The 70,999-nt window shown below is 38.0% G+C and overlaps 5 protein-coding genes and 1 long non-coding RNA gene across 14 annotated transcripts; 2 read left to right on the top strand and 4 right to left on the bottom strand.

Moving 5' to 3' along the window:
• Positions 1-710: 710 nt before the first annotated feature.
• On the top strand, positions 711-2,229 carry LOC140807772 (uncharacterized). Its single transcript, XR_012112757.1, has 2 exons — positions 711-966; positions 1,056-2,229. It is a non-coding gene; the product is annotated as an uncharacterized lncRNA (long non-coding RNA).
• Positions 2,230-4,042: 1,813 nt separating this feature from the next.
• On the top strand, positions 4,043-14,259 carry LOC140806944 (LRR receptor-like serine/threonine-protein kinase FEI 1). Of its 2 annotated transcripts, none has more exons than XM_073163512.1 (15): positions 4,043-4,334; positions 4,423-4,510; positions 4,978-5,208; positions 5,638-5,773; positions 6,634-6,705; positions 6,776-6,847; positions 8,054-8,125; positions 9,330-9,401; positions 9,490-9,561; positions 10,494-10,585; positions 11,153-11,317; positions 11,433-11,765; positions 12,147-12,392; positions 12,769-12,902; positions 13,636-14,259. In XM_073163512.1, the coding sequence occupies exons 3-15, from the start codon at positions 5,115-5,117 to the stop codon at positions 13,852-13,854; spliced, it is 1,779 nt and encodes a 592-aa protein (XP_073019613.1). In that variant the 5' UTR covers positions 4,043-4,334; positions 4,423-4,510; positions 4,978-5,114; the 3' UTR covers positions 13,855-14,259. The 2 variants fall into 2 exon arrangements, with proteins under 2 accessions (XP_073019613.1, XP_073019612.1); XM_073163511.1 differs by having other exon boundaries at positions 4,044-4,334; positions 4,994-5,208.
• Positions 14,260-19,338: 5,079 nt separating this feature from the next.
• On the bottom strand, positions 19,339-20,690 carry LOC140808245 (aspartic proteinase CDR1-like). Its single transcript, XM_073165318.1, has one exon. It carries the CDS (start codon positions 20,688-20,690, stop codon positions 19,377-19,379), a length of 1,314 nt encoding a protein of 437 aa, XP_073021419.1. The 3' UTR covers positions 19,339-19,376.
• Positions 20,691-30,569: 9,879 nt separating this feature from the next.
• LOC140807353 (uncharacterized) lies at positions 30,570-31,764 on the bottom strand. Of its 3 annotated transcripts, none has more exons than XM_073164167.1 (2): positions 30,859-31,764; positions 30,570-30,756 (listed from the first exon to the last, which is right to left on the bottom strand). In XM_073164167.1, the coding sequence occupies exon 1, from the start codon at positions 31,646-31,648 to the stop codon at positions 30,893-30,895; it is 756 nt and encodes a 251-aa protein (XP_073020268.1). In that variant the 5' UTR covers positions 31,649-31,764; the 3' UTR covers positions 30,570-30,756; positions 30,859-30,892. The 3 variants fall into 3 exon arrangements, with proteins under 3 accessions (XP_073020268.1, XP_073020266.1, XP_073020267.1); XM_073164165.1 differs by having other exon boundaries at positions 30,570-30,782; XM_073164166.1 differs by having other exon boundaries at positions 30,571-30,756; positions 30,862-31,764.
• A 1,002-nt stretch (positions 31,765-32,766) lies between these two features.
• On the bottom strand, positions 32,767-37,527 carry LOC140808432 (probable boron transporter 7). Of its 3 annotated transcripts, XM_073165569.1 has the most exons (14): positions 37,394-37,527; positions 36,000-36,124; positions 35,812-35,894; positions 35,546-35,732; positions 35,295-35,433; positions 35,052-35,217; positions 34,797-34,963; positions 34,468-34,641; positions 34,264-34,359; positions 34,053-34,169; positions 33,622-33,941; positions 33,184-33,463; positions 32,946-33,083; positions 32,767-32,854 (listed from the first exon to the last, which is right to left on the bottom strand). In XM_073165569.1, the coding sequence occupies exons 2-14, from the start codon at positions 36,101-36,103 to the stop codon at positions 32,819-32,821; spliced, it is 2,007 nt and encodes a 668-aa protein (XP_073021670.1). In that variant the 5' UTR covers positions 36,104-36,124; positions 37,394-37,527; the 3' UTR covers positions 32,767-32,818. The 3 variants fall into 3 exon arrangements, with proteins under 3 accessions (XP_073021670.1, XP_073021672.1, XP_073021671.1); XM_073165571.1 differs by lacking the exon at positions 37,394-37,527 and having other exon boundaries at positions 33,622-33,938; positions 36,000-36,182; XM_073165570.1 differs by lacking the exon at positions 37,394-37,527 and having other exon boundaries at positions 36,000-36,182.
• A 13,969-nt stretch (positions 37,528-51,496) lies between these two features.
• Positions 51,497-58,623, bottom strand: LOC140807002 (1-deoxy-D-xylulose-5-phosphate synthase 1, chloroplastic). Of its 4 annotated transcripts, none has more exons than XM_073163635.1 (10): positions 58,239-58,623; positions 57,212-57,334; positions 56,951-57,115; positions 56,618-56,762; positions 56,190-56,458; positions 55,532-55,814; positions 54,933-55,228; positions 54,200-54,478; positions 53,270-53,557; positions 51,497-51,812 (listed from the first exon to the last, which is right to left on the bottom strand). In XM_073163635.1, the coding sequence occupies exons 1-10, from the start codon at positions 58,404-58,406 to the stop codon at positions 51,663-51,665; spliced, it is 2,166 nt and encodes a 721-aa protein (XP_073019736.1). In that variant the 5' UTR covers positions 58,407-58,623; the 3' UTR covers positions 51,497-51,662. The 4 variants fall into 4 exon arrangements, with proteins under 4 accessions (XP_073019736.1, XP_073019734.1, XP_073019737.1 ...); XM_073163633.1 differs by having other exon boundaries at positions 56,618-56,801; XM_073163636.1 differs by having other exon boundaries at positions 53,270-53,554; positions 58,239-58,622.
• Between the last annotated feature and the right edge of the window lie 12,376 nt (positions 58,624-70,999).

The raw sequence follows: 70,999 nt of genomic DNA on the forward strand, positions 1-70,999 counted from the left end.
CGAAGAATAACTGATTGAGCCCAGATGATAGTTTATCTAAGTCGAACAGTCAGCCCAAATCTACAAATATTCTTTGAATTTTCTTAGCTTACTTAGTGATTAAGAATCAGAGCTAGCTGAATTATAAGATTATTTTTTTTTTTCGTACTAACAGTCACTGATTCTCAACAGAATGTCAGATTTCATGCGCACTACCCATAAACATAAAATATATCAGAAAGTACGATGACACGAAAACAATGACGTCTGTATTTTGGAAACAGATAAAAGATTCAAGAAGATTATCGTTGCAAGCAAAGCCTTTAAATAGATCGGTTAGGCAAATTTAAAACCTCTCCGAATCTCCGTAGAAAAACCCTTCTACGCAATCAAAGCTTTCTGAGTTCAACATTCTTTTTGAAGAGATAAACTGATCAAAGAAAGCACACGCTAATAGTTAAAATCTGATTATTTAATGATCAATTCGTGCTTAGAATTCTTTGTGAAATATTTGTAATTGAGAGTAAGAAGTTCTACTGCTCATTTGTTTAAAGAGTGGAGTATATTAAGAGTTTCAGTCAAGCAGTGATAAGTTTTACTGAAGTGGGTGATTTCAAACTATTGTAATTACTAAAGTCTTTTTGTGAGAGCCCAAACACATTACACCCAAGACCAGCCCATTTCAAAAATTAAGTAAATGCTCTTTCTCTCTCCCGTAACTTATATCCGTAAAAGTAAAACGATTTTCATCCGCCTTTGACCGCTCGTAACTCCACCGTCGGTCAACGATTTTCGAAAGTAAGCATAGTTTTGGAATACTCTCGACGAGAGCTATTCATTGATACCACTTTTGCTAAGAAAAATCGCGACTCCTGTAAACCCGTCGGTGACCGCCGCCCGTTTTCGCCGAAAATCAGGAGGAAACATTGATTTAGGTTGTTTGAAGCTTGAATTCGAAGCTTAGAACAAGATTCGAAACTTTCAGAGGTATAATTCAGATTTTAGGGTTTCGAATTTTGAGTATTTTGATTTATTTGAGTTCCAACAACTAATATATATTGGGTTATTGATTGTAGGTGCTATATCGGAGCTAATTGGATGTATTAACAAAATTTCAAAATTTAATTGGGCATAATTTCGAAAATTCAGATTTATGTAATTGGGTTTTCGAATTTTAGTGTTCGATAATTAGATGTTTAGATGCTATAGAATTGTTGCATATTAATTTTAGAAATATTAAAGCCTAAATTATGATTTTTGGAATTTTAGGCTAAATTAGTGAATATTGGAAAAATAAATGGAACTTGATATGAAATGTATTACTTGCCACATGATTTGGATTCTACGAGAAATCCTTAAGATATTTCGGTGGTAAATTAAGTATCAGTTGAGGTACGCATGAACTGTTTTATTATGACGTCTATAGTGATGTGGAATGACGTTAAGTATTATGTATGAGTTGTGGCGTGCTTTATGTGCTTTTGTGAATAACGTGATTGCATTCACGCATTTATTTGAGTTGATCTTATTAGTGCATAGCATTTCGAGCCGTGACTCATTTGATTGCTATTGATATTGATATTGATCTATCGAGTTGTTGCGTCATCGATGAAGCGGGTGGGTAGGATTAGCACTCCTGATGACTTACATGAGAGCTGAGCGGGTAGCTCCCGTACCCTCGATGCTACGTGCATGGATGAGCGGCGGCATGATATTACGTTGCTGCATTCCTGGCACGGGTGGCCACTGTTCTTGTTGCTGATGCGTTTCATTTGGACTCTGCTTTGGTATCCATTATTTTGTTGTTACTGACACGCATTGCATTGCATTTCATTGTATTTTACTTGATTTTATTTCACGTCAGTTATAATTGTCATAATTTTACTGGTTCGTCGTAATGGGGCCTGACCCCTCGTTTCTTTTTATGTTGTGGTTGTTCTTGATGCCATATCAAGTTATCCAGGAAGATTTGACGCGTCTTGTGGAGCGTCAGGTAGTGGTGCCCAGTCGTCGAGTCATGGTTGAGAGTTCCCATATATATATACACTATATTATGGAGTCATACATTTACCGGGGCGATGCCCCGTGTAGCTGTACTGTTATTTTTACGATGTTTTGAATTGATAGTTGTGTGATCGAGCCTTGTCGGCTCTGCATGTGTTTAGTCCTGGTCAGTGCGGCTATAGGTTGTGAATTGATGTTATGACTTTATTTCGAGTATATAAATATTATTTGTGATGTTTTGATTTTTGGGATCTCCTATTTACGAATATGTCATGCCGAAATTTCTGTAGGCCCAAAATGAAAAATTTCAATCGCTTTCGCTGTTTACATTAATAAATCCTGATTGTTTGGTCATTAAATATTAATCAGAAGCACGAGCCCCCACACTTTTAGTGTAATTTTTCTGCAAGAAAGAATGAGTGACATAGGAGCATTAAAGTTTCAAAACATCCAGAAACAAACTCGTGTCATTTACATTTCAGTCAGCCTATTTTTATTTCCATTTTATAACCCAAATAATTTTTATTTTAAGTCGTTTCGTGTTCAAACCATTTCAGTTAGTCCATTTCCACGCAGGTTTCAACCGCTAACTTACTGAGAACCCAACTGATAAGAATTTCCAATTTAGTGTTGTTAACTCAACTGACATATTTGTAAAATTCATTGATAATATTTATTCAACCATTTTCTAAATCAGTATTCGATCCTAACAAAATATTATGAATAAGTTTAGGTTGAAAATAAAATTATTTTGAAATCCAATATTATATCATGCAACAAGAGCATATGCAACTGAAGTTCAAAAATTCATATATGAACCGAGAAGCTCGCTAGGTGATTAATTATGAAAATGTTTAATATTTGTACAATTCACAGGTATTTTGATTTTTTAGTTTAATCAATCAAAATAACTTATAATTATTACACTTTTACCAAAAACATGAAGAAATTTTTGGGGTGCAATAATTGTCCCGACTATGAGATCTATCGACACATGATGTGTCAAGCTGCATTATAATTTAAAATATTTGAATTGCACTGTTACTATCAACTATACTTTTGTTGGATAAATTTAAAGTTTAATTAATGAAAATTAAACTGTATATAAAACTCAAACGGGTTTTCCTTGAGCTATGGGAAGCATTGAGGCGCCCCAAATGCAGTCTAGAACAGTCCAAGGAGGCACCTAAGAGCCCTTTTGTGTATTGGAATTTTTCTAAGGCCGTGGAGGAGGTGCCTAGACGCCCATAAAGTGGTGCCTAGGTGTCAGACGGCGCTGTTTGATAAGAGTTGTGAGTTTTCAAGGATCTTTGCCTCCAAAAGGTTTTTTTCGATCACATATTCAAGATTTGTGACTTATATTTCAATCCATATCAACGAATTAAAAAATTCAGAGACAAAATAACATCAAATTTGAGATGATCAAACAAAAAAAGAGCATTTTCATTTATATTCAATTTCTTCTTTTTCTTTCTTCTAAAAAGAGAGTTTGCTTTATTTTCTTGTTATGTAACTCGTGATTTGTAGTGCTACTATCACAAGTTAGAAGTCGTATTTTTGGAGAAGATTACCATATCTCGTGAGCACCATGTGCCGGGCCAGTTCAGTCTTAAGGTTAAAGAGTTTTCTCTCACATCGACTTCGAATTCGCTAACATAATTTCTCGAGTTTCGTTAGCTTCAAGTTGCAGATCCGTGAAGGCGTTCTAAAGAAATCCCCACCGAAAACTTTTGGCAAAACGTTTAGATTTATAATAGATATCAGAGTCAAGTTCACAAGTTCAATTCTCATAGATGATAAGGGTGTGATTCTTATATTCTTGAGATATAGATTATTGAGGATGAATAATTGATCATTTTAGATAGAGTAATCGAAATATGGTCTTGATGTCACAAAAATTAAATCCCAAATGTTAAGTTAAATAATTGTTTTTTTAAAAAAACTGTTAAATAGATAGTAGATGAAAAATATGAGAATCATTTTTTATATAATAATTTTATTTATTTATTTTTTATTACCGAGATGATAATAAGGGATGATTGGTGAGCAGCAATGGGTCAGTGTAGGCGTCGGCCGCACGTGCGATTCGTCGCGGTCACATTGCCATCGACTCTTCTCTGATTGGTTCTTAATCAGTACCACTCTAAGTTCCCTCTCTCTCTCTCTCTCTCACAAATCCAACACTCCGCATTTATGATGGATGAGATGATTCTAGAGAGTGACTCGCAAAAACCCCTTTGATTTTTTTGTTCCAATCGCACACTTCCAGCTCAATCATTGATTTTGTTGATTCTCTCACTCTAACTGAGGTGTGCTTCGTGTGCTCGGATCAAATCTGGTGCCCCCGCAAGGTACTCTCGTAGCTTTTTCTTTGATATTTTTTTGGCGTGGAAGAGTTTCTTTGTTTGGCATTTTGAATGGAAGTGTTACGCAACGCAGTGTGGCGTTGGCTTTTCTCGCCCCAAAAATCTGGGAAAATATTGCGCTGTGACACGCCCAAATCTGCTGCTTCTCCTGCTACCCCAAGGTATTTTCCTTTTTTTTCCCTAAATTAGTCAGTGAGTAATTTTTATTGGGAATTTCAAACCGTGATCACATGTTATTAAGTGTGCTAGTAGATTTCGCGCACTCAAATTATATATAGAAAGAAAAGCTGCATTGTGAAACTGCTCTTTAGGCTGATTGTAACTTGTGATTTGAAGGGTATAAGGTGATTGTGGCTTTTGATTCTTTGGTTGTGGTATAACTTTGGTTGATGTAGACATTGCAATTCTAATAATTACCGGTGTAGGGGTGATGTGGGCCTCAATTATTTGAAAACTCCCGTCAGTCTTGACTTGATAAAACATTCTTTGCATTTTGTATAATCTCTTCTTCGGCACAATGCATCCATTTGCTATTCTATATTTCTATTACAAAATTTGCATCCCGTACTCGTAGAATTGAGGAAGTTTCATAAGCTGAATTCATTTGTTTTAATTATGTAAATATTAGTAATTTTGTTTAACAGGGGGAATTTCCGGACTTTCTTAAAGTGGATGCTCTGTCGCATTATTGCATGTCCAGAGAAATCGTTGTACACCTTCATTCATCCGATGATTTGACAAATTTATTATGCCCAACCAGCCTCAATGGGAAAGTTTTCTGCAAAGTTCCTGTTGCACCATATATGCATCCTGTTACTTTACAGTCTGGCCATAGAAATTGGAGCACTCAGTCCTGATGGTATGCCGGTTATTCTCTTGTAGTTCTGCTGAGGGTATTTGCTTTGTTGGTACTGTTTAGTTTGATTGAAATTGAATAATATATGCATATAAATTCAAATTGGATGTTTTATATTTGTTTTCACATACTCGCCCCCTTCAATTATGTTTAGAATAAGGGTCTGTAGGTCTTTACAATGTTTATGTACTTTGTTTGATATCTGATTGTGGTTGAACGATTGTATCAATCATACTTACTGTTACAAAGCAGGTAAAGCGTGTATCAATATCTCATACTCTGGTCAGATTGTTGCATTTGGATATCTAAATGTTGGAATTGTTTCTTGTTAATTTTGCATGAAGCATCACAACTTATGACATCTGCATATGCCATAGCCTCACAAATGGCGTGTCTGTTTTTCTATTTCTATAAAAGATATTTAATTTTTAGGTCAGGCGCTTGTCAACTTTAGGACAGCCATGATTAGTTCAGACAACATTCTGTTGCAATGGAGACCAGAGGATGATGACCCATGCGGGTGGAAGGGAGTAACATGTGATCTCAAGTCAAAAAGAGTTATAGCCTTGTAAGTTCCATACCACTTTAGAATGTTGGAGTATATTTTTTTGGGTGTCTTACTGTACACGAAGGATGCCTAAAAATATGCAAAAATATGTTTTGTAATTCTTCCTGTGTTGATCAGTTGACCACTCTCTTTCGTACTGCACTGTACTGTCATATTTTTCTGTACCTTTTTAATCCAACATGTCTAAATAAATGCCACTTCCTCGGTATACCATTCAATGCTAAAATGAGTGCCTTATGAACCTGTCTAAACATGCACCACATATGTGAAGTAAATATCTTGCTTATATCATCAAGAAAGCTCTACTCAACTGGTGACAGACTATCTATCTCAAAATTTACTACATATTGCTTGATTCTTTACTCTTTAGGGTCTGTACTTAAGGATTCTTTTTTTGATAAGATGTACTTAAGGATTCTGACTCGTAACATTTACACATTATAATTCAGTTGATTTGAACCTTATTTGATTAGCTACATCTATAGCATCAAAATTTACATTTTAAGCTGTCAGAAACTTGGCAAGGTCGATTTCTCTAGCAATCAGAATATTTAGCTCAAGTGTAATATCTTTATAAAACTTCAGTTGTTGCCAGCATCTTTATCAGTTAGAATACTGAATTTTGCTATTGTGCCTATGAATTGTTATAATCTTTTTTCCCATTTATACGTATGAAATGTAGGTTCTATTTCTCTACCTTAGTTAGGATTCAAGGTATTTTGTTATTACTTATTATCAACGCAACTATTAAGCAAACATTTTTGTATTTATATCGTGCAAAATTCACTTCCAAATTTAACAGAAGGTCATATTTATGCATAATGATACTACTGTATGTTCTTCGTATTTTAATGGAACAGGAGCCTCTCTAACCACAAGTTGAGTGGACCCATAGCATCAGATATTGGAAAGTTAGAGAAACTGCTATTTCTGTAAGTACCTTTTGATTCATCCATTTCGTCATTTTATTACACCAGCTATTAAGTTTATGCATGTTAACAGAGCTCTTCATGACAACAATTTGTATGGGGCAATTCCTGCAGAACTTGGAAACTGTACACAGTTGCAAACAGTGTAAGTGAACAACATTAGTTTATGTCATTTGGCTTACCCTCTTATCTATATATCCGATAGGTTAATTTCAATAATTAAATTCGGATGGTAAAATTCAGAATGTGTGCATTTGAACTTTGAGTCTTTGATGGATGATTCACTGCTTGAATTTTAAAAGTTATTTTGGCTAAGCAATTTGCAGAAAGAGATATAACTATGAAAGTTGCTTATTTTGATGAAGACTGAGATCTCCTGAATCATTGTGATTGGTGTGCAGATGGTGAGTGATTAAATGTTTGAAAGTTGAACATAAATCAGAGATTCAGAAGCATCTCAAACTAAATTTCCACTTGATCAAAGTAATAAATGTTCCATCCTTACTAGCGAGGAAAATAATTTGAATTTCTCAAAACTTACTCCAATATGGAATGTCTCAAATCTGATGGAGGATGTTCCACTGGGCTCTGGGAGTGGCATCTACATTTTTCTAGAACAGAAGTTCTGCAGTTCACCAAATTTTATGAAGTTTGGTAGAATTTTCAGAAACTTACCGATTATTTTGTACAAGTCCTTGAGTGTGATACACTGATACCCAGTTGCTCACCAACGTATAATAATTGATGGCATGATAATGAATAATCTATAAATACATAATCTCCTCATAAATCGCTTCTACCAACCCAACAAGAATGAAAATACATATTCAATACATATATTCCATTGAAAGTAAATATATAAACCCCAAAGTACGTGCATACAATTTTTGGCATCATAATCAAAATGGGTACATGCCTTATACAGCAAACATCTAGACTTAGAGATGAGCCAATATCATAATATATATTATGTTGATATTAGTAGTTATCATACTATATTTTAACTTGCAAGGCCTCCAAAATCTCGACATCACCTAGATCCTTCCTGCAGTGACCTATCATCTGATTTAACAAAAAGAGACCCACACGGGGTGAGTACAAAGAGAAAAGTTGTAACATGTGGTCGAATGTTAACATTTGTTCTCTGAAATGTGTAATAACATCACACAAAATCCTCTGCTGTATTTATTTACTTTTTCTTTTTTTGCATTACATTGAGCGAGACCCAAGTGATAAGCAAAGAGAAAATTCACTGCAATTTTGCTGCACAATTTTCCCTTTTTGTTATTGGACCAGCCAGCTTTTCTTTTGTTTGAATAATGTGTGATGATCTTGATTGTATTATTCGCAGATATTTGCAGGGAAACTATTTAAGTGGATCGATTCCCTCTGAGTTGGGAAACCTTTCTCAGCTTCAAAGCTTGTAAGTAAACTATCTTGAAATTTCTGAATATTGATTCTGTGATTCTTGAATCTTTAGTTTTAACATCTTTTTATAGAAGATTCCACGGTCTTAAAAATTCTTGGTAGGAGAGAACTTTTTCTATGAAGATAATTTGGATCGCGATTACTGCATCATATCATCCTGAGAGTAAAGGGTTTGATTACAACTAATTCATGAAAACGCCCCTCTATTTCTCAGTGCATGTACTGGGTTCTGAATCATGAATGCAGAAATGTTTCACTCTTTAACATGAAATATCCTGGATGGGTTGCTCGGTCTAGAACTAGTTTAAATTTAAATTCTAATTTATGTGGTCATGCTTAATTTTTGTCAACTATGCCCAAGCCGCACTACACGTACTTTGTCTAGAGCTAGTTCAAGTAATTTCCAATTCCTGCGTTTATGGTTAACTCTCATCAACTAAGCAGAAGCCACACCACGTATATCTTGTCTATTAAAATATATTTAATATTTATGCATGTTGTACTGGATTGTCAATCAGTGTTTTGCAGATAGTAGTAAACCTAAACTGTGTCAAATCTCTGACTTACTAGAATGAGTTAGAATTATCATTTTTTTTATACTGTTGTATTTGGTTAAGTGTATTTGAATGTTGTTTTGACTACGTAAAATGCTTTACTCGTATATTCCAGTAAAGTCTAGTAGCAACATCCATCAGTCAAACTACGATTAAAGTTTGACTGCTAACTGAAAATGAGACATTGGGTTTTAAAGTAGCATGCTGGAGTGATTCATACGTTCATAGGTGAGTAGCTAATAAGAATCGTACACGATGTCAAGAAAGTAAAATATCAGGCATGAATAAGATTTTTGAGCACTAGATATTTCTCCTCGAATTGTTGGGTCCTGCGGTCCTGCTCGAGCTAAGCATAATTATTGGTTGAATGAGGCATAATATACAAATCACTTCTATCATCCACCCTTGTCCTGCTTCCCTTTTTTTCTCTATCTGTGAATGGCAAGATTGTCTAGGCTATTTATCTTATAACCATGGTGCTTGTTTACACTGTTGAGATTCCGGGAGAAACTTTGTCATTTCCTTTTACATTTTGACCATATGCTCATTTACTTGTGAGTACCTTAATTCTTATCAAATGGAGTTTCTGGTCACATCTAAAGAAATTCACTATTAAGTTAGTACATCATTTCTCCATTTTTACAGGGATCTTTCTAGCAATTCTCTTAGTGGAAGTATTCCTTCTTCGCTCGGGAATTTAGGCAAGCTTTCAACATTGTGAGTGACCTGAACTCTGAGTTGCGTGAATTTTATATGGTTTTTCTTGGTCTAAATTTTAAATTTTGATCTCATGTGATGATTGAAGCAATGTATCAACAAACTTTCTGGTGGGACCTATTCCCTCTGACGGTGTACTTGCCAACTTTCAGAACGATTCGTAAGTGCTAAATGTTGTTATTATGGGATCTGTACTTCTTTTGGAAGCTATATATGTATTTAGTTTTCAGTTATGTTTTACTAGTCTAAATATTTTTGTATTATTCCGTCCGTCCTACTAATTGTTTGATATGCATAGGGCTATCATGAGTTAAATATCGATAGTTTGACCTATGTTCATATCATTGGCTCGATTGAGATGTATGGATGAATAGTGATAAACTAGCGCCCCTATGCATACATTATGTGCTCGTACAGTAGGCATTTTGTTGATAATTATTCTTGGAGTTGCGTCTATGTTTATATTAAAATACAAGCAAATATATTAAACACACTTGAAATTGTTTTGTGGTAGTGTGTAATTATTGTTTGGATAACGTGTACTTTTTTTGAAAAAAATAACGGACAAGCTATACTAGAAATGTTTGTAATTTGTGTGGATAGTGGTGACTTTTTATGTAAATAATTTATCAATTCTATAAATATATGGGTTAGTTTCTTTTTTTTTAAGGGTGGTATTGTTTGAAAATATGGCCATACAAAAAGACCAAGCGGTAATATAATATTAATAATTTAGATTAATGGAAGCAGTCTAAAGTGGGTTATCGTGGATCTCAACGTATAGGCAATGTTATGATTTCATATCGGCCATGAGTGACTCATAAGTTTGAGACATTTTTTTATCCAGAAGGCTACACTTTGCAGTTTAGGCTCTCTTTGAATAATGGCTTAACTGAGAATTAGATATATTGTTGGGCTGTGCAATAATAATTTTGGCGTCCTACATATCTAATTAATGACATCCTTTTTTATTTACAAAATACTTTGTTTTTCATTGTGGTTCTAATAAGGGAATATTATTATTATTTTTCTTGTTGTAATTTTCCTTTCAACTGGCCTTCTGCAATGCTCATTTCATGCTCTTCTTGGCAGATTTGTCGGGAACCTCGAATTATGCGGCAAGCAAATTCAAATATGTAAGAACAGTGGTGGTTCTACCGAATCGCCTCAGCCTACAACTTCTGGTAAAATATTTTCTTGGAGACTGTTCTGCTGTCATTTTCCTCATCATTTTGTTGATATATTGCTTGGGAGAATGTTCTTGTAGTTCTATAATCATCATCTGGTTTAGATAATTAGGACCTGACATCCTCGGCATGCATGTTTTTACTGAATTTGAACATCTATTAGGAAATGTAAATCTAACCTTTCAATCCAATAGTTTAAGACGGTCTACCACATGGATAGCTCGCTAACAAACTGGTTTTGATATCCAATGGAGATTAGTCTTCTATCCTAAAATTTTATTTTGCCTTAAATGCTACCAAGAATTTAAGTAAGGCTTAAATCAGGGGAATTATACTGAAAAGTATTTTATCTATTCAGCACTTAACAAGAATTTTGGGAGTATGTAGTAATCTTATATCATTTGCGACATGCACAATGGGATAGAGAATGGTCATGGAGAAGCTTTTGTTTCTTATGCTTTTTTCCTTTTAATTGATCTTAAAATTTACGTTTGTAGCATACTGGATTTTCTGTTTTATATATTTCAAAGTAGCATTTGACCTTTTTCTTTGTGGTGTTTTCAGCCCAAACCCAAGCCAAGAAGAAGTATTCAGGGCGGCTTCTTATAAGTGCACTGGCCACTGTTGGTGCTTTGCTTCTGGTAGCACTTATGTGCTTCTGGGGTTGTTTTCTGTATAAGAGACTTGGTAAAAACCAAGGGAAAGGTCTTGCTATGGATGTTAGTGGAGGTGGTGATCTGAAACCTATGCACAAAAACTATAAATACATTTTCTTTTGATATCTGCAACTCTTGGTCTTTCGTTTTTTAAAATTGTATCCCCTTTTTCTATGTCATGATTTCAGGGGCGTCAATTGTGATGTTCCATGGAGATCTTCCTTACACTTCAAAGGATATCATCAAAAAGCTAGAGAACTTGAATGAAGAGCATATAATAGGGGCAGGGGGTTTTGGAACCGTGTACAAGCTTGTAATGGATGATGGCAATGTATTTGCTTTGAAAAGAATTGTGAAGGTAAACGAGGGGTTTGATCGCTTTTTTGAACGGGAACTTGAAATTCTTGGAAGCATCAAACATAGGTATCTTGTGAACCTTCGAGGATATTGCAATTCTCCGACATCCAAATTGCTAATATATGATTTCCTATCTGGAGGCAGCCTAGATGAAGCTCTTCATGGTATGTTAGGAACTTAGGACTCCTTTCACCTGAATCTGAAAACGTGCATTTACGATTGAACAATTTTGTGAAGCTCGTCCTACTTTTGTTTATAGCTCAAGGAATAATTAAACAGTAATATGAAGTGATCTTATTTTGTGCATGTTAAAATCACAATAAGTGTAATTTTTCATCAGTAAATACTTAATGCACATAGAAATTTAATGTAATGTTCTGGTGTAGAATTGCTAATGTTGCTGCATTCTTGTTTCTTCATGATATTGAATAAAAAATGCATTTAAATATTTTGGATTTGGGCACTTTTTGTTTGCTCATCAATCTATTCAAGGTTAGATATTTCATTCTTTTGCAATTCAGTAATGTCTCATATATTTGGCACAGAGAGGGCGGAGCAACTAGATTGGGTTGCTCGTTTGAATATTATTGTGGGAGCTTCAAAAGGCCTTGCCTATCTGCATCATGATTGTTCTCCTCGAATTATCCACCGTGATATAAAGTCAAGCAACATTTTACTTGATGGGAATTTTGGAGCTCGAGTCTCTGACTTTGGACTGGCTAAGTTATTGGAGGATGATGAATCCCACATTACAACCATTGTTGCTGGCACATTTGGATATCTGGCACCAGGTAGGCACATAAACTATGAATTATTTATTGTTTCCTTTTTCTTTTGACGTCTCTGTGTGTAGATACAAGGCAATGACATATTGAATGATTTTCAAATGTTTAACTTGAAGATTTGAATATTATTTTGTTGGTGATCTCCTTGGGGATAACGTGAACTTTCAAAACGATGATTAGAAAGTCGTATCATGTCTCTGATATCACCCAGATTCAATATCACTTTTATTATTGATCAATTTATATCATTCAGTGTACGATGTCTTTTCTAGCCTACCTTCATTGGTCTTTCTTTGTTTGTTTGTGTTCTTCCTCTAGATTTTTATGGCTTGAGGTTAAACTCTTTTAATGCTCTGTATTCCCATGGTATCTTATTCTGCAGAGTATATGCAGAGTGGCAGGGCTACTGAAAAGACTGATGTTTATAGTTTTGGTGTCCTGGTGCTTGAAATTCTGAGTGGAAAGCGGCCAACTGATGCCTCCTTCATTGAGAAGGGTCTCAACATTGTTGGATGGGTAAAGTTCTTTCGTGCAACTATATTTGTCAAATTGTCATCTTACTGCTATGGACATACACAATGCATATGAATCTGTCGTATGATTTTCTGAAAATATTTTATAAAGAACTTTTAATTAATTTGTGAGTTAATCAAAATAGTAGTCGAATGGGGCAAACATGATATTTGTCGTGTAAATTCGGGAAAAAATAATTTTCATACCAATTGACATGACAATGGTAGAAATAATGATAGCATATGTGATATTCAAATAATTAATATGAAAGTTTAAGAATTTGCACTTTTGAGATATAAATTTATTTGTAATTTAATTAAAGTATTTTTTTTTACCAAAGGTGGTTTACTCTTTGGTGGTCTTGTATCTAGTAAAAGAGATAAAGTGCATGCGTAGAAATTAGTATGAAAGTTGCACCAATTAATATGAGGATTAGAAGACAGGATAAGGCATGATACTCCAATTTTAATAATCCAACTTGTAATTTGTATCAATCTGGGGGAGAAAGTTATGTTGGAATACCATTTTTTTACTCTCACTTTTCCCGCTTATGACCTCCATTTCTTAACCAGTTTCCACCAACAAGCTTCATTGAAAATCAAATTTGTCAGTTTTCTTTAGAGATTCCAACGCATTTGGTTTCTCAATAACTAAGCTTATATGTAACCTGATAGTATGTGTCAAATTTTTATCCACGTGTTTATCGAATTAAGTTCAATGTTTTCATTTTCTGCAGTTAAACTATCTAGTTTCAGAAAACAGACAGCAAGAAATAGTCGATCCACACAGCGATGGAGTGCAAATTGAAAGCCTCGATGCCATACTGTCAATTGCTATCCAATGTGTTTCTTCAATCCCCGAGGATCGCCCCACCATGCACAAAGTTGTCCAAATACTCGAATCTGAGATATTAACACCCTGCCCCAGCGATTTCTACGACTCAAGTTCTGATTGAACCTTGAAAGAAGCGATTCCTATCGTCATCTGTTGCATCACGCATCAAAAGTTCAGAAGCAAACTAGCACAGAACGGGGATGCGATCTGCTCCAACGTATCTCGAGCTAAATTTATTCGTTCTTTCTGCGAAACCATGATTGAAAAGGCTTGTTCTTTGTTCATTATCGTCAAAACTAGAGCAAGTTATCTGCCTTCGGATCAGGTTCTTGGTTCTTTCTTGGACTTTGTTGTCGCATGTTTGCGCTCACGTATAACAAGTTCTCTTTTTTCGTACCAGCTATTTGTCTGCCTCTGTATTTGCTTTCCTGGTAGTTTTCATCTGTATATGAAAAGGTTAAATTGCTTCATATTTGCCTTCTAACAAAGGATCCCTGATGATTGGATTTTTGTGGAACATTTTCCATCCCTGTTCTTGCGACACATAACTGCAAACTTGTATGCGTGCATATATCTAATGATCATACGTGATCTTTTTAGATCTTTTATTTTTGGGTTATAGTATGTTTTGTTTTCTCGTTGCTGTAGAAAGAATTGTGGAGTGAGTATTGAGTTTGGGAGACTTTTACCACTTAATACACCTGTCTTTTTGGTTGTATCATAATATTGGTGTTCTCTTTGAAAATTCGATATTGCAAAATAGACATCGGAAAAGACTATTGTTTGGTTAATATCTATAATGTGTGTGGCACCAAAGCATATCATGCAATTACAATTTAGGATTAGCCATGTGTTTGTATAGTGGCTTTAATCTATGGAAGTGGACTAATAATGAAAATTTTAATTTTAACATTATAAAATTCTCAAATATGTTGAAAATAATATAGTTGAATATTGAAAAAGTAATAGTTGAATATTTGAATGTTGAAAATAAGAGTTGTAAAGTTAGAAATTTGTGTGTGATGATGTAGGTAATGATGTATTTTATTTTTTGGATTATGTGTAATGAAACTCTATAAATAGATCTCTCATTTGTAAAGAAAATCACAATTGAGTAGAGAGAAAAATATTATAAAGTGTGTAGTTTGGTAAATTTTGAGAGTTTGAGATTTTTACTTTTTACCATAAATTTTTACTTTTTCACAACACGTTATCAGCACGAAGCTCTAAAAGTCCTACATACTTTTCCAAGCTCCAAACAGAAGAAAAAGTTCAAATATGGAAAATGCTATGAGCAAAGCTGAAGTTTGCATACCCGATAGTGGTACAACGCACACTATACTCCGAGATAAAAGATATTTCTTGGAACTAAAACCAACAAAAACAACGGTGAATACAATATCAGGTCCTGTAGACTTGATTAAAGGATGTGGTAAAGCACAATTTTTGTTACCTAATGGTACAAAATTTTTGATCAATGATGCTTTATATTCACCACAATCGAAAAGAAATTTGTTGAGTTTTAATGATATATATTCCCATGGATATGATACTCAAACAATGAATGAAGGGAATGAGAAATATATGTGTCTTATCACATATAAATCAGGAAAGAAATATGTGATTGAAAAACTACCAATGCTCCCTACTGGATTGCATTATACACATATAAGTCTCATTGAATCAAACATGGTAGTTGATAATTCTTCGATATTAACCAATTGGCATGATCGATTGGGACATCCTGGTTCAACAATGATGCGAAGAATTATAGAAAATACACATGGTCATCCATTGAAAGACCAGAAGATCTTTCAGAATAATAAGTTTCAATGTAAAGCATGTTCTCTTGGAAAACTTATTATAAGACCATCACCAGTCAAAATCCAAACTGAATCACCAATGTTTCTTGAACGTATTCAGAGTGATATTTGTGGACCAATCCATCCACCATGTGGACCATTCAGATACTTTATGGTATTGATTGATGCCTCCAGCATATGGTCACATGTATGTTTATTGTCAACTCGAAATATTGCATTTGCAAGATTACTTGCTCAAATAATAAAATTGAGGAATCAGTTTCCCGATTATACAATCAAGAAAATTAGACTTGATAATGCTGGTGAATTTACTTCCCAGAATTTCAATGATTATTGTATGTCTATGGGAATCATTGTTGAGCATCCTGTTGCTCATGTACATACACAGAATGGATTGGCTGAATCATTGATTAAACGTCTGCAAATGATTGCTAGACCAATGATTATGAAAACAAAGCTCCCTATTTCTATATTGGGACATGCAATTTTACATGCTGCTTCATTAATTCGCATCAGACCAAGTGCATATCATAAATACTCCCCATTGCAGCTTGCATTTGGTAAAGAACCAGACATTTCTCATCTGAGAATTTTTGGATGTATGGTGTATGTGCCTATTGCACCACCACAACGAAAGAAAATGGGACCTCAAAGAAAAGTTGGAATTTATATCGGTTATGATAGTCCATCAATCATTCGATATCTTGAACCTCAGACAGGAGATGTGTTCACAGCACGTTTTGCTGATTGTCATTTTAATGAGGAAATCTTCCCAATGTTAGGGGGAGAACAAAAACATACCGAAAAAGAAATTACATGGTATGTATCATCATTGTTACATCTGGATCCAAGAACAAAACAATGTGAAAAAGATGTACAACAAATTGTACACTTGCAAAGAATAGCAAATCAAATACCAGATGCATTTGCAGACACAAAAGGGGTAACTAAATCATATATACATGCTGCAAATGCCCCTGCTCGAATTGAAATTCCAAAGAAACAAATGGAAGATACTCATGATGTCATTAAACGCCTGAAGCGTGGAAGGCCAGTCGGTTCTAAGGATAAAAATCCTCGAAAAAGAAAATTCATAGAGAAACACGATGATCACAAAATAAAGAATGATGTTTCTGAAGAAACACATGATGATCACAAAATAGAGAATGATGTTCCTGAAGAAACACATGATGATGCAAATGTTCTGTCAGAACAAAAAACTGACGAGAATCATGAAATCTCTATCAATTACATTAATACTGGAAAAATATGGAACCGAAAAGATATAGATGAAAAATTGATGATATATTTTCTTATAATGTGGCAATCGACATCATAAATGATAATGAAGATCATGAACCAAAATCTTTTGGTGAATGTAAAAATCGGCAGGACTGGATAAAATGGAAAGAAGCCATCCAGGTTGAATTGGATTCGCTAAATAAACGTAATGTTTTTTGACCTATAGTCCTTACACCTGAAGGTGTAAAACCTGTTGGATACAAATGGGTTTTTATTCGAAAGCGAAATGAGAAAAATGAAATAGTAAGATATAAAGCTCGACTTGTTGCACAGGGTTTTTCTCAAAGGCCTGGAATTGATTATGAAGAAACATATTCTCCTGTGATGGATGCAATTACGTTTCGGTATTTGATTAGCTTGGCGGTATCTGAAAATTTAGAAATGCGTCTTATGGATGTTGTTACAGCTTACTTATATGGATCACTTGATAGTAATATATATATGAAAATCCCTGAGGGATTTAAGATGCCTGAAGCACAAAGTTCAAAACCCAGGGAATGTTATTCTGTGAAATTACAAAGATCATTATATGGGTTAAAGCAATCAGGTCGAATGTGGTATAATCGACTAAGTGATCACTTGATGAAAAATGGATATGTAAATAATTCAATATGCCCTTGTGTTTTCATTAAGAAAACAACATCCGGATGCGTAATTATTGCTGTATATGTTGATGATTTAAACATCATTGGAACGAATAAGAAAATTCAAGAAGTTGTGTCATACTTGAAGGAAGAATTTGAAATGAAGGATCTTGGAAAAACCAAGTATTGTCTGGGTTTACAAATTGAACAAAAAGAATGTGGAATGTTTGTTCACCAGACAAATTATACAGAAAAAGATCCTTAAACGTTTTAATATGGATAAAGCAAATCCTTTAAGTACTCCAATGGTTGTTAGATCATTAAACATAGAAAAGGATCCATTCCGTCCATGTGAAGATGATGAAGATATTCTTGGTCCAGAAGTACCATATCTAAGTGTCATCGGTGCCCTTATGTACCTTACAAATTGTACAAGGCCTGATATATCTTTTGCCGTGAATCTGTTGGCAAGATTTAGCTCATATCCAACAAAGAGACACTGGAACGGAATTAAACATATATTCCGTTATCTACGAGGAACGACAGACTTGGGACTTTTGTATTCAAAAGATGCTAATCCAAGTATAATTGGTTATGCCGATGCTGGATACTTATCTGATCCACACAAGGCACGCTCCCAAACTGGATATGTATTTACTCGTGGAGGCACTGCAATATCTTGGCGTTCACAGAAACAAACGCTCGTAACAACTTCATCAAATCATGCCGAGATTATTGCACTACATGAAGCAAGTCGTGAATGTGTGTGGTTAAAATCAATGACCCAACATATCTAAATTTCATGCGGATTATCATTCGATGAGAAGCCTGTGATACTATATGAAGATAATGCTGCATGTGTTGCTCAAATGAAAGAAGGATACATAAAAAGCGACAGAACTAAACATATTCCTCCTAAGTTCTTCGCATTCACCAAGGAGCTTGAGAAGAATAAATATATTGATGTTCGTCACATTCAATCAAGTGAAAACTCATCAGATCTCTTCACAAAGGCACTTCCTACGTCAATATTCAGAAAGCACATATATAATATTGGGATGCGCAATCTATGAAATTTGTGAAGAATTGTTCATGTCAACATCAGGGGGAGTTTACGTGACTGCACTCTTTTTCCCTTACTATGGTTTTTATCCCAATGGGTTTTTCCAAGTAAGGTTTTTAACGAGGTAGTACAAAAACACGTAATGAAGACATCATCGTATCATGATCATCATCACAAGGGGGAGTGTTGAAAATAATATAGTTGAATATTGAAAAAGTAATAGTTGAATATTTGAATGTTGAAAATAAGAGTTGTAAAGTTAGAAATTTGTGTGTGATGATGTAGGTAATGATGTATTTTATTTTTTGGATTATGCGTAATGAAACTCTATAAATAGATCTCTCATTTGTGAAGAAAATCACAATTGAGTAGAGAGAAAAATATTATAAAGTGTGTAGTTTGGTAAATTTTGAGAGTTTGAGATTTTTACTTTTTACCATAAATTTTTACTTTTTCACAACAAAATATAGTTTTTACGAAAGCTTAATACATTTTCCTTTTTTAAAAACGAAAAAGATATTTTTCCATACAAAAAAAAGTTGGATAATTGCCCCCCATCTATAAACTTCGAGCAAATTTTTGTAATAGCTTTATGGAAAAGATTTTGGTTTAATATTCCTTTTTTTTTTGTCCCATAAACAGAAAAGATCGTCTCTCGCAGAAAGGGGTCAGTACAATTCAAAGGTTGACAATAAATACATCAGGAAAAATTCTCTCGATGTAGAATTTAGTTGGAAGAGAGAAACTTTCCATTAATTTTTTTGGGCTGTTAGCAAGTTTTTTTTTTCAAACGGAATTCGAACGTCCAAATAAAAATAAATATATTGAGCCAAACTTAGGAAATAAATGAATAGTCCACACTATAGTTTTCTTACTCGAACTTGCTACAATCAGTTGGCAAGAAACTGACTTCCTGGTTCACAAGATCATACCCTATATTAAAATTCATTTGGTGCAAGTTTCCGAAGATGGAGAAATCGTTCGACGGCACGAACGTCAAACAAACCACGCCGGGCTTCACCTCGATGAACGTGCTCCCCGGCGTCACCTCCAAATCTGCCCCCGAAAAGTGTACAACTATGGGCGGGATGTCGAATTCACCGGTGCTAGGCAACTCGTAGCATAGCTGGAAAACGCCTTGAGGGTCTTCGACACGGTTGCCCTTGATAGCTTTGACTAGAGCCGCCTCCAGATCGGAGAATAGCCCCTCGGGGAGAAACGTTAACGTCGTCCCGGAGTCGATAATGATGTTACCACCACCAGCCTGTTGGTTGTAATCGGATACGTCGGAAACGTACTCCAACCTCTTCTTCCCCACGCTGACTCCCTCTAGAGTTAGGAAGTAGAAGGTGCTAGGTGATTTTTGAACTATTGGAGTCGACACCACTTTAGGCCCCGTGACTACCGCATTGGCCCCGAAACTTATTTTGCTAGAAACATTCGAGTCAAGAAACGTCAGACAGTACGAGAACCGACCCCCGATCGACTTGTCTAGCTGCTTGACTATCGATATGTCCCCACCTCCGAGCCCGACGATCCCGGTTGCTGTCTCGTTGAACGTGCCACTGTTATCGTGCCCGCAACCGAATGCCACCTTAGGAAACGTGGCGTTCCCTAAGACAAACGTCTCGGTTCCCATTTCGCCGGTGCTGTACGACCTATCTCCGTAGGACACCTCATAGTTGCACTTGTTTTCGCCATCGCAACCTGATTGACCGACCGCGGAACATAGCTCGGCTTCACACGACAACTTTCGGTATGTTTTGGTGTTGTTTGGATCAAAAAGTGGGAACTTCTGTTTGAAACATGATGCACATGGCTTGCACTGAGTCCATGTCAAATCACTTCCGGTGTCAGCTATGCCCAGTATCTCCACGGGTGGCGTCCCGATGCTGATCTTCATCAGGTACTCCCCGCCAACGGAATTGAGGGTTGACTCAAACGACCCCGAGCCCGAGTTTGTTACCTTGTACGTCCTATGGAGAGAAGATTTACGTGAAAACGAACGTTGGAACGCATTTGTTAGACGTTCGTAACGTGTGTATGAGGAACGGTAGAGGGGGGAATCGGGGGAGTCCCGGTGTATCAAATCAAGAGTGATCCCACCATGTTTGTTCGATTCAATTCCAGAAATCAAGAAAATGCAGGCAAGAAGGAACAAGGCTACTTTGGAAGAAAAAGCCATTGATATCTATCTGTATATGAGCAATGAAGATTTTGCAAGAAACCAAGATTAAATTTATAGGCAAATATTTGGTGATTTTTTAAAAATGGGATTTTTTTTTCCCTTTACATATTTAATTAATGGGTTAATTGCATGTAATCACAGTTGGAAGAAGAAACCGAAATTAATATTCCATACATCAATCCTTAAAATTCAAATTCATGTATATTTTTGATACAGTACTTAATCCATGATTTGATTTTGTATCAGAAAGCATTTATCATGAAATCACGCGTTATTGTGACCTTTTAGTTACCATTTACAACGTAATCGTGCTTATAATATTAATATTTCAGTAATCCGATTCTCTGCATGTAAAGAATATACATATATATATATATATATATATATATATATGTGTGTGTGTGTGTGTGTGATTCATACATATATACATACGAGTGAAAACTATCATAGGAATGTTGAATATAGGAAATTTTGCAATTTTGATAATGTATTATTTTTGTTTTCATTTTGAATTTTTAGTAAATTTCTGACAAATTTAGTATTTTTTTTATTGGGAACGCTGATTTGGCAATACACACGTTAGTGTCACATCAAAATAATGACTTGATAAAAAAAATACATTGATGTTGAACTAAAACTGAAATTCGATAATATATAGACGAAAATAACAAAAAGACGAATATATTGTTCATAATAATTTGATAATCATGGCAATTAATAAATGTATGATACGTAAAATGCAAGTACGTTAACATATTATATTATGTTAAATTAGTTCGACTGTTGTAAAATTGAGAAAATATATACCATTCACACGTTATCCTCTCCTTTTGGATTCGTGAATGTCTGTGTTTCTCATGGACAACCGTACCTATCTCACAAAGCAAAAATAAACAGAACTCTTGCTTATTTTTATTCTCTTTTTCCAAAATATATTCTCATATTTTCACATATCTTAATATAAACTAATTATAATTGTTTTAAAAACGAAACAATAATATGATCAAAATAATATTCGTATCAAGTTAATATTTTCTTAATTTACAATAAGATTTTTCTTTTTTCCTAGCTGGCATATTATATTATATATGTGTATGTGTGCATATACATATATATATATATATATATATATATATATATATATATATATATATATATATATATATATATATATATATATATATATGTATAATTTTTTTGGAAATAATTCAAAAATAAATACATTATTACATATATCATCACACATTAATTTTCAATATTTACAACTCTTATTTTCAACATTCAATAATTCAACTCTTATTTTCAACACTGCCCCTTGTGATGATGATCATGATACAATGATTGTCTTTATTATGTGTTTTTATACTGTCTCGTTAAAAACCTTACTAGAAAAAACACATCATGATAAAAATTATAGTAAAGAAACACAAGCGCATTCACTTAAACTCCCCACATATTAACACGAACGATTCTTCACAAATTTCGTAGATTGCGCATCCAATATTATATATATGCTTTCTGAATATTGTCGTAGGAAGTGTCTTTGTGAAGAGATCTGATGAGTTTCACTTGACTGAATATGAAAAATATCAATATTTTTATTCTTCTCAAGCTCTTGGGTGAATGCGAAGAACTTAGGGGAATATATTTAGTTCTTTCGCTTTTTAAGTATTCTTCTTTCATTTGAGTAACACATTCATCAATATCTTCATATAGTATCACAGACTTCTTGTCGAATGATAATCCGCGTGAGATTTGGATATATTCAGTCATTGATTTTAGACACAAACATTTACGGCTTGCTTCATGTAGTACAATAATCTCGACGTGATTTGATTAGGGGTGGGAAAAAATATCGAAATACCCAAAAACCGTACCCAAAAAAATACCGAACTTACCGAAAAAATCGTTATACCAAAAATTTCGGTACGGTATGAAATTTTCGGTATCGGTATCGGTACGGAATATTTTTTTTCGGTCTGAAAATAATTTTTTATTATTATTTTTAAAAATTTAAGTTTGGTATACCGAAAAAATGTCGATATATCGAAAATTCGACGTCGGTACGGTACCGGTATGAACTTTTTTCATATCGAAAATTCGATATACCGAATGTGCGGTATGCCGAATTTTCGGTATCGGTATCCATATGGAAAAATTTCATACCGATATTTTCGGTACGGTACCGTAGTTCGGTACGGTACGACCCCTAGATTTGATGAAGTTACGAGTGTTAGTTTCTGTGAACGCCAAGAAATTGCAGTGCATCCACGAGTAAATACATATCCGATTTGGAAACATGCCTTGTGTAGATCAGATAAATACCCAGCATCAGCATAACCAATTATGCTTTGATTGGTATCTTTTGAATACAAAACTCCCAAGCCTATCGTTACTTATAGATAACGGAATATATGTTTAATTCCGTTTCAGTGTCTTTTTGTTGGATATGAGCTAAATCTTGCCAATAAAATTTACAGCAAAAGAATATCAGATCTTGTACAATTTGCAAGATACATAAGGACACCAATAACACTTAGATATGATATTTCTGGACCAAGAATAATTTTATCACCTTCACATGGACAGAATGCATCATTTTCTATATTTAATGATCTAAAAACCATTGAAGTACTTAAAAGATTTGATTTATCTATATTAAAACGTTTAAAGACCTTTTCTGTATAATTTGACTGGTGAACAAATATTTCACATTCTTTTTGTTCAATTTGCAAACCCATACAATACTTTGTTTTTCCAAAATCCTTCATTTAAAATTTTTCCTTCAAGTTTGACACAACTTCTTGAATTTCTTTCTTCGTTCTAATGATGTTTAAATCATCGACATATACATCAATAATTAAGCATCCAGATGTTGTTTCTTAATGAAAACATAATGATATATTGAATTGTTAACATATCTTTTTTCATTAAGTGTTTACTAGCCGATTATATCACATTCGACCGGATTACTTTAACTCATATAATGATCTTTGCAATTTCACAGAATAACATGATCTAGGTTTTGAACTTTGTGCTTCATCTTAAATCCTTCAGAGAATTTCACATATATATATTACTATCAAGTGATCCGTATAAGTAAGATGTGACAACATCAATAAGACGCATTTCTAAATTTTCAGATACCGCCAAACTAATAAAAAATTGAAACGTAATTGCATCCATTACAGGAGAATACGTTTCTTCATAATCAATTTCAGGCATTTGAGAAAAACCTTGTACAACAAGTCGAGCTTTATATCTTACTATTTCATTTTTTCATTTTGCTTTCGAATAAAAACTCATTTGTACCTAACAGGTTTTATACCTTCGGGTTTAAGAACTATAGGTCCAAAAACATTACGTTTATCTAATTAAACCTGGATTACGTCTTTTCATTTTATCCAGTCATGTCGATTTTTACATCCACCAAAAGATTTTGGTTCATGATCTTCATTGTCATTTATGATGTCAAATGCCGCATTGTAAGAAAATATCTCATTAATTTCTTTTATATCTGTTCGGTTCCATATTTTTCCAGTATTAATATAATTGATAGATATTTCACGATTCTCATCGGTTTGTGGTTCTAACAGAACATTTTCATCATCGTGTATTTCTATCGAAATATCATTATCTATTTTGTGATCATCGTGTTTTTCTATGCTTTTTCTTTTTCGAGGATTTTTATGCTTGGAACATATTGACCTTCGACGCTTCAAGCGTTTAATGACATCAAGATGGTTTTCAATTTGTTTCTTTGAAATTTCAATTCGAGCTGGTGCATTTACAACATGTATATATGATTTAGTTACCCCTTTTGTGTCTGCAAATGCATCTGGTATTTTATTTATTATTATTTGAAAATGCACAATTTACTATACATCTTTTTCACATTGTTTAGTTCTTAGATCCAGATCTAACAATGATGATGTATACCATTTAATTTTCTTTTCGATATGTTTCTTTTCTTCCCCTAACATTGGGAATTTTCCTCATTAAAATGACAATCAGCAAAATCTGTTTTAATCACGTCGTCTGTCCGAGGTTCATCTCATTGTGACTCGTCCAGATATTGCGCATGATGTTCATGTAGTAAGTCAGTTTGTCATTACACCAACTACAGTTCATTGGGCTACTGTTCTTCGCATTCTCAGGTATCTTCGGGACACTCAGTTTCAGAGTCTTTTGTTTCTTTCTACTTCCTCCTTAGAGATACGTGCATACTCTGATGCTGATTGGGCTGGAGATCCCACGGATTGTAAGTCAACCACTCGCTTCTGTATTTTTCTTGGAGATTCTCTGATCTCATGGAAAAGTAAGAAACAATTTGTTATCTCTAGATATTCCACAGAAGCCGTGTATCGTGCTATGGCTTCAACCACTTGCGAGATTGTTTGTCTACATTGGTTGCTTGCGGATTTCGGTATCTTTCTTCGTCATCCTACTCCGTTATATTGTGATAATCAGAGTGCAATTCAGATTTTCATGAGAGGACAAAGCATATTGAGATCTGTTGACAACCTTGGCATTTCTGGACGAGCCGGGTAGCATCTTGGTTTACTTGAGGCCACCAAAATCCTGCTAAAATAATCTTCCGCGATAGAGCCGTTCCCCCGAGATGTTCCCCACAACATCCCTCATGTACTTCCCGAAGGACATACTCTGTCTCTTCCCCCGATAGGCACTTGAGTAAGGGGCCCTGAAAGGATCGCCTATATAAAACATCATTCAAAAGGGCAAATCGGGGTACCTGCTTCCTGATCTTTACAGCTTGGGTCCGGTCTTCTGGAAGTTTTCCCTCCTTTATGTACTCTATGAGAGGAGTCATCCAAGAGTCTTTTCTCAGCGGGGGTGTTTCTTCTTCAAGCGAGGATACGAGCTTCGAACAATAGAGAATCTCCCGGGTGCTTACTTCTGTCAAGGAAGCCGCCAATTTAGCCAACGTGTCGGCTTCGGTGTTTTCTTCCCGGAGAATCTGTTCGATACTCCAGTCTGTGAAGGATGACGCTTGAGAAGTGATAAGATTCAAGTACTTGAGCATCTTTTCATTCTTAACTTCGTAAGCTCCTTTAATTTGTTGAGTAACCAGCTGGGAGTCGGAATAAATGATGATTCGGGAGGCCCCAATCTCACGGGCAGCACGCAACCCTGCCAAGACAGCTTCGTATTCTGCTTCATTATTCGTGACCCTAAAGTCAATCCTCAAAGCCAATTTAACCCTTTCTTCGAGTGGGGAGATCAAGACGACCCCCACTCCGCATCCCGCTATGTTTGAAGCGCCATCAACAAATACCCTCCACACTTTTTCTTCCTCGGGCTGGATCATTTCTGTTAAGAAATCTGATAGCGCTTGTGTTTTTATTGCAGCCCGGGGTTTATACTCAATATCGTATTCCCCGAGTTCTACAGTCCATTTGATCATCCTCCCCGAGACCTCTGTATGAGTCATAATTCTGCCGAGAGGAGAATTAGTGAGGACCACAATGGGATGTGATAGGAAATACGGTCTCAGCTTTCGAGCAGTCATTACCAAAGCCAGAGCAATCTTTTCTAATTCACTGTATCTCATTTCGGCTCCGCGAAGGGCGTGACTGACATAGTAGACAGGCTTCTGATCGGTCCCTTCTTCCTTGACGAGCACGGAACTAACAGCAATTTCGGTGGCTGAGAGATAGACCCACAATTTTTCTCCGGGCTCGGGTTTTGCTAAGACAGGCAATTCAGCCAAGTGTTTTTTCAAATTTTGAAAGGCCTGCTCGCAGTTGTCATCCCAGCCGAATTTCTGTGCTTTCCTCAGAACTTGAAAGAAAGGATAGCTACGGTGTGCAGATCGGGAAATGAAGCGTGATAAGGCTGCAATTTTCCCTGTCAGTTTTTGCACATCTCGAACCGACTGAGGAGAGGGCATATCCATGATGGCCCTGATTTTTTCTGGGTTGACTTCGATTCCTCGATCCGTGACCATGAACCCCAAGAATTTTCCACTCTTAACCCCAAACACACATTTGGCCGGGTTAAGTTTTATCCTATACTGCTTCAAAGTGGCGAAGGTTTCGATCAGATCATCGATGAAATGGGCGACTTCTCGGGTTTTAATCAAAATGTCATCCACATATACTTCAATATTTCGGCCTATCTGTTTTTGAAAGACAAGATTCATCAGTCGTTGATATGTAGCCCCTGCATTTTTCAGTCCAAAAGGCATTACAACATAGCAGAAAGTTCCCCCAGACGTGACGAAACTAGCTTTGTCTTGATCTTCTGTAGCTAAAGGGATCTGATGATATCCCTGATATGCATCCAAAAAGCTCAAAATTTCACACCCAGAAGTGGAATCGACTAGCTGATCAATCCGAGGGAGTGGGTAACAATCCTTCGGGCAAGCTTTATTCAGGTCTCTGAAATCTACGCACATTCTCCATTTCCCAGTAGATTTTGGGACGAGAACTACATTCGATAGCCAAGAAGGGAAATGGACTTCCCTAATTTGTCCAGCCCTCAGCAATTCTTCGACCTGTTTTTCAATTATTTTATCTTTCTCCGGGCCGAAATGTCGCTTTTTTTGCTTAATTGGCCGGGACCCTGGGAGGATATTTAGTCTATGCTCGGCCACTTGGGGCGAGATCCCGGACAGTTCCTGCTGAGACCAAGCAAAGATATCGGCATTAGTTTTTAAACATTGCAAGAGTTTTACCCGGGTGGTGGCGCAGATGTCCCGAGCTATCCGGATAGTCTTTCCCGACTCGATCTCCACCGATTCTTGCTCTTCTTCCGTCACAAAGTGTACTTCCCCTTCCCGAGCTTCTTCCTGGTGTTCTTTCCCCTTCCATTCCCTTCTTGCCTTCTTCTGATCAATTCGGACTGTTTCTCCATAACATCTTCGAGAAGAGGGCTGGTCGCCCTTAACTTCTCCGACCTGTCCTTTCACTGGGAATTTGATCTTTTGGTGGTACGTCGAGGCCACTGCTCTCATTTCATTCATGGCTGGTCTCCCTATGATGACATTATATGAAGATGGGGCGTCCACTACTGTGAAAGTAGTTATTACAGTTTTTCTCAAGTCTCCAGTGCCCAAAGTCAGGGGTAGAGCAATTTCCCCTTCTGGATACACGGCGTGCCCAGCAAACCCGAACAGGGCAGTTTCCACAGTTTCCAGCTGGTATTCATGCAGATCCATTTGGATGAGGGCATCTTTGAAAATAACATTGACAGAGCTCCCATTATCCACGAAAATTCTTAACACGTCATAGTTGGCGATGCGGGCCTGAATGACCAGCGCATCATTGTGAGGTAAACTCACTCCTTGGAGATCTTCTGGTCCAAAGCTTATAATCGGCTCGTCTCTTCTTTTATTATCAACTTCTAGACACTCCCTCCTACCCCTTGCCTTCCTTGCCCGATTAGAGTCGCCATCAGTAGCTCCCCCCGAAATCATTTTGATTACTCCTCGACTCGGAGAAGGATCCTCTCCTCCCGCTGGCTTGATTCTCTCTTCCCGGGTACTCGTTTCTCCTCCTCGTCTTCCACTTGAAGTGCTCATCGTTCTTTGGGGAATATTCAGCGATGAACGTCTGGACAACCAGGGTGGTTGTTTAGATCGTTCTCGTGGCGGGTGAGGCGCGGACACGGGACGTCTATTAGCATTTCTTCCTAGGACTCGGCACTGATTAGTATCGTGAGCACAATTTTTATGAAGGGTACAGTACCTTTTTTGTTCTGGCTTGGGGATTCTGACCTCTGAACGGGGAGGAAGGACTTCATTTGACCTGCACTCTTGAATCTCTCTGTCCCGAGCCATCTTTAAAGGCACATGGGAAAAATGACCCCCACCACTTTTCTTAGGAGCTCTTTCTTCAGTTTTGTAAGTCCGATCTCCTCTTACTCTTTTCAAGGCCTCTCTTTTCTGGTTTTGCGCTTCTTCCATATTGATATATTTCTCCGCTCGTGACAGGAGATCCTCAAAATTTTCAGGCAGTTTTTTGGTTAAGGATCGGAAGAAATCCCCTTCCCATAACCCTTGCATAAATGCGGTGGTTTTTGTCTCAGGTGCACAGGTCGGCACATCAAGGGCCACCCGATTGAATCTTTTGAGATAAGCCCTCAGGGTTTCATCTTGCCTTTGCTTTACTTCGAATAAACTGAAGGCGGTCTTTTTGTACTTTTTACTGCTGCTAAATTGATGCAAGAACACTTTTTGAAAATCTTCAAAGCAACATATGCTTTGTGGTGCCAACCCTTCAAACCATCTCTGTGCGGAATCGACCAGAGTGGTAAGAAATACCTTACATTTGATTGGGTCTTCATAGCAGTGCAACATGGCCATATTTTCGAAACGCGCGAGGTGTTCCTCAGGGTCAGAGCTTCCATCATAATCTTTGATTTTTGCCGACTTGAAATGCCCGGGAAGTGGTTCCCGGATGATGATGTCAGAGAATGGGCAGCCTTTGATTACAAAAATACCGCCCTTGGAGACAGCCTGCCCTTCCAATGCTTTCACTTTTTTTCTTAATTCTTCCAATTCTCCAGCGATAGTGGGGGATTTGGAACCTGCGCTTTCCCTTTCTTCTTCCTTTCTCTCTTCCTCTTGTGCTTGCTTACGCTGCTGTTCATGCTGACTGGCCTGGTGAGAAGCAGCCTTTTTGGCGTTAGCCATGTTGACAGCATCAGTTATGATTTTCTTCAATTCTTCGGGAGTCAAATGAATGGTGGGTTGAGGATCATTAGGGGGGGGACCACCTGCGCCAAAGAGACGTGTATTGTTTTCCTCTGGGGCTCGAGAGGCGTCTTGGTTTGCTCTCCTAGTAGGAGTCATATCTACGTCTTAGGACTCAGATTTCCCACAGACGGCGCCAATGATGCCACCCGAGTCGAACAGTGGAGTCGGGTCGGGAACTCTACCAGGTAAGCTATCAAGAATACGGGAAGAAATATGAGCTAAGACGACGAACTGGAAGGAAGTTTCTTTGTTTGCCTTTGAAAAATCTGCCAATAAGAAAAACAACCACGTGAATGGGCGCCGGAGGGGGTCCCCGGCGTGGCCACTCCGATGCTTAAGTCAGCAGGGTACTCAAGCAATAAAACCAATGTAGCCAAGTGATGGCTGTGATATTGGTGTGCAATAAATGAGTGTGTTAAATGTTCATTAATATCTGAATGAAGGAATAAATGCAAAACCTGGTATTTATAGTGGAGGAAATAATGATGACCTCGTTTTTTGGGACGTGCGCATTAAATATACTAGGGCGGCTGATTATACCCTATTGTTCTGACATGTCAAATCATATATTGGTCATATCCCATCTGTCCAGTCACTCATTAATGTTAACAGGTCGGCCGCGTGTATTTTATTAAGTCAACATCATTAAATGCCTCCCTCGCTTCGAGGTGTCAGAAGAGAAGTTATACCAGAACTCTGGTGCTATGTCCTGAATCAACCACTCGAGAGATGGGCTGTCCTGACCCGGGCATCGCTCATGGGCCTGACCCATGACCCGAGCATTCCCGGGATCAACTGCCCGGGACATATCGGGGTATCATCAAGATCGATTGTCACGTCACTCGCTATCATCTCGAGCTTGACACCATCATGTTACCTTTCGTTCCTTCTTCTTTGCAGATAGCTGATATGTTTACTAAGGCACATTCCGCTTCGCGCTTCCATTTTTGTCTGACAAACTCTCAACGCTTTTAGCTGTAGCATCGTGAGTTTGAGGAGGGATGTTAGAATATATTATTGTTAGCTCTCAAGGTAGATTAGGCATTTTACTCTTTTTGTGTTTACCTTAGCTATATAAACATAATTCTTGTATTCTTTATTCAGTTGACAATACTACGACTCGAGTTTTTCACTCACTTTCTATTTCTTCGTACAGATCCACTGATAAACATGCTTAAATGTTCAACACAGGGAATCCAACAGACACCTACAAGTATGAAAAGCCATTTCGCCAACATACAAAACCAACACCAGAGCAGGTACCACTGGGAAATGTGAGGAAGCAAGTAAGCCAGGCAACCCATGGTTCAAGCACACCTTTATGCTCGCAAAAAATCAAGATTCCTAGTGCATTTGACATATCAAGAATCCTTGATGTTAAGAATTTAGTACGATATTATTCATTTAACATTTCTAAAGAAGATACAAATAAAATTTGAATTTTACCACCATGTTATATGAAGAAGACATGAACCACAAACTAGTGAAATTTCAAGTTCTCGTCATCACTTAATTCATCTTCAATGCCAGAAACATCCATCCTCGCAGAAGCATGCTTTGCCCACTTCACTATTTTTTCAGCCTCTCTACAGATCTCTTCTTCGGCCTTCATAGCTTTCTTCATCATCTTCCTCTGACTTTTCACTGAAAAATTACTCATATCAGATAAAGACCCGTCATTTTTCGCCCAATCAAGCTTCGAATCCAAAACCTTCTTCACTTTACTCTTCTTCCTTGGCACCTTCTTTGGAGAACACAAAAAGCAACCAGATATCTTTACAGGAGGAGACACAGAACCACTTGATAAGTCTTCCAAAGAGGATGAAGACCGAGACTTTAATCCTTTTCTACACATTTTCGTACGTGGGTTGCTCTTAATTGGCGAAAACATTTCATCCTCGGGTGATTTTGAAGGAGATGAGAAAATATTTTCTACTGGTAATTTCGTCGAACATGCGGAAGACTCATTTTCCTTGTTCTTTCCCACGCCTAGATCGTTCCTCAAAGCCTCTTGAAACGCGTCAAAATTACTAGATTTCTTAGTGGATGATGGGAAAGATTTCAGCTTCTGGAAGCGTGTTTCCAGGTGAGAAGGGAGAGCGGAATCAGTTATACCAGCACAATTGATGGCTGCCACCTGCTCAACAGCGCACAAATCCATTGCTTGAGCTAGAATCTCTTCCACCGCTTTCTCATCGTCACTATCCGATAAAAAATCATCCATTTGCAGTGTCATGCGGTCGCTGTTTTTGAGTAAATAGCGATTATTTATTTTAGGATTTCAAGAGTAATCACTGCTGCACAGTCTCCCAACGGCTAACTCAGAAATTGGCGTCACTGGCTGTGAAAATTGTCAAAAGTGTGTGCTGCTTTTTCTTCAATTGGGCCCCACTTTGACTCCAGAAAAATCATGTTCAATTTTTTTGGTTATTTGCTTCACTAAAAAATACGTGATTAATTGTCTTCAAAAGATATTTTTTTTAAATTAATTTTAATAATCTAATTTTTTTAATTAATTTTAATAATCTAAGTACAATTTTTTAATAATTAAGCAATCACCATACTTATATGAAAAATTAGCATTCTTGTTAAGTAAATATATAAGAATACATGTTATATATTATTCGATTATAGCATAACTAAGTGAGATGATCCTTGATTGTACGAGCAACCGCTCAATACAACCGATCAACTCATAAGTGGACGAATCTGATATCAACTATACACATGAGCATACAAATTATCATACACATCAATATTTTTAACTTGTTTAAAATAAGTTTATTCAAAAAGATTAATAGATTATTATTAAAATAAGATCAAACATCTTATAAACCCACGAAACAAGTTATAAAATATAGAAGTTGATAAGTTGGTTTAAATTTATTTGTTATCTGTTTGACCCTTCTGTCAGAAAACTAGTGAGTACAGAGTTCAATATGAAGCAACTTCTGTGAACTCCTTGTAAAACACATGGGGACAATATTCACAACAAGTCAATTCAATCCACACACTATTAAAAAGTTCAAGTACTTGTGGGAAAAACAAATCAACTATTTCTTCTAACAAAAACTGAGTCATAGTTAGGAAGTTCCAAATACTAAATTCTCAAGCATACAAGGCAAAAAAGAAGAAGTTTAAAAGTCTTGTCATTCACATTCCTCCTTTCTACTCAAATCCACAAAGATCACATTCTTGCAAACTACAACCTGCCTTCCCAAGAAACAATACAACACTCAATCCAGTTTTCCTAGCTCCCCTTTTCACCAAACCTTCCATTTCCCCCTCTTTTCCATGTCTTTATTATGCACTTCGTATTATATACAACAGACAATTCGCGTGAAGTAATCGATATTCTTGAGAAAACTTTAAATGTTTATCATGTAGTTTACACCAGCAAGTGTTGTTATAACATCTCTGGAGAATTTTCTTCTGGAAAAACCTGGAATATCACGTTGAAAAGACATGAATCCTATGATGTAATGCATGTTTTTTCAGTCAAGTAGCACGGGGTCTTTTTGCAAGTTACTGACCTGTAACTGTCTGCTGTTGAAGCTCACAGACCGATGCTTCAGTTCACCTCTATGCGTCGTCATTTCATCCAATATCTCAGCAGAAGATACATCAGGACAAACATCTTCTTCTTCGTCTGTATCGGGTGATTCTCTATCCTGTATTTATGTATGTTAATCAGATTTTACCATATTTTTAAGTCATGACATAAGTTCCAGCTGTGAAATGTTGGATAAACTAGCAAAGAATTTTACAAACCCTGAGAGATAGACTCCTGGCTCTAAATGAATGACCGATAATTTCTTCATATTCTGCTGCATCTAGTTCTTGGAGATAATTAGGAGGAAACACCTTGGGGAGAATGTGTTCTCGTATACTTATCAGAAGGAAGAATGGAAGTGGAAACAAAATTCCAGCAATCGGTATCCATGTTATCCCAAAGCAAACGAAGAGATAAGCAAACTGAAAGAGCGTAAACATGAAGATGTACTTGAACGGTACTGCCTCCACATATGAAGCATGGAACCCTTCAATTATTCTACAAAACAAAGAATGTCAAGATAATCCATAATTTCAAGACATATGCCAACTTAGTGAAGATTTGCCCTTGCTGCCATACTTTTGTTTTTGGGATATAATCACACGTGAAAATATCTAGTCTAGTCATTTTATAACACAAATCTGTGTCATTCTTACTTGAAACGTCGACCTGGCGGAACGAAGAGAAGCTGGATTCTCTCCCAAAACTGATTTCCAGGAAGGCTATCAATAGCCATGTAGGCGAAATAACCCCATAGAACAGAGGTAGGTATCATCTTGATCACAGGCATGATACATACAGCAAGTCCAACGAGCATCGACTGCAGCAAGTTGCTGACTCTTTGCTCGTTTACTCGAACAGGGAGATGAAGATCTATACACTTTTCCGGATCAAATTTACTGTTGTCGTATCCTTCCTCGTCATGTTTCATGACAGCATTCTTCAAGTTCGCCAATTCTCTATCTACAGAATGCTGCTGCGGCATTATATCAAAGTAACTGAAGCGTTATACAAACTTCTAATAAGTGTGCACACTGCTAAAAGTTTCAGGTGTTTAAATTTGGAAGAGAGCATAATACGAACTTACACAAGGAGCACTCTCCATTTCAATGAACACAGTCTGCATTCGGCCATAGATCTCTGACTGGGTTGCCTGCTGTTTCATACACTCTTTCGCGCTTTTCACCATTTTCTTCCGAATCAACTGAAAAACATCATTTCTAAAAATACAGCGTATGCCCTCTACTTAGATAAGCAAATAACTAACAGTTGACTTTCTTACAGATCACATCTCCCACCTGTTTCTTGAGAACAGCAAGACTCCTAGTATGCATAGGTGATTGAGGGAGGACACCATTTGAAGGAGGAAGTCCAAGTAAACCGCAAATCAATGTCTAAGATCACAAGAAGATGCTCGAGTCTTTAGCCCGAAAGTAATATAATGATAGTATGGTTAAAATTTTAACACCACAATTTATGGATCAATGGCTTAAATTTTATACCATGACTCCTAGTAAAAAGATATCATAATGGTAGGCGGAAGGGTTTTTAAGGTTGAATTCCTTCTGTTGAGCCATCTGTGAAGCTACACTATGATCGAAAAAGTATAGACCGGCAATCATCACAGCTGGTATGAATGCAGCTAAAATATATCCCACAGGAATCTTTCCCATGTCCTGATATAGTGCATAAAAAGATTCTTGAGGATTCTAGAATATTTCTAGGCAGGGTATATAGCATATTTGAACTCTATTCTGGATAAATGATGGGATTTTGAACATTTGGAGATTATAGTTTGTGCGTAAAGCCATCAAGAATGTCCAGTGAATACCTTAGCAACTGTCCAGTGATACAATGATCCGGACTCCCAGGGAAGAGGACAAAAAAGTCTCCTTGGAACTCCAGAGGGAACTTTCCCCGGTACGCTATAAGATAGTAAAGTCCATACTACGACCATCAATGGTACCCCATAATCTGCAATAAAACTACGAAAGCTGCCTGTCCGTCCATGTTGGCCAAGTTAATAGACATGAGACTTTGAGCAGGAAAATAAGCCATCACTCATTTCTCTTCACAATTCACATACCTGTACCGTAACGCCAGGACCGAGCTTTTCTGCTATTTAGGGCAGTGATAAGTAGGCCAAAAGAAAAGATAATCCCTAGCAAGCCATTTGTGTAAAGCCATTGAAATTGGTAGTTTTCTTCAGAAGAATTTTCGCCTTTTGGGATGAAAAATTCACTCACCACACCCTGCGAACCAAATGTGATAAATTATGCTCTTAATTGTCCTATCATTGCCACACTTGCCAAGACCGCTAGTTAATTACCTTGATGGCCTCTTGGATGAATAAAACAGTGATCAACATTCCAAAAAGTTCACCAGCCACCCTCGTAAATCGCGTAATTATAGAGCAAGCATTGAATATAGCAAGAAGAAAGAGAATCAAAGCTGTCCAGACACAGACCCTGTTTTGAAAAGAAAATCAAATGAACAAATTACACAGAATATCAATTTTCTTGTTAAACTATTGCAAAGCAGAGATGTAATCCTGAGAAAACACAATTTCGTCCAGAATACCATCCGGCCCAGGCTAAGTACAGCTCCCTCCCAATGCTGTTCTTGGCAAAATTGTACAAATAAGTGTACATTATAATGGTTGGTTCTGCAACTCCTAGAATCAACAATGGCTGCCCACCAAAAATCGCATGGATGACGCCGCAGATAGCCGTAGAAGCCAGAGTCTCAACAGGACTCAAGCTTCCCTCTATTACACAAGCGAAAAAAGTTTAATAAGTCAAATTAATGAGTTTCAATTCAATGAACTAGAGAAGATGAAGGCTGACCTGTTTCCCTACTCAATTGCTCCCCAAAGGCAATAACAGGGAGAGCCGAGGCGAAGAAAATATACGCTGTTGGAGCCAGAATCCTACGTGATCGGTGGACATGAATTAGATAACCATGTAACATACTGAGCTGATTAATAGAAATTGTACTTTCTACAAATTCAATATATGCATATCAAGATTTTCACCTGGCACCCGAACCACATGTATCAATCCAGTCCTTTTTGTAGCATGCCAACCTCCCTTTAATGTCATTTGTGACTCCCTTGAACGGAGTTTTTAGATGATCCATTGTAATTATGCAGTCAAGAAACTGGACAAGTAAAGTACATTGCTTCAGTCTATGTATAAATAAAACCGGTGATGGACATTCTGTAAAACCTACAGCACAAAAGTTGCGACGATCTTTTAATTTGGAGAAGGATATACATGTAAATGAATCACGCACTGCAAGAGCACTTTTGATATGATAGCAAAAGTTGGTGAAACAGAAAGGGTAAAACCTGACGTACTCATTTGATTGCATAGATGGAACATGGAGAAATATAAAATTTATGTGATTCATTCAACTGCAGAAGTTCTGTAGATGTTCATAGAACTGATATATGATCATATATTCACAGTATTCGTTCGATATTATAGTAATATTAAAGCAAGAACTTGGCTCATGTGAACGAACTCCCTCGTCAAAACTATAATGAAGACTCGACTAAAGGATGAATAAAATAGCCAACAATGCACATGAAACCCTGCCTAGCTCACACTTTTAAGATGTCAACTAACTATTCCTATTCAAAACCAAGTTGGATTGAAGAAAATGATACCCATGCATACAAATAACGTGGTAAAAAAAATAGTACAAAATTCTACTAAAAAAAATGAATGAATATGTGCACGTTTATTTGGGTAAAAAAAACTGTAAACGAAGCAAATTTTTCAAGAAAGTACGCATATGTAATTTATATAAATTCACACACGTCTCATTGAGACACAACATCCCATAAATCCTCTGACAAGGTCCGAAAAATTTGCACTCAAGATTATACGTCCATCAAGAACATTTTTAACCATGCTATGTAACCCCATAATAACCATGAATAGTCCATATATTCTGTAAAAAATCAGATAAATTTACGTAATATAAGAAAGACTAAACTACATCGAGCACGAAATTCTTGATCGTGCAATTGGGATTTTCTTCCGTTTAATCTTTTTTCATGCCAATAACTTACGAGCAAAGAATTAAAGAAAATTTGATGTGTTCTGGCATGACTAATCCATTTCTAGGAATAACATACAAATGAAACTAGTTTTACCATCAAAGAGAAAATTCTGAGAAAGATAATCAAATCTTGATCCAGGACAAGCCAAAAAAAAAAGTTACAGCATTGGCCATGAATCTTTCCATTGCTGCATTCTCTCAGTCTCCACAGAAAAGCACAAGGTTCAGTCGAGGCAACACGACGCAATTAACACGAACGTCCAAGAAAAACAACAACCCTCAAAGCACAAAATTCATATATAACTTCGTCACATGATGGAAAACACAATAGATAGAAAAAGGAAGGCAAAAATAATGAACCTTGGAATGAAGAAAAAAAACCACAACGAGCCAATCGAAAATAAAACGGAGCGAATGGGGTGGATAAAATCCAAGAAAAAGGATTGATGCCAAATGGGATTCTATTCAGTTTCCCGGCAGGCAAAATGCCGCCGGAGAAATGGTGGGTAAAGAATATGTATGTAAATGGAGAAGATGAAAAGTCTCCACCTTTGTCTTTTTGTTCTGTTTCTTCTTCCTTTCTTTCGATTTCGATCTTTATTCTCCTATTTTCTCTCTTTGCCCATTATATTATTGCTCCATCTTATTTATGACAATGGAGGGAGAGAGGAGAGTGCATGAACAAACGATTACCGACCGGTACGTGGTAGTTATAAATAGATACCCGGAGATCCCGGGTCGGGTCGGTCCAGGCCATGCAAATAGTATTCACCTTACAAACAAACAACAATAAAATATCAACTATATACATTAAATCAATTTCAAGAAAAAAACAACTATATAATCAAATTTTTTTTGTTAATTGTCTTGGTTTTTATATATGTATAGAAATGGGGTTGGAGGTTCATATCTAATCTAATTATAACTAAATTGTCATGTTTGTATTTTTAGTTAATTATTCATAGATTATGTTCACATATCCATATATTTATGAGAAAAATTTGTGTGAGATAGTCCCACTGGTCGTATTTTGTAAGACATGTCTCTTATTTGGGTCATCCATGTAAAAGTATTACTTTTTATACTAATGGTATTATTTTTTATTTTAAATATCGATAAGTTGATCTGTCTCACAGATAAATATTCGTAAGAATCTGCAGAATCCACGTTTAAATAGAGAAGAAATCTTCAAATCACTTAACACCAATAACATACGGCAAAGAAAAAATCTACCATCTACGAAATAAACTAAAAAAAAAACTTATTAGAAGTAGATGTGAATAAAGTATTATCCTAACATCCTTATTTATGGAAATAGTAAATAATAGCTGATCCCTATAAATCAAGGCAGATTTCTACCCTCCCTATTAAACTAGATTGTATATATTGAGCAGTCATAACTTGAAGTGATATAGTATTGATACCCCATGGATGGGCCCACTACCCCTGGCCCATCCCTAGCTCAAATGAAAGACAAGCCCATCAAGGGCCCAGGTATTATGGAAGCAAGTCCATCAAAGGCCCAGGTATTCTCCAATAAATAGCAGGTTTGAGTGTTCAGTTAGGGGATTTACTATATTGTTTTCAGCAGCACTCTTAACTGCTCCCCCCATATATCCTCAGTCACTGACTTGAGCGTCGGAGGGGCTATGCTAGGACACCCTCCTAGCCCCCTTTTAACGGTTTTTTTCGTGATTTCAGGCTCAGGGACAATTCAAACCATGTGTCTGTATTAGTGACACTTGCTGGAAGCGAACCCTAAATTTCCCGTGAGTATCACTTGGCGCCGTCTGTGGGAAACTTTGAGTTGAGACATAGAGATGGTAGGCAGGAGAGGGAGTAGAAGAGCTACCTCAGCTTCATCGCGTCCTCAGAGGGGACCCGAACAATCTCATGTTGAGACAAGGTATGAACAACCGCATCTTGAGACGAGACAGGAACAACCTCGTCAAGAGACAAAAGCTGAGCAGCCACTTCACGAGACAAGGGTCGAGCAACCCCGTCCCAATGAGAATATGAGGAACTTGACCCTGGAGCAGTTGAGCCAATTATAACTCGGACAGTGGATGAGGCTATGAAAAGGAACCAAGAATCTATGTTTGCTGAAGAGCAGGCAACTCGCGAGGAGCAAGAGGAAAATGCTGAGGGCCACCAGTGCAAGGTTGAAGAGACACAGCCCCACCAAAGTGGGGAGATTAGTTAGATGAGAGAAATGTGGAAGGAAATACAGATGTTGAGGCAGCAGTTGGGAAGCAGAGCGCCGGCACCCAAGAGAGGAAGTCCCTTTTCACTAGCCATTTTAGAAGAAGATCTTCCTCCAAATTTTCGACAGTCGAATGTGGGAGAGTACGATGGATATACTGACCCCGAGGAACACTTGGGGAGATTTGAGAATGCGGCCTTGTTACATCAATATTCAGATGGGGTCAGGTGCAGGGTGTTTCTGGGCACGTTGATGAGGTCAGCCCAGCAATGGTTTAACACCTTGCAACCCAAATCCATACGATCTTTCGAGGATTTTTCCGCTGCTTTTTTGTACAGATTCGCTAGCAGCAAAAAGCAACAAAAAAACTATTGGAGCATGTTCGTGGTGAAACAACAAGACGCTAAAACTTTGCGAGAGTTTGTCCAGCGTTTCAACAAAGCAGCGCTGGAGATACCAGCGGCCACTCTTGACATCATGATAAGTGCCTTCACCCAGGGACTTAGAGGAGGAGAATTCTTTAAATTATTAGTGAAGAAACCTCTATCAAGTTATGATGATCTGTTATATCGGGCGGAAAAATATGTAAATCTTGAAGATGCCCAGCGGCATAAGAGGATGGAGCAGCGGCCGGGGGGAAGCAGAGCTGAGGGAGCAGAAAGAGGAGGTAGGAAGAGATGCGCAGGCGAGAGGGAGAATGATAAGGCTAGGGGCAGAGGACAATTCTCATCCCATGTTCTTTTAGATGGGAGTCGTGACAAGGTGATGGAAGTGAGGGAGCCCGAGGGGAGGTGGGAGAAGTCGCAAAGGTTGAGTGCAGTGCTAGATTGCCTTCGCGGGATAGACGAGAAGGATCCTCATCCAGGAGTCAACAGAGGTCTCGCTCGTCCCCTAAGCATGGTCAAGGTCCTCCATGGATAAATTAGAGGATCGGAGAACAGAGAAGGGAAGGTCGATGTGAAGATGTCCCTCAGGAGCCCGTCGAGCCGAGAAGGGGAAAGAACAAGGATAACCACCCTACCAGAGGAATGATTCATATGATCTCGGGGGGTGCTACTGATGGAGACTCTGGGTGAGCTCGGAAGGCACATGGGAGAAGGTTGGAGAACTTTGAGATATCTAGGGGTGAAGACTTACCACAAGGTCTCATCATTAGCTTTGGACTGGAAGACCTCCGAGACGTTGTGACTCCACATAACGATGCCTTGGTGGTGACGGCCACCATTGCCAATTATGATGTGGCGAGGATATTCATTGATAATGGAAGCTCCGTATACGTCTTGTTCAAGAGAACGTTGGATCAAATGAAGGTGGAAGGATTCGAGTTTGAGCCGATCTCCACCCCGCTGTATGGGTTTGCTGGACACGCCATCCCGTCTTTTGGTCAGATTGTTCTTCCCCTATCCTTGGGGATTGATCCTCCGCGGGTAACAAAAATGATAGCCTTCACCATGGTGGATACTCCGTCAGCATATAATGGAATTCTAGGGCGGTCAGTCCTGAAGGATTTTAGAGCCGTAGCTTCCACTTGTCATCAGAAGCTTAAATTTCTTGTGGGAAAAGGAGTTGGAGTCTTGTGCGGGTACCAAAAAGTCGCACGTCGGTGTTATGAAGGGGTAGTTAGGGAGGAGGGAAAAAGAGCGTGTGTGGAGGTTAACATGATTAGGAAATGAAGAAGTATGTGACTTTGTCCTGGGGAGGTGTAAGAGGAGCAAAGAGAAAAGTTGGAGAATGCGAAGGGCAAGACTTCAAAAAGACCCTGCAATGCTTACCACCTTAGAAAATATTACTTTTGAATTTATTGTTGATGTATTTCGTTTATGAATTTGTCTTATGTTATCAGTTGAAATTAATAAAGCCAAGTTCTTGTACTAAGTTCGTGGATGTTGTTGTATTGTGAAGATGAGATGATTTTATTTTCCTGCTAAGACAGCGCCTAGTAGAGGAGCAGAGTTTGGCCGGAGAAAAATTAAATTTTCATGCTAAGGCATCGCCTAGCAGAGGAGCAGAGTGGAGGAGAAGAATTTTGATTTTTGCTACTAAGGCGAGGATCAGAGTGGAGAAGGAAAATTAAATTTAATTTTTCCTATTAATGCATCGCCTAGTAGAGGAGTACAGTGGAGTAGAGACAAAATTAAATTTTCATGCTAAGGCACCGCCTAGCAGATTAGCATAGTTAGGGAAGAGAAAATTTTTATCTTCCTACTATGGCACCGCCTAGCAGAGGAGCAGAGTTGGGGAGGAGAAAAATTTTATTTTCCTGCTAAGGAATCGCTTAGCAGAAGAGCAGAGTTTGGGAGGAGAAAAATGTTATTTTCATTATAAGGCAATGCCTAGTAGAGGAGTAGAGTTGGGGGGGAGAAAAAATTTATTTTCCTGCTAAGGCATTGCCTAGCAGAGGAGCAGAGTTTGGGAGGAGAAAAATGTTATTTTCCTCCTATGACGTCGCCTAGCAGAGGAGTTAGAGTGTGAGCGTGGAGAATTTTATTTTTCCTGCTAAGACCCATCTCAGTAGAGGAATTATGAGATGATGAGATGAGAGTTTGATTTTTCTTACTAAGGCCAGGCTTAGCAGAGGAGTTATGAGATGATGAGGTGAGAGTTTGATTTTTCCTGCTAAGGCCCGACTTAGGAGAAGAGTTACGAGATGATGATGTGAGAGCTTGATTTTCCTGCTAAGGCATCGCCTAGCAGTTGATTTAGAGGGTTAGGAGGTTGAAGTTTTATTTTTGCTGCTAAGACCCAGCTTAGCAGAGGAGTTATGAGATGATGAGGTGAGAGTTTGATTTTTCCTGCTAAGGTCCGGCTTAGCAAAGGAGTTATGAGATGATGATGTGAGAATTTGATTTTTCCTGCTAAGGCCTGGCTTAGCAGAGGAGTTACGAGATGATGAGGTGAGAGCTTGATTTTCCTGTAAGGCATCAGCCTAGCAGTGGAGTTAGAGGGTGAGGAGCTTAGCAGAGGAGTTATGAGATGATGAGGTGAGAGTTTGATTTTTCCTGCTAAGGCCCGGCTTAGCAGAGGAGTTACGAGATGATGAGGTGAGAGCTTGATTTTTCTGCTAAGGCATCGCCTAGCAGTGGAGTTAGAGGGTGACGAGGTCGAAGTTTTATTTTTCCTACTAAGGACTATTCTAGCTTAGGAGTCAAGGGCACGGGCAATGAGAATTATTTCCCTTCAAAAGCTTAGAAGATGACCTTGAATATGGGGGTGACGAGGGCATACCGTGTTAGAAAAATTTATTTGGTTTGTACGTTAACGAACTATGTTTGCCGCTGCGAAAATTATTCATAAGTGGCGGAGGACGAGGCTTTTGCATGGCGAGGCGAGAGAGCTATGGGCGAGAGTGTAGGCGAGGGCGCGCTGGCAAGGGTGTAGGCGTTGGGCGAGGAGGGCTAGCACGTATGGACGAGAGCGGCGAGGCTGGGCAAGGTGGTGTGCGGATGTATGGGCGAAGGTGGGAGCGTGCGAGGCTGGCAGGCGAGCGTGCGCTCGCTGCAAGGGCGAGAGCGAGGCACGCTGGGGCGAGAGTGTGCTCGAGCAGGGCGAGAGGGGCACTGTCGGGGAGGGCGAGGTGAGGCTTTGTTGTTGCTGTTGGGTGAGCGTGCGCTCATGGCGAGGTGCGAGGGCGAGCCTTTGCTTCTGTTGTTGGGCGAGCGCGCGCTGCTATCGGGGAGGGCGAGAGCGAGGCACGCTGGGGCGAGAGTGTGCTCGGACAGGGCGAGCGTGGCTTTGTCAGGGAGGGAGAGGCGAGGGTTTGTCGTTGCTGTTGGGCGATTGTGCGCTCGCGGCGAGGAGCGAGGGCGAGCCTTTGCTTCTGCTGTTGGGCAAGCGTGCGCTGCTATCGAGGAGGGAGAGGCGAAGTGGTGAGGGCTTGCGGCGAGGGGTGAGGGCTTGCGCCGAGGAATGGATGAGTTGCTGGGCGTGCATGGGTAAGGCACGAATGCAGGTTGAGTCGAGGGGCGAGGATAAGGGCTTGAGGAGGCGAGGTGGTGATGGAGCGGTGCTAGGGTTAACACGCAGAAGAGGCGTAGGCGGGGGAGAGCTGGAGAATGAAGTGCGTAGAAAATTCTGCGTGCAATAAGTGAGAATGAATCGAGGACAACACAATTAATCGAACTTTGAACCTACGATTCAGTTCGACTCGGGAGGGAGAGACTGGTGATACCCCATGGATGGGTCCACTACCTCTGACCCATCCCTTGCCCAAATGGAAGACAAGCCCGTCAAAGGCCCAGATATTATGGAAGACTAGTCCATCAAGGGCCCAGGTATTCTCCTATAAATACCAGGTTTGAGCGTTCAGTTAGGGAATTCACTATATTGTTTTCAGTAGCACTTTTAGCTGCTCCTCCCATATATCCTCAGTCACTGACTTGAGCGTCGGAGGGGCTACGCCCGCCTCATATATCCTCAGTCACTGACTTGAGCGTCGGAGGGGCTAAGCCAGGACACCCTCCTGGCCCCCTTTTAGTCTTTTTCTTGATTTCAGGCTCAGGACAATTTCAAAACTCTGCGTCTGTATTAGTGACACTTGCTGGAAACGGACCCTAAATTTCTTGTGAATATCAAGTATTATCTTCTATTTTTTAATCGATGAAGTGATGATCAATCTCCACATGTTTCGTTCTATCATGATGCACAAGATTATTGACTATATTGATGATTTTCATATTATCACAAAACATCTTCATGGGCATTGACCCCAAGTTCATTGAGTAGTATTTTCGACCAAATTCCTTCACAAATACAATGAGAAGGAGTTTTGAATTCCTCCTTGACTGAGCTGTGTGACACAACTGATTGTCTTTTGCTCGTCCATGTAACCATATTTTTCTATACGTAAGTATAGTACCATGAAGTTCTCCTATCAGTTATAGATCTTGCCCAGTCAACGTTAGTGAATATTTCGACTTCCTTGTTTGTAGTCTTTTGAAAAAATAATCATTGTCCCGATGCCATCTTCAAGTATCTCAGAATCCTATAAATTGTTTCCATGTGCTCTTTTGTGGGACTGCTCATGAAATTGGCTTACCATACTAACAACAAAAATGATATCTACCTTGATATGAGACAGATAAATAAGTTTTCCAACAAGTCTTTGGTATCTCTCTTTACCCACATGTACACAATTTTCATTGCTGCCTAATTTGGTAGTGACATCCATTGCGATATCAACCAGCTTAATCCAAGCATTCATATTTCTTTTAAGATGTCAATTGCATGCTTCATTTGAGAGACTAAAATGCCTTTCTTAGAATCCATGCCAAGAAAGTATTTGATATTGCCCAAGTCAATAAATATCATGGCATAAATAATAAAATGACATTTTTCTTTGATGACACTTGTTTGACAAACATAGCTTGATATGTATGACACTAATTATATCCAAACTTCTTAATTGTTTGAGTGAACTTGTTAAACCAAGCTCTAGGTGACTATTTGAGATCATATAATGATTTCTTGAGTTTGCATACCTTATTGGTATTGGAGAGAGTGTCAAATCCATGAGGGATTTTCATGTACACTTCTTCTTTCAAGATCACTATTAAAAAATTCATTTTTTACATCCAGTTGATAGAGAGGCTAATCGAGATTTGAACCCAATGAGATTAATACCAGAACTTTATTAATTTTATCCACATATGCAAAAGTCTCATGTAATCAATTACATAAAGATTGTGTAAATCCCTTGGACACCAAGCGAACGTTAAATTTCTTGATACTACTCTCGTTCGAGTTGTGTTTGATAGTGAAAATCCACTTGCAACCCACCGACCTATTTACTTTTGGTGATCACATATCATCCAAGTCAAGTTCTTTTCTAGTGCTTGAATTTCTTCCAAAATAGCCTTCTTCCATTCTGGCATGCTAAGGGCTTCATTGACTGAATTGGAAACTTGAATTTAGGGGTGGGCATAAAACCCGAAAAACCGAAAAAACCGACCGAACCGAATAATTCGGTTTAAATGGTTCGGTTTTATCGGTTTTTCGGTCGGTTATGGTTTTAAAATTTATGAAATTCGATTTTTCGGTTCGGTTTTTGGTTTTAACCTCCGAAAAATCGAACCGGACATATTATTGTTAAGCATAAGGTTTTTATGTATAATGAGTCATATTATTGTTAAGTATAAGATTTTTTATGTATAATGAGCCTATTAAAATTTAAGAACTTAGTATCATTAACTCTCAATTTTCAATACGATCGTTTTTTATTCTTTCCCACCACTCACCAGTCGATGTTTTTTTTATATAAAAAATTAAGTCTCGCAAATTACATGTTTGAAAAATACTATGATTTAGATTTTAAAAGCACAAAGTGACGAATAATTTTATTTTGTAACAAATTTTAGCTAACCGTATATAACCGGCCGTATAAACCGAACCATACTACAAAAAAACCGAATCGAACCATACTAAAATGGTTTGGTTTTGGACTAGAGATATTCAAAATCAAAAAAATCAAACTATTGTAGAGTAAAACCGGACCAAACCGACCGTTTCCCACCCCTACTTGAATTATGTCCAAATTACTAACAAAAGCATTGATGAGTGACAATTTCTCATAGGAGATAAAATTGCAAAAATAACATGTTTGGTACATGACCAAGTGCCTTTCCTTAAGGCAATTGGTCGATCATCATTTATTTCTTCGACTTTTGAGGTTCCAGAATCGAATTGTATGCATGACAGTGATCGGTTTACTGCATTATTTCCCTTTCGTCAGTCTTGTTCCTCCTAGTATAGACACATAACGCACTAGTCTTGTTTGGGTTGACTCAAACACAAAATCATCATGAACATAGGAAGTTTTCCAACCATTTATATGTTGGAAAAGTCAAGAAAGGCAGCACAGGAAAGGAAAACATGTAATAAATGTGTGTTGCCTATTTTGCAAGAAGTTTCGCAGAATTGATGGAATACGCGTTTTTAACGCGTGTTCACACGGTCAGGGGGCTCTATAAATAGAGCTCCCCCTTTCATTCTGAAATCATCCCTTCTTCGAGTTTTCTCTCATCTTATAAGCATTTGAGTGCTTAGGTCTATAATATTTGTGAGGTGTTTTGTTCTCCTGTATTAAGAGAGTGTGTGTTCTCTTTGGAAACACAGTGAGTGAGTTGTACACCACAAAATATTATAGTGGAAATTCTTTTCATCTTGCCCGTGGTTTTTACCCTAATTATTTTTAGAAGTTTTCCACGTAAATCTCGGTGTCCAGTTTATTCTTTATTTTCGGCTTTTATTATCTCAAATTCCGCACGTGGGACCAACAAGTGGTATCAGAGCCTTGGTTTAAAATTTCTTAAAATTCTGAGTATGCTCTGTGGTTGCAGCCTAGACTGATCTTTCACATCAGAAAAGATTTTTTGAGATTTTTTATTTAAGGCGGGATTATTTTTTCCAGTCTACTAAAATTGTTGTAGACATAATGGCGGGATGGTACGAGATAGCAAAATTCAACGGAAGCAATTTTATGCTGTGGAAAATAAAGATACAAGCAGTTTTAAGAAATGAGAATTGCTTGGCGGCTATTGGAGATAGACCGGTGGAGATTACGGATGAAGGAAATGTGGCCAGTACTTCAGGCAGTGGTGAAATATTATTCAGCAAAGCAGCAACTGTTGCAGAAGGCATGCATAAATTTTGTGACACATGGATTATGGATTCAGGAGCGACGTGGCACATGACGTCTCGGAGAGAATGGTTTGATCATTATGAACCAATCTCAGGAGGATCTGTATTCATGGGAAATGATCATGCCTTGGAAATCGCTGGGGTCGGTACTATCGAAATTAAAATGTTTGATGGCACCATTCGCACCATACAGGAGGTACGACATGTGAAAGGACTGACGAAAAATCTTTTGTCCTTGGGGCAATTGGATGACATCGGGTGCAAAACTCGGATCGAGAACGGGATCATGAAAATAGTGAAAGGCGCGCTTGTGGTTATGAAGGCGGAAAAAGTTGCTGCAAATCTGTATGTTCTTTTGGGAGAAACACACAAAGAGGCAGAACTAGCTGTTGCATCAATTGGTTCAAGAGAAGAATTAACGGTGTTATGGCATAGAAAGCTCGGGCATATGTCAGAACGAGGGTTGAAAATTCTCTCAGAACGGAAGCTGCTGCCGGGACTTACAAAAGTGTCACTACCCTTTTGTGAGCACTGTGTTACCAGTAAACAACACAGATTAAAGTTTGGCACTTCTACTGCCAGGAGCAAAAGCATATTAGAGCTGATTCATTCGGATGTTTGGCAAGCACCGGTTGTATCCCTAGGAGGAGCGAGATACTTTGTCTCGTTCATTGATGATTTCTCTAGGAGATGTTGGGTGTATCCAATCAAGAAAAAATCAGATGTTTTCCAGATCTTCAAAGATTTCAAAGCGCGGGTTGAACTTGATTCTGAAAAGAAAATCAAGTGTCTGAGGACTGACAATGGAGGAGAATATACCAGTGATGAGTTTGATGCATATTGTCAACATGAGGGCATCAAAAGACAATTCACGACGGCTTACACACCCCAACAGAATGGAGTGGCAGAGCGGATGAACAGGACCTTGTTGAACAGAACAAGAGCTATGTTGAGGACTGCAGGTCTGGAAAAGTCATTTTGGGCTGAAGCAGTCAAAACCGCTTGTTATATTATCAATCGTTCTCCTTCAGTGGCGATTGATCTGAAGACTCCGATGGAGATGTGGATCGGGAAGCCGGCAGATTATTCTCATTTGCATACATTTGGAAGTTCGGTGTACGATTTGTACAATGATCAAGAAAGATCAAAGTTGGATTCGAAATCCAGAAAATGTATCTTCTTGGGATATGCTGATGGAGTAAAGGGGTTTCGCTTGTGGGATCCTACTGTTCACAAGCTTGTCATCAGCAGGGATGTTATCTTCGAGGAAGATAAAGTAAAGGGAGACAAAGGCACACTGAATTCAGAAACTACTATATTTCAGGTGGAGAATAAGACAGACGAAGGTCAAGTTTCTTGTGAAGCAGTACCAGAGCACGAAGAACAAGAACATGTTGAGTCCGAAGTTTCCAATGTGAGGCAGTCAACTCGAGACAGAAGACCACCATGTTGGCTTTCAGATTATGTCACTGAAAGCAACATTGCATATTGTCTATTATCAGAGGATGGTGAGCCATCGAGTTTCCACGAGGCTACTCAAAGCTCGGATATATCCCTTTGGATGATAGCAATGCAAGAAGAGTTGGAGGCATTAGACAGGAATAAAACTTGGGATCTTGTTACACTACCACGAGGGAGGAAAGCCATTAGAAACAGATGGGTCTATAAGATCAAGCGTGATGGCAATAACCAAGTGGAGCGGTATCGTGCTAGATTGGTGGTAAAAGGGTATGCTCAGAAAGAAGGCATTGACTTCAATGAGATATTTTCTCCTGTGGTTCGGCTTACAACAGTCAGAGTGGTGTTGGCATTGTGTGCGGTGTTTGACCTACATCTAGAACAGCTAGATGTGAAAACGGCGTTTCTTCATGGAGATCTTGAAGAATAAATCTATATGCTCCAGCCAGAAGGTTTTGCAGAAAAAGGCAAAGAGAACTTGGTTTGCAGGTTAAAGAAATCTCTGTACGGTCTCAAATAGGCGCCGAAGTGTTGGTACAAGAGATTTGATTCCTATATCACGAGCCTTGGATACAACAGACTGAGTGCAGACCCTTGTACGTATTTCAAGAGGTCTGGTGATGATTATATTATTTTGCTGTTGTATGTGGACGACATGTTGTTAGCAGGCCCCAACAAAGATCAGGTCCAAGGATTGAAGGCACAGTTGGCTAGGGAATTTGATATGAAGGACTTGGGACCAGCAAACAAGATTCTAGGGATGCAAGTTCACCGAGACAGAAGTAACAGAAAGATTTGGCTTTCCCAGAAAAATTATTTGAAGAAAGTCTTGCAACGCTTCAACATGCAAGATAGTAAGCCAATCTCGACCCCTCTTCCTGTTAACTTCAAGTTATCCTCCGAGATGTGTCCTAGCAGTGAAGCAGAGAGGATGAAGATGTTTCGAGTACCATATGCATCAGCAGTGGGAAGTTTGATGTTCGCCATGATATGTACAAGACCGGACATTGCTCAAGCAGTGGGAGCAGTTAGTCGGTATATGGCGAATCCTGGACGAGAGCATTGGAGCACTGTTAAGAGGATCCTTAGATACATTAAGGGTACCTCGAATGCTGCATTATGTTATGGAGGATCGGATTTTACACTCAGAGGCTTTGTCGATTCAGATTATGCAGGTGATCCTGATAAGAGGAAATCTACTACTGGTTATGTGTTTACACTTGCAGGGGGAGCAGTAAGCTGGGTTTCAAAACTGCAGACAGTTGTGGCGTTATCTACAACAGAGACAGAATACATGGCAGCTACTCAAGGTTGCAAGGAGGCAATATGGACTAAAAGGTTATTGGAGGAGATCGGGCACAAACAAGAGAGTGTTCCTTTGTTTTGTGACAGTCAGAGTGCCTTGCACATCGCAAGGAATCCAGCCTTTCATTCCAGAACGAAACACATTGGAGTACAATTTCATTTTGTGCAGGAAGTAGTAGAAGAAGGAAGCGTGGATATGCAGAAGATCCATACGAAGGACAACATAGCTGATTTTTTGACCAAGCCAGTGAACACTGAAAAGTTTGAGTGGTGTAGATCCTCAAGTGGCCTAAAAGAGACGTAAGCAGCAGGTAATGGCAAGATTGAAAGGATGTGTGGAGATGTGTTTGATTCTCAATCAAATCTCCAAGTGGGAGAAATGTTGGAAAAGTCAAGAAAGGCAGCACAGGAAAGGAAAACATGTAATAAATGTGTGTTGCCTATTTTGCAAGAAGTTTCGCAGAATTGATGGAATACGCGTTTTTAACGCGTGTTCACACGGTCAGGGGGCTCTATAAATAGAGCTCCCCCCTTCATTCTGAAATCATCCCTTCTTCGAGTTTTCTCTCATCTTATAAGCATTTTAGTGCTTAGTTCTATAATATTTGTGAGGTGTTTTGTTCTCCTGTATTAAGAGACTGTGTGTTCTCTTTGGAAACACAGTGAGTGAGTTGTACACCACAAAATATTATAGTGGAAATTCTTTTCATCTTGCCCGTGGTTTTTACCCTAATTGTTTTTAGAGGTTTTCCACATAAATCTCGGTGTCCAGTTTATTCTTTATTTTCGGCTTTTATTATCTCAAATTCCGCACGTGGGACCAACATTATATCCCAAAGCTGATAGTCTTGAGTAAGATTCTCCCCTTCACCACAAGAATTTGAATAAAAGGTCTGGTTTTCAAATAAAGAGACATTCATGGAGTTGAGAATTTTCGAGTGACTGAGGAATATCATTATACTTTTTTTTGGTTCGAGTTTGGTTTGATGTTGAGCATGAATATGGACAAACACGGAACATCCAGAAATCTTGAGATGAAGGCTGGATTAGACACAAGTATTGCTAAATGACGTAAAGAAACATGTCATATGGTGTTTGAAACTTCAAGATATGGGATGACATCCAATTCATCAAGTAAGCAGTTCTTAAGACAACCTCTCCCCAGAAAAAATTTGGGCACATGTATTGTGAACATGAGAGACATAGCAACATCTAGACTGTGTTTGTTTTTTCTCTCAGGCACACCGTTTTATTATGACAGAAGAACTTTGATAAATGATCCCTTGGCTACCAAATAATCTCCTAGACAGTTTCAAAATACTCTCTTGCAATGTCAATTCTCAACACTTGGATCTTAGTTTGAAATTGAGTTTGAATTTCTAAAAATTTGAGTGACTTCTGATTTTTCTTTCATGAGAAATAGCCATGTAATTCTAGTGATCATTCTAAAATAACACTAATAATCTCGTAATATTTTATTTTAGATGGTCTTTATACATCATTATGAATCGTTGAAAAAGGATAAAGATGCTTGGTATGGTTGAATATAAAAGGAGTGACTATTTATTTCATTAGTTCACACACATCACACAAGAACAATTTTGGATTTTTATTTATGAATAAGGAATGAATCAATTTTTTAAGATATACAAACTAAATTAAGTGGGGATCGAAAAAATATTATTTTAAAGATATTATTAATTTATACAATATTAATTATAAAATTTTCCTATATTTACTTTGGAAAAAGAATTATTTATTTGTATGTGGCATGCTAGTCAGTTATTGCATCTGTCCTATTTTTTATTCCTCACAGTTAAACTTACTTTTAGCTTATTACATCCTATATTAATGACTAAATCTAGTCAAATGAATTATAAATCTATGAACAATCAAGATGTATTCCAATAGATAATTAAGAAAAGAGGATATATTACAATACTTACGCACATGTGGATCGTTCAACGCGACCATGTCGTCCCTGACTCATGTAACACCTATTCATGTTCCTATATAGCTCTATATCAACTAACACATTAAGAGCAGAGCATCTCGATTTCGACCGAGAAGATTCAATGCGGTTGCAGCAATGTGATTGCCCGAAAGACCGGCGAGTGCAAGCTGGTCGTTTGGTGATGCAGCCTCAATATAGTTGTCCGGCAGCGTCATGGGTCGCCACTGAAAGAAACGAATAAAAGTAAGGCACATAGGTACACGAACAAATAAGAACGGATATTTGTCATCAAATATGCAATGGTATGTAGTAAGCTACGGATCATTAGCATCACTCCACATTTAACTGTGTATTTGTCATGCATTACCTGGAAACAGTGGTTCAAATTGGTTGTCGAATATGTTTGTGTACTTAGATTTGATTGAAACTTTAAGAGGGTTCATTAAGTCGACCATGAAAATTCTATAGATAAACGTAATCTATGTGTTCGAGTCTGGCGAGTAGCCTTTTCGTTCGCAGGATGAAGCTTGAGAGGATTGAAGACGTCGGGTTGCCAAGTAGACTATGATAGTATATTCCATTTCGAAACCAATATGTGGTAATGAGAAATTAATGCCTGACACTAAAAAAGGTTAAAATAATTAAAAATATTGGAACTTGCTGAAGCACATCAGATACCACCCGGAGAGTTGCCAGATCTCACTGAAGCTTGTTAGAAGCTCATCAGAGCTCCGACAAGGGTTGCCGGAGGTAGGTTAATGGTGGTGGTATTGGTGTAAATATTTAATCATAGCATCATGCAAAAGTGCGGCCTGCTCCATAGTAATGAGTGTAGATATTGAAACACTCATTCACCAAGAGATACACAGACAACCCCTACTATGTAGGTTACTAAGCGATATGTCTACTACATAAACACCTCCCCTGTTACGAGTAATCCTAGTAATATTATTCATAGCTTCAGATAAGCTGGAGAGGAAGCCGAGTTGCCTCAGGTTTTAGAAAACGTCCCTCATTGGAATAAACTTGAGCTCACAATAACCAATCTACAATATAAGCATGGGGTGTCGGTGCCTTTCGATGAATGAGTGTGTCTGCTAACTGAATAAATTTCATTTTCCATATACGCCATTCATATCCACTAATACATGGTGCAATCTAAATGAACTATACTATAATTAAGCATTTACCACCACCAGCCTGCCACCAACCATCACCAATGGCTGGCCGCACCGACTGCGTACCATCGTGCTCATGCGATCTTCCAGCAAGCTGCTGTGGGCTTCCGAACACTACCAACAGTGTTTTCATTTTAACTAATTTTAAATGTCATTCTCCAGACATTAATTTCAGGAAATTATAATAATCTACTAGCGACAGTAAGTTACATTAACTAAAAGTTTCTGAAATCATCTTAAATTTTTGGTCAAACTTGATGTACAAGTCTATTTGGAAAGCAATTCCAACATTAACCGTCACAAAAAGCAGAGACTTGAAGTGATTTCTACCACATTAAACTAGGAATTCTATATTATAAGAATAAGATAAAGTGAGAGGTGCTTATTTATGATAGCCTTTTACGATGGAAGAAAATCTAGTCGAGCTTAGAACCAAGATCATGCCAATAGAGTAGAAAATATAGCATCAGGCATAAATAATATTTGAAATGTAAAAAGTTAACCTTCATTCCGACATCAAGAAGCCCATCAAGTGCGATGAATTGAGCAACGTGTGCGCTGAATCCCCCGATAGAACCTTCCTCGACTGTAATAAGGAAGTTGTGGTTCTTGCATAGCATCCTCACAAGATTGATATCAAGTGGCTTGCAGAATCTTGCATCAGCAACGGTAACGTCAATGTCAAGTTTTGCAAGAAGGGAATGAGCTCTAAGGCAATTTTGCACCATTGAACCATAACCTAGAAGAGCTATATGTTTACCCTCAACAAGTATTCTCCCTTTGCCAATCTGCTAATTGTTAACAATGAGCAAAGGGCGATTAGATTTCGAGGACTTATTAACAGCACATGCACTAATCCAGATTCGATCTGATTTAAAGACAAAGTAGGATCCTAGGAGGTAAGAGTATAGAATCTATTAAGATTGGTAATTTCCAACAATATCAAAACAAGGAGGCCACTGCATAGATGTGAATTACCTTAGGAAATTTTTTTACTTTGTCATACAACTGAGGTTAGATTTTTAATTCTATTCTCTAACAATTAATCAAATAAATACTCAAATCTTACACCAAAAACTTTTAAATTTAGAACATTTGGATAAAGGATTAATATTGATTAGTGAAATTGACCATTCATGTTAAAATGTTCTTTGGAACACGAACACAAAAAAAAAGAGTAAATTTTTGTATTTGCCGCAAACTTTAATTTTATCGTCTAATTAGTATCCGATGATAAAATTGATCACAACTTGAAATTTTTTGGAGGAATAACAAGAACATTTATGTGAAAATGATCTAAATCGATTGTTGAAAAATAAGTGTAGAAATAAAACTTATAATTATTACATGAATATCACATGTCCGTATTTATAAGACTAAAAAGTGAAATTCCGTCTTTAAATTATAGGAAGCCAGCAGCAAAAGGTTATTACCTCAATAGGATCAGCAATATATGAATTGGGCTTCATCTGAGCAATGGCACCTCTAGGATATCGAAAACAAACTGGCCTATCATTAATATGGACAGAAGCTGAAACCATACGAGAAAGCTCAATCTCATCAGAAGGTGCCATCACAACCATGTTTGGTAAACACGACATAAATGTTATGTCAAATGCCCCAGAATGTGTTGCACCCTCGGACCCCACTAGTCCTGCACTCGTGATTACGAAACGCACTGGAATATTTTGCTGATCTATGTCATGAACCACCTAAACAAGATGGAAAGAGGGTAAAAATGCATCCTTAGGACATACCATCATATCCTTTATATGCATATCTTTTTATGTCTCAATTTAAAATACATAAAAAAAAAAGCAAGGATAAACAAGGTGACACTACGACTAGAACTTGTGAATTAAAGTTTCACTTTTGAGTAATTACTACACACTAGGAAGTTTTAGAAAGTTCGGAAAATATAAATGGAATTCTGAAAATTTAAAACTGAATTAGGACTAGAAATATTTTGCATACTTAATTTTTTATGAACACTGAAGAAATAATGTATATCCACGACTTTCAGCAAGAAATCTGAAAAGGGTGGACCGGTTTCCGCGACAATGTATTTTTCAATAACCTCGATTCCAAATACATAAAAACAGCTGGGTTCGAGGAAATTCATTAACTTTTAAAATAATTGAAAGTACAATAGCATTAGGTGAGAACCTGATCATATGCTCGCTGAAGGAAGGTTGATGGGATTATGCAAAAAGGTTTCAATCCACCACATGACAGACCAGCCGCAAATGTAACTGCATGCTGCTCAGCCATGCCAACATCGAAAAATCTGTCTGAAAGTTTACTTTTCAATGAATGAAAAGCTGTTTCCATTCCCATCCCAGCATGAATAACCACTATATCTTCATTTTTATCAGCCTCTGCAATCAAGGCCTCTACAAAGTGATCGCTATACGTCCATGACCGAGAATTCCTTGGTACCAATTCTTCATGATTGAAGGAACCTGCTTGCCAACATTACCAAATTGTTTCTCAGTAAAGAAGTTCTTCACAATGTTATCCACAAGCCAATAAGAACATTAACATGAGCATAGTTTTAAAATTATCTCGATACTTCACTTCAGAGAATAGATCACAGTTTTTTACACCCTTCACAGAAACAGTTCCATATTTTTGCACACTTACTTCAGATTGAATAAAATGATGGTGAAATTTTGAAATAAACCATTTCTTGGGAACCCATTTTGAAGCATCAAAGTGATGAAGGAAACAAACCACTAGAAGAAACAACCAAGAAAGCATCAAACCTTCATTATGTTGCTCTGAGATTTTACTATCCTGGTTATCTTTTATTTCGCAATCTTCCTTCGTTATGACATGAATCAGAACAGGACCCAGCGTGTCCAAAGATGCCACTTCTTGCAACACACATACAAGATCTTCAACATTGTGGCCATCAACTGGGCCGATATAGTACAAACCGAGCTCCTCAAATAGAGTTGATCCAGGAGGACCAATCATACCACGTACATATTCGTCAATTTTGGCAGCCCATTCGTGCATTCCACCACCTAATTTTTTTGTTAGAGCCTGAAAAAATCATAAAATACTCGAGATTGTAAGTTCCAAGAGATGAACCCCAGGATAGAGCCAAAAATTAAGGTCGAAACTAAACTTGAAAAAGTATTGGGGAGAAGGTTGTGGAAGTCACATTTTGGTGTATGTCTAATGCATAAAAATATATAAAATTATAGAAAAATTTAATGTGGAGGGGAGCATACACCCCAGCCAGAGCCTGCTGGCTCCAACACTGCAAGATACTGTTTGTTGCAACAAACGTTTTGAGATTGGGTTTTATGCTCCATCAACAAGTCTCAAATATTGAAGTGACGTGAAAAGTTATTAACCACTAAGAGAAGAAAACGTACTCAGTAAGTTCTGATAACAGGGAAAAAGAATGCATACCTTAGCAAATTCTCTCCATCTCCTGAAAAATTTACTTGACTGCAGCTTACTCATAAGACTAGACAAAGGACTTATTGAAGTTTTTGAGGCGCACTCAAGTCTTGGGTGTAAAGAATGATAACTGTCAACTAATATTACAATCATATTTGAATCCAAGTAACCTGCATTCCTCATGGCCTCATAAAACTGACCGGCCATGGTTGTTTCGTTGTTTATCACGGTAACTATACGTTCTCTTTTTCCTTTAATATCTCGTGCCACTGCCATTCCTTGAGAAAAATAGAATCAATGCATAAATGCTCAATTCATGGTATTATTAGCACTCTAGTGAGTGATAGTGAATGAGATTTCAAGATATCCAACAATAAGAACCATGAAAAAGGAAATCCTTTCAAGGGACAAGGTCAGTGGAAGGCAAGAGACACTACCAAGTCCAGAAGAGATACTGTTGCATCCATGGCCAACTCCAAAAGGGTCGAACTGACTTTGACAAGCATGATTATAAAAACCATTTTCCTGGCTAACTTTGGGCCGGAGGGGTCTCCACCCTGTGAGAAGCTTATGAGCATATGTCTGTTTAAGTCGGGAGCATGAGACGTTAGACGAACCAATCTGGTAAATATATATACATACACATATCTTTATTTGTGTACACGTTTATATATACTGATACATAGGCGTCAAACTTTAATGGAAAAATAAGCGCAAAATCAATTATTAAACATTTGTAGGCGGGTCAGAAAAAAGAAAAAGATTCTTACTTGGTCCTCCATGTCCCATAGTATCTTGTCTATAGGGGCATGAAAAACATGATGAATAGCAACTGTTAGTTCTGCGACTGATAGACTAGCTTTAAAAGGTTTTTGAGTTTTTGACATCATGGAAGATATTTCTGATCGTAGTTCACCAGCTAATTGTTTCAATTCCTGCGAGTGGCATCTTTCATTGTATAAACAACTTGACCTTATAAATCTAATCCTTAAAAGAAGTAAAAGACAATAATATTTATATGTTTGTCAGACCTTTAAAGTTAGAGATTTTAATTGCATGGGATTCTCAATCATATCTAGTAGGGGCTTCAGCACCTTCTCATTCGTAGAACCAGTTCTATCATTTGATAAAGAATGTACACGACCAGCATATTCCTATAATAACAAAGACATGATTCGCAATTAGCAACTGGCTTCTTGTTCCTAATACGCACATGTTCTAAATTTTGTCATTTTGGATGGAGAAACATATAAGTTAAGGATAAAAATCAGCAAGCAACATCAGAAGAGGGTTGGTTTAAATAAACGAAAGTGCAATATCATGCATCATACGGCTGAGAAAAATAATGGTCTTGAAAGTAGCTAAATCTTGTTTAAGTTCATGAATATGTTATTGAAAGTACAACAATAGCAAGGTAGTCGACTAGGACCAGTAAATAAAATGAATTGATAGGAATCTAACTTCCAGGATAATTTTATTCAACCCAAAGTGGAACTAGTATCCCAGTAACTTGAAAATTCAATCAGGGGTGGATCCAACAGAAAAATTGAAAATATTTGAGTAATTTTCTTTTTTTGTTTAAATGCCTAAGTTCGGCCCTCTTTTCCTGCCTTGACAACCCTCCACACCCAAATTTCTGTGCCCCTCTTGAATCAGCTAATTCAAAAGTTGCATGAATAAAACAAGGAAATATGAAAATATGTAAGCTTAAAGTGATTTCAGAACTTGCGAAACCAAAGTATTTGATTGAACATTAAACAAACACATTATCCTTGAACAAAATTATAAATCTTTCATTCCAATGATTCCTATAGTCCAGAATGGAATGATAACAAACCGAGTACTGATGAATCAGTCTAACAAAGGCGATTTGATACAACAATAATTTGCTGAAAGAATGCCATATTTTAACTCGAGAAGAATATAATTATTGAACATAAAAAAGCAAATAATTTAACATGATACAAGTCTAATAAAACAAAATATACCGAAGATGACATGTAAATGATACATGCTGCTACGTTAGTAAAAAAAATGATGATGATGAAAATTTAAAACCTTGGAATTAGAAGTTGAAGCTAAACTTGGGTAAGCATCCCGTCTAGAAAGATCTGTGATGAAACGGAAATTAACATCTGAGAATTCCACTTTGGGATACAAAAATCTTGGATTTTCACGGAAATGGGCATTAATCCTCGATGGGTTGTAACAAGAAACGCCGACCATTGAGGTATAAGAAAGAACCAGCCAATAATTCTTCACCGAAATCAATTGAACTCAAATAAAATGCAAAGAAAAGCTTGAACTAACATAAAATTTATCTCAAAGTCAACTGATTAAAGAGCAAGGATCACTGAGAGAAGAGAGTTATTGGGAGATGATTCGTTGTTGATAGAAAGTCGAGATGTGTATGGCTATATGACAAACAGTCAGTCAGCATTGGGAAATTTAGGCAGATAACCATCGTCATTGTATTTAAAAAACTGATACTCACTTTTAAAATGTCTATTCAACTCTCATTTTAAATATTTTTAAATTTTTTTTCTTTAAACCTTAAACTAATGTTTTTTTAGTTCTCTTGTTCTCGTCATTCTCACAACGATTCTTCTTTTCTTCATCCTTAACTCATTGCTCTTCTCCTCAATTTTTTTCTTCATCTATATTAAACAAGACAATATTGTGGTCATTTGTTTTCCTAAAAAAAGGTTTCAATTTTTCTCAACATTGTCAAATATTTTAAATCACGTGTAAGTTCTAATAACATCTCAATTTTTTTATCGATTTACTAGTTTTTATTACAATGTATATATTGTAAATATAATTTTTCATATATTTCATTCTTAATTGTTCGAGTCGCTCAATTCTGTTTTCAGTCGCTCAATTCTGTTTTCACGTCGCCCATTTTGATATGTTATGTCATCTGATTATATGTTAAATCATTTAATTTTTATGACATCTTTATTGCTTATTTTGTATAGGAATGACGGTCATCAAGATTTTGATTAATTCTAATGGAGAGTAGAAGAATGATGAACAAAAAACTTATACATGGTTATCAGAATCTAAAGAATGGACAACTATTTTCATTGATGGTATTAATTTGATCATAGAATGTGTCATGAATGAAATATACGAGACACTTGATTTGACTAAATCAGATGTTGAATTATTTTCTATTAGATGGTATTCTTCCCCTCTCCATTCTGAATGATAAATCAGCTATTTCCTGTTCATCATTCTTCCACTCTCCATTAAAATCAATCAAAATCTGGATGATATTCGTCATTCCTATGCAAAATAAGCAATAAAAATGTCATAAAAATTAAATAACTTAAAATAATCGGATGACATAACATATCAAAGTGGGCGACTGAAAATAGAATTGAGCGACTGAAAACAGAATTAGGCGACTGAACCCATAATGTTTGAGTGACCGAACAATTAAGAATGAAATATATGAAAAATTATATTTACAATGTATACATTATAATAAAAACCAATAAATCGATAAAAAAAAATTGAGATGACATTAGAACTTACACATGATTTAAAATCTTTGACAATGTTGAGAAAAACTGAAACTTTTTTTAGGAAAACAAATGACTATAATATTCTCTTGTTTAATGTAAAGGAGGAAAAAAATTGAAGAAAAGACCAATAAATGAAGGATGAAGAAAAGAAGAATCGTTGTGAGAAGGATGAGAAAAATGAAGGGAACAAAAACACGTTCCTTTTCTCCCCTTTCTGTTTTGTACCCTTCTTTTGTTTTTTAATTAATTAAATTTTTTTTTAGTGGATGTTATCTATCAGATTTTGAATTTGAAAATACTAATTTTTAAAATTAAAATTTGCTTAGATTATATTTTAAAGTGCCCCGTCAGCATATCTGAATGACAGTTGCAGGCTTTCGGTTTTCAATTTAGGATTCGGTCCGGACCATAGAAGATCCGACCCAATTATCATTTGCAAAACATTGTAAGCCATACCGATTTTGTTTGGACAAATGTTTTAAAAATATTTTTATACTTTATGAGTTAAAAAAATTAAAGTTAGTGTTTTGAAAAGATTTTTGTAAAACGGTTTCTAAAAAATATTTATAAATAAATTTCAAGTAAAGTTTTTACAAAAACAATTGAAATTTGTTTTATGATGTTTTAAGAATTGAAAACAAAAGTAGAAAACAAAATATACTACTTTTTAATTGTAAAAACATTTTTTTATAGAATAGCTGTCTAAATTCATATTTATTCTTAAAACATTTTATAAAAAAATGTAAAATATATTTTATAAAATGTTTTATAAACATTTGTCCAAACGGAGTCCTAGTTTTTAATATATATTTTTTAAATTAGGATAGAGTTCGTTATAATTGAATATTAAATTTAAAAGATCGTCTCAAAACTTGAAACATTAATATCAAATAGATTATAAATCATCCATGTAATACTTGATTTTTTTTATATGAAAACAGACGTGTGAAATTTTAGATTTTACTCATAATAGTAAAAATAGACGAAAGAGTGATCTCATTTCTAAATTTAATTTGGACCCACGTTAGGTACATGTATCGATATAACGTATTGCTTATACATATTGTAAATATGTAATATCTTTTTGTAGTTTGAATTGATTAATTATTTATGATATTGAGAAAATCAATTAGCTATAATATTAAAATTATTACATTTGGTCATAATCGATTAATTAATTGATTCAATTAGTTGATTAAATAATTAGTTAACTGATAATGGGAAAGTAGAGATGAGAAGTGAAGGTGTAGTAGCCCGAATCCTATTTATTTAAATAAACATGATTAAGTATCTTTAATTAAGTAAATCATGAGTAATTTGGCTTTAGAGTTCGTGTGAGTAAGCCGAGGTGTAGCCGAGGTGTCGATTGAGTTTTAGTATTTGGTTGACACGCCTGCCGGGCAGGTGTCAAGTGCATGGTAATTGTTGGACACGTTCATGCATGTAAGGTGAGGTGTCTTTGTGCATGCTGCCTAGCGACAGATGTCCGGATGCATGGGATTTGGTTGACACGTTCATGCAGGTAAGTTCTGAGCTGAGGTCTATAAATAGGCCATGGGATTTCTCATTTTGGAGGGGGTACTGTGTGTTTAAATGCAAGTTTTAGCTCTCAAGAGCAGCCCGGGAAGGGAAGATCAGCCCGGGAAGGGAAGAGCAGCCAGGAAGGGAAGAGCAGCCCAGAAAGAGAAGAGCAGCCCTGGAAGGGAAGAGCAGCCGGGAAGGGAAGAGCAGCCCGGGAAGGGAAGATCAGCCCGGGAAGGGAAGAGCAGCCAGAAAGGGAAGAGCAACCCGGGAAGGACAGAGCAGCCCGGACAAAGCAGCCGGGCATAGCCGACGGTCCGAGAAGGACAGTCAGGGAGCTCAGTATCGTCAGGGCTGACGACGGACTAGACCCGATTGATAGGATTCCTGTGGACTAGGATTGCTTTACTAGAGGTACGAAAGTACTATCCGAGATATCCTGGTCGAGTATACATTCTTATATGTGTTGCATGATTATTTGCTGCATTGATATATGTCATATGATGCATGCTATTATGTCACGCTTATTGCTGCATGTTGCATTTCATCTTGAGCCGTATCTCTTTCGAGATATCATTTATTGTTGAGCTGTATCTCTTTCGAGATAAGCTATATCTTGTGGGGCCGCTCAGCCCTGTCTTGTGGACGCATGGACACCGAGAGTACACAGTGGCCGACGGGTCCGGAGGGCTTCGGTGATCCGGGACATTTTAGGTCCACGTCTGATCTTGTAGTGGATGCAGTGACCCAGAGGAGTACCGCGCGGCACTATCCACTTGGCGCCTCTAGACTGAGCATATTGAGATCTTTTGTGACTCCTGTTTCTTGACTACCCTGATATCATATCATAGCATGTGCATTTCATATAGGCTTGTATACTCATGCTTTTGTACTGGGCGTTCTTATCGCTCACGTCCTCGTTTTTCTTTATCTTGGACACCCCACTTCCACGGGGCAGGTCTCAGGTTGGATGGCTCAGTAGGAGGAGGAGGACGTTGAGTAGCCATTTGTTTTAGTTATCAGTACTGCTTTGTTTCAAGACAGTTGTACCATTTATTGTTGTTTGAATTATTCTGGACTTCGATTGGGTTGTATATCTATCGTTTGTTGACCTTTTCCGCCATTATCTCTGATTGTAATTAATTAAGTTAATTGCATGCTTAAATCTTGATTAGTATGTGATTCTGGAACGGGTCACTACATTTATGGTATCAGAGCATGCATATGATTTTGGGTTATAGATTCTGTTGACCATTTTACCATTTTTTCCCCATTCTATCTTGTAGCGATGGCTGACCACCTTGGTGATGAGAGTAGTCAGGGGAGTGTAGGTCGTTGGGGTGACCAGGACGGTCGTAGGCGTCATCGTGAACATCGTCATCGTCGTGATGGCCCTAGGCGTTTTGAGATGCACCGTTTCATTCAGATGGGGCCTAAGCCTTTAGTCGGTGGCGAGACTCCCGATGTTGCTGAGGATTGGTTAGAGCGCATGGAGAGTTGTTTCCGTGCATTCCAGTGCACCGAAGAACAGCAGATGGAGACCCTTGGTTTTCTTCTCGAGGGCCGTGCGCGCAAGTGGTGGCGATCGACTTCTGCGCCGATAGTCCAGTCTCAGGGTAGGGTGACTTGGGCCGAATTCCGTGCAGCTTTCATGCAGCTATATTTTCCTCCAGCCCTTCGCCAGGCAAAGACGATTGAACTTCTGAATCTTAAGCAAGGGAGTATGTCTGTTGATGCATATCAGCAAAAGTTCTTCGAGTTGTTACCCTTTGCTCCTCATATTAGTGGCAGTTCTGAGGCCAAGTATGACCATTTCCTTCAGGGTCTTAACCAGGAGATCTTTGATCGAGTCACTGTCTGCGATAATCCTACTTCTTATGACGGGTTAGTGAACCGGTGTCGCCAGGCAGAGATCAGTCTCCAGCGTGGTAGGTCTATTCTTTCTTCTAGACCTCCGAATACTTTGAGCCCTCGAACTCAGTCTTTCAAGAAGTCAGGTTCTTCTTCTTCTGGATCTGGATCTCGGTCTAGCGGTGTTTTTCTCTTTGGTAAGAAGAAGGTTTCTTGTGTGCATTGTGGGAAGAACCATCCATCGGAGCAGTGCCGATCAGCCGCGGGAGCTTGTTTTCAGTGCAGAGAGATGGGTCATCTTAAGAAGAATTGTCCTCAGTTGCGAGGTGGAGCAGGATCTTGTTCCGGATCTCAGACGACTGTTCAGCAGAGGACACAAGGTCAGGCAGTGGGCGGTTCAAATCTTCGACCTCGTGCCCAAGGTCAGGTATTTGCGCTGAACCAGGATCAGGCTGCAGATGAGACAGGGAGAGTCATAGCAGGTACTTTTTGTTTATGCGGTATTCCTGCTTTTGTTCTTATTGATACCGGAGCATCACATTCATTCATTTCTGCACGATTTGTTAAGCGTCATAAGTTACCGTATGTTTCTCTAGACGTCATTCTTTCCGTTTTTACTCCGATGGGTCATTCGGTGTTAGCAAAGCGTCTAGTGATGGGTTATCCTTTAGATTTTGAGGGTAACGAGTTGACTGCGAATCTTATGATCCTAGAGATGGAAGATTTTGATTGTATTCTGGGTATAGACCTGTTGACTACCTACCGAGCTACTGTGGATTGTTACCAGAAGCTTGTTCAGTTTCGTACGACTGAGAACTCTAGTTATTTCTATGGTGAGGGAGCGCGACCTCCGATGCCAGTGGTATCTGCTCTAAAAGCCTGTCGTGCTTTAGAGTCGGGCGGGGAAGGCTACCTCATCTATGCGATTGATTCATCCACAAATAGTGTTGGTACAGATGATATTCCAGTGGTTTGTGAGTTTCCTGATGTTTTCCCAGATGAGATTCCTGGTTTTCCTCCTATTAGAGAGGTGGAATTTGGCATCGAGTTAATGCCAGGGACTACACCGATTTCTCGTGCCCCCTATCGTCTTGCTCCGTCAGAGATGAGGGAATTGAAGCAGCAATTGCAGGATCTTCTTGATAAAGGTTATATTCGCCCGAGTGTTTCACCTTGGGGAGCTCCAGTCTTGTTTGTCAAGAAAAAGGATGGATCGATGCGATTGTGTATTGATTATCGCCAGCTGAATCGTGTGACGATCAAAAACAAGTATCCATTACCTCGTATTGATGACTTGTTCGATCAGCTTCAGGGTACCTCTGTTTACTCCAAGATTGACTTGCGATCGGGTTATCATCATATGAGAGTCAGAGATGATGATATTTCCAAGACTGCATTTCGTACTCGATATGGGCATTACGAGTTTCTAGTTATGCCATTCGGATTGACAAATGCGCCAGCGGTGTTCATGGATCTGATGAACCGAGTCTTTCGGGATTTTCTATTTCAGTTTGTTGTGGTTTTCATCGACGATATCTTGATTTATTCTCACAGTGTGGAAGAGCATACCCAGCACTTGAGGATTGTGTTGCAGATTCTTCGCGAGAAGCAACTGTATGCTAAGCTGAGTAAGTGCGAGTTCTGGATTAATCGTGTAGTATTCCTTGGTCATGTGATTTCCAAGGAAGGAGTTTCTGTGGATCCTAGCAAGATTGAGGCAGTGCTGAATTGGTCACGTCCGACGACAGTGGCCCAGATCCGTAGTTTTCTAGGTCTGGCAGGGTATTATCGTCGCTTTATCGTGAATTTCTCTCAAGTAGCTAGACCATTGACGCAGCTTACTCGGAAGGATGTTCCATTTTAGTGGTCATCTGAGTGCGAAGATAGTTTCAGAGAGCTTCGTCGACTTCTGACTTCTGCACCTGTTTTGGCGTTACCGTCAGGATCTGATGGTTTCAGTGTTTACACCGATGCCTCCTTTCAAAGCTTAGGGTGTGTGTTGACGCAGAATGGTCATGTGATCGCTTATGCTTCTAGACAGTTAAAATCTCACGAGGAAAAGTATCCTATTCATGATCTAGAATTGGCAGCTATTGTGTTTGCGCTGAAGATCTGGCGTCATTATTTGTATGGTGTTCAGTTTGAAATTTTTACTGATCATAAGAGTCTGAAGTATCTTTTTACTCAGGCTGAGTTGAACATGAGACAACGTCGTTGGATGGATCTACTTAAGGATTATGACTGTGTGATCAAGTACCATCCAGGTTCTGCGAATCTCACAGCCGATGCTCTTAGTCGCAAGGTGAGAGCCTCTGCACTTCAAACCAGTGCTATGTCTAGTGCTGTCCAGGATTGTTGTTCGTTGGGGTTTAAATTCAAACATCGGAAAGGTATGGAGAGCATTCGTGTTGCTACTATTTTATCTGAGCCAACTTTGTTCACTCGGATTCGAGATGCTCAGATGTCTGATCTCAAGACTCAGAGATTAGCTCGGTTAGTTGGTGGAGATAGCAATTTCCATTATCAGTCTAATGGTCTTCTGTGTTTGTCTAATCGGGTTGTAGTACCAGAGGATGATACTTTGAGGGAAGAGATCTTGTCTCAGGCTCATCGAAGCAAGTTGAGTGTTCATTCGGGAAGCAATAAGATGTATAAAGATTTGAGGACACGATTTTGGTGGAAAGGGATGAAGCGCAGCATTTATCAGTTTGTCTCCAAGTGTCTAGTTTGTCAGCAGGTTAAGGCAGAGCACCGTCGACCGGGAGGATTATTGTTGAATTTACCTATTCCTGAATGGAAGTGAGAGCATATCGCGATGGACTTCATTACTCACTTGCCATTGTCTTCGAGGAACAGTGATGCTATTTGGGTAGTGGTGGATTGACTCACCAAGTCTGCTCATTTTCTGCCATATAACCGTGATTTCACTTTCGATCGTATGGCTCGATTGTATATTCAAGAGATTTTACGTTTGCATGGAGTGCCAGTCAGTATTGTTAGTGACAGAGATCCTCGTTTTACTTCACGATTTTGGGGTAGTTTCCAGTCAGCATTGGGTACTTCACTAAGTTTGAGTACGGCTTATCATCCAGAGACCGACGGTCAGTCAGAGAGGACTATCCGTACACTTGAGGATATGTTGCGAGCTTGTGTTATGGATTTCGGAACCGCTTGGCAGGATCATTTGCCTTTGATTGAGTTCGCATACAACAACAGCTATCATCGTAGTATTGGTATGGCATCATTTGAGGCGTTGTATGGGCGACGTTTTCGTACTCCATTATTCTGGGACGAAGTTGGGGAACGACATGTTGAGGGACCAGAGTTAGTCCAGCAGGCTATTGATAAGGTTGCAATAATCAAGAAGCGGATTAAGACTGCTCAGGATCGACAGGCTAGTTATGCGAACACCAAGCGTCGACCTCTTCAATTTCAGCCAGGTGAGAAAGTGTTTTTCCGAGTTTCGCCTTTTCGCAGGATTTTGAGATTTGGTCTCAAGGGTAAGCTATCTCCAAGATTTATTGGTCCCTTTGAGATATTGGAAAGCGTGGGAGATTCGGCTTACAGACTTGCATTGCCGCTGTACCTATCAAGTATTCATGATGTGTTCCACGTATCTTTGTTGAGACGATATGTAGCAGATGAGTCTCACATCTTACATCCCTCTGAAGTTCAACTTGATTCAGATTTGTCTTACGTGGAACGACCAGTTCGGATTCTCGATCGCAAAGACAAGGTGTTGCGGAATAAGATCATTCCTCTTGTCTTAATTCAGTGGCAGCGCAGAGGCACTGAAGAAGCCACTTGGGAGTTAGAGAGCCGTATGCGTTCAGAGCATCCAGAGCTCTTTTGAGTTGTACTGTAGTTGTACTATGGATGTATGTGTGTTTTTACGTTGTAAACCAAACATCGGTTGTATTCAACAGTATTTGAGCTGTTTATCGATGTTGTGATTTCGTTTCGTTCTTCTTCTAGCCTGATTTCGAGGACGAAATCTTTTTAAGTGGGGGAGAATGTAGTAGCCCGAATCCTATTTATTTAAATAAACATGATTAAGTATCTTTAATTAAGTAAATCATGAGTAATTTGGCTTTAGAGTTCGTGTGAGTAAGCCGAGGTGTAGCCGAGGTGTCGATTGAGTTTTAGTATTTGGTTGACACGCCTGCCGGGCAGGTGTCAAGTGCATGGTAATTGTTGGACACGTTCATGCATGTAAGGTGAGGTGTCTTTGTGCATGCTGCCTAGCGACAGATGTCCGGATGCATGGGATTTGATTGACACGTTCATGCAGGTAAGTTCCGAGCTGAGGTCTATAAATAGGCCATGGGATTTCTCATTTTGGAGGGGGTACTGTGTGTTTAAATGCAAGTTTTAGCTCTCAAGAGCAGCCCGGGAAGGGAAGATCAGCCCGGGAAGGGAAGAGCAACCCGGGAAGGACAGAGCAGCCCGGGAAGGACAGAGCAGCCCGGACAAAGCAGCCGGGCATAGCCGACGGTCCGAGAAGGGCAGTCAGGGAGCTCAGTATCGTCAGGGCTGACGACGGACTAGACCCGATTGATAGGATTTCCTGTGGACTAGGATTGCTTTACTAGAGGTACGAAAGTACTATCCGAGATATCCTGGTCGAGTATACATTCTTATATGTGTTGCATGATTATTTGCTGCATTGATATATGTCATATGATGCATGCTATTATGTCACGCTTATTGCTGCATGTTGCATTTCATCTTGAGCCGTATCTCTTTCGAGATAGCCTTTATTGTTGAGCTGTATCTCTTTCGAGATAAGCTATATCTTGTGGGGCCGCTCAGCCCTGTCTTGTGGACGCATGGACACCGAGAGTACACAGTGGCCGACGGGTCCGGAGGGCTTCGGTGATCCGGGACATTTTAGGTCCACGTCTGATCTTGTAGTGGATGCAGTGACCCAGAGGAGTACCGCACGGCACTATCCACTTGGCGCCTCTAGACTGAGCATATTGAGATCTTTTGTGACTCCTGTTTCTTGACTACCCTGGTATCATATCATAGCATGTACATTTCATATAGGCTTGTATACTCATGCTTTTGTACTGGGCGTTCTTATCGCTCACGTCCTCGTTTTTCTTTATCTTGGACACCCCACTTCCACAGGGCAGGTCTCAGGTTGGATGGCTCAGTAGGAGGAGGAGGACGTTGAGTAGCCATTTGTTTTAGTTATCAGTACTGCTTTGTTTCAAGACAGTTGTACCATTTATTGTTGTTTGAATTATTCTAGACTTCGATTGGGTTGTATATCTATTGTTTGTTGATCTTTTCTGCGCATTATCTCTGATTGTAATTAATTAAGTTAATTGCATGCTTAAATCTTGATTAGTAGGTGATTCTGGAACGGGTCACTACAGAAGGGGAGTTAGAGGAAGTGGTAGAAATGTATAATGAATTGTGGTTATTTAACAAACAGATATCATTCAATCATTGTAGTTGTAATAACCAAAAATCTTGAGGTGTCTACTCAAAATTTGAGGAATGGATTTAACGAACAGATGTATCATTCCACCAAGAAGAGTTTTTGGAAAAATTCGAAAAATAGGTAGATATTTCTATTTAGTTTTTTTCTTTATTCTTGAACGATTTTCACTTCGGTTTTAAAATAAAAATTCTTTAAAATGTTTTCTATTTCACATATATGTAGGATGATCATCCACACAGCCGTTAAAATACTGTTTTTGATCATCTGAAATGAGCTTGATAGTCATTCTAGTTTTTTAACATATGTTATTAATTGGTTCCAACTTTCGAAAAGTGAAACATAAAAATTATATATCGTCCAAAATCCATCCGTCTGGAAAAAACCCAACTGTCTGTGACAGCCGGAGCAACTACATGCGTCGCCTCACTGGCACTTGCATTACACGCGCCAACCAGAATTCATGTTTTACATTTCCAATCAATCTCTGACATAATTTTGGCAATCTGGTGAAGTTTCTTAATTTTCGGGCATGTCTTTGAATTAATATGAATTTATCAAGTTTTAACCAAAACTTCACCATACAAATTTGAACAAAAATGATTTTTAAAGGTTTCAACATTTATTACCAGTCCCAACTAGTGTAAAATTACTCAAATTATATTTATAAGGAATCTTGGCATGGAATTGAAACCAGGAAGAAAAAGTAAATTATCAATATATATATATATATATATATATATATATATATATATATATATATATATTGCATCATATTGTGCATTTCTAATTTTAATGGTCATATTATACTTCATATAAAATTTTCGGATTTATTTTTTATTTCCTGGTTACTATCGTCTATTACTGATTGAATGGATGAATAACTGAATGACTAGAGCCCTGAACAACGGTCTATGTATAGGTATCAATGTCACCATTTATACTTCATATAGACTTTGATTGATACCAACACTTGTACAGACCAACTTCAGTTTTGGAATTAACAATGTCAAACTGAAACTCTTAGTTACAAACTTGTTTATAGTACTCAACAGAACTGAAATAAATTAGCACAACTGATCTCTTTAAGATCAAGTATTACAATTTGTGCTTGAATTCTCAAAGTATAGCCTAAAAGCTATGAATGTATACAATAAACGTGAGCTTTGATGTTTGTAAGGATTTCAGCAGACTAACAAAATAGTAAATCAATCAGTTGATTGTGTTGTATTCTGAGAGTTGTTCAAAGTTGTTTTTCAGCTGCTCTTCTCTGCTATTTATAGGATTCCCTCCAACGGTAATATTAAATATGATTTGAAGATTTATATCCATTGCTTGCCATGTCAACATTTTTCTGACAGTCGTACACTGCAGCTTTTCTGAAATGCGACGATCCCACTATTTGTTTCAGTCAGCTTTTGTCGGTTGAATGTCTTTTTCCTTAACTGATGACGTGTACAGCTGAGGGATCAGCTGATTGAATGTAGTTGATAAGCTCACAACTGTTTGTAGTAACTGATCAGTTCCAACTGATCAGTCAGTTGTCTGTGTAGTTCAGTCGGTGGTTCAGTTGCCTTAGAAAATCTGCGTATTATCCTTTAATTACTGACAACCGATAGTTTGCATATTTTATAGTTTCTATCAATCTTCTAGATCTGTTAGTTTAACCTATTAAATGCTCAGTTTGTCAAACATCAGAAATTTAGTTTCCAACACTAGCTTACTGCTCCCCCTACAAGTGTAAACATATAACCAATAATAGATTTCCTCTTATCAGGATCACCTGAATAATTTGAATCGACATAGCCTCTGAGTATAAAATCCGATCCTCTAAAACATAATGCAGTGTTCGAGGTACCCTTAATGTATCTAAGGATCCTCTTAATAGTGCTCCAATGCTCTCGTTCAGGATTCGCAATATGTCGACTAATTGCTCCCACTGCTTGAGCAATGTCCGGTATTGTACAGATCATAGCAAACATCAAACTTCCCAAATTTGTACACCTGAACAAAACTTAAGGTTATAATGGCTTTGGTGGAGCATTTTGATCTTGAGCTTCATCATATGGATGTAAAGACTGCGTTTATAAACGGTGACATTGATGAAACGATTTATATGGTTCAGTCAGAAACTTTTGTGTCCAAAGACACAATAATATGGTTTGCAAATTAAATAAATCCATCAACGGGCTCCAGCAGGCATCTCGACAATGGTATTTCAAATTTCATCAAGTGATCATTTCGTTTGTTTTTTAGATGAATTTGGTCGATGATTGTGTGTACTATAAGTTCAGTGGGAGTAAATATATTTTTCTGATTTATATGTTAATGACATTCTGCTAGCTAGCAATGATATAGAGTTGTTGCATAACACCAAGACATTTCTAGCTAAGCATTTTGAGATGAAGATCTTGTTAATGCATCTTTTATACTGGGTATTCAGATACATCGGAATCATTTTTGAGGTA

This window comes from Primulina eburnea, chromosome 12 (genome assembly GCF_022965805.1).
Source record: "Primulina eburnea isolate SZY01 chromosome 12, ASM2296580v1, whole genome shotgun sequence".
Taxonomy (NCBI): Eukaryota; Viridiplantae; Streptophyta; class Magnoliopsida; order Lamiales; family Gesneriaceae; genus Primulina; species Primulina eburnea.

Bases quoted from the DNA above. Each gene is read 5' to 3' on its own strand.
- LOC140806944 (XM_073163512.1), top strand. From the start codon at position 5,115: ATGGGAAAGTTTTCTGCAAAGTTCCTGTTGCACCATATATGCATCCTG. The intron at 5,209-5,637 runs GTATGCCGGTTA...TTTAATTTTTAG, and splicing joins TGGAGCACTCAGTCCTGATG to GTCAGGCGCTTGTCAACTTT. The intron at 9,562-10,493 runs GTAAGTGCTAAA...TCTTCTTGGCAG, and splicing joins GCCAACTTTCAGAACGATTC to ATTTGTCGGGAACCTCGAAT.
- LOC140808245 (XM_073165318.1), bottom strand. From the start codon at position 20,690: ATGGCTTTTTCTTCCAAAGTAGCCTTGTTCCTTCTTGCCTGCATTTTC.
- LOC140807353 (XM_073164167.1), bottom strand. From the start codon at position 31,648: ATGACACTGCAAATGGATGATTTTTTATCGGATAGTGACGATGAGAAA.
- LOC140808432 (XM_073165569.1), bottom strand. From the start codon at position 36,103: ATGGATCATCTAAAAACTCCGTTCAAGGGAGTCACAAATGACATTAAA. The intron at 34,964-35,051 runs GTATGTGAATTG...ATGGACGGACAG, and splicing joins GTCCTGGCGTTACGGTACAG to GCAGCTTTCGTAGTTTTATT. The intron at 32,855-32,945 runs GTCAGTAACTTG...GTGATATTCCAG, and splicing joins TCAACAGCAGACAGTTACAG to GTTTTTCCAGAAGAAAATTC.
- LOC140807002 (XM_073163633.1), bottom strand. From the start codon at position 58,406: ATGGTCGGCGTTTCTTGTTACAACCCATCGAGGATTAATGCCCATTTC. The intron at 57,335-58,238 runs GTTTTAAATTTT...TTGTTATTATAG, and splicing joins CTTCAACTTCTAATTCCAAG to GAATATGCTGGTCGTGTACA. The intron at 56,459-56,617 runs GTAGTGTCTCTT...ATTTTTCTCAAG, and splicing joins CAGTATCTCTTCTGGACTTG to GAATGGCAGTGGCACGAGAT.